Source organism: Urtica dioica, chromosome 4, assembly GCF_054948205.1.
Source record: "Urtica dioica subsp. dioica isolate 48M chromosome 4, U.dioica_male_clone48M_v1_H2, whole genome shotgun sequence".
Classification (NCBI taxonomy): Eukaryota; Viridiplantae; Streptophyta; class Magnoliopsida; order Rosales; family Urticaceae; genus Urtica; species Urtica dioica.
Genome location: NC_142759.1, coordinates 23,707,944 through 23,780,032, shown reverse-complemented (window position 1 = coordinate 23,780,032; position 72,089 = coordinate 23,707,944). Strand labels below are relative to the sequence as shown.

The window sequence follows — 72,089 nt, the reverse complement described above, 5'->3', positions numbered from 1 at the left end:
GGGACATAGGACCTAGAATCTTCAAAATCATAGAGAAGAACAAGACCTTAAGTGCTGAAAACATTGCAGAATGGTGTGGGGATTCATTGTATCAAGTTACAAATCTGCATGGTCGCATGTATAGAATTGACTTGGCATTGAAGGCATGCTCTTGTGGTCGCTTTCAGTTGTCAGGTAATTGTCACGACCTTGAAGTATTCATTGCACTGATATTATTCATGTTATTAATCCTTAAATTTGTCAGGTATTCCTTGTGCTCATGTAATTCAGTGCATTTGGCAAAGGGACGAGCAACCAGAGAACTACATTAGTGAATGCTACAAGAAGTCAACATACATTAATATCTACAAGCACAAAATCTGTGCAATTAATCCCGTGGAGCGGTGGCCCGAGACAGGAAAGACACCTATCCGAGTGCCTCCCAACAGAGTAGGACCAGGTAGGCCAAAAAAACTAAGACGACTCGAGCACGATGAGGTTGTGCCACCACGTGGGACTAGAATGACCAGGAAACATGTCATAGTCAAATGTTCTGGTTGTGGAAAGTATGGCTACAACCTCACTACATGTTTTAGAAGACAACAAGAAATTTTGGTAAGATTGTACACATGTTGGTAACTCTGTTGGCAGATTATAAATGTCTATAAATGTGGTTACATTTCTTGATATTGCAGAGACAAGAACAACGTCAAGTCAGGGATGCACACCTACGTGGCCGTGGAAGGGGACGTGGACGTGGACGTGGTGGTGGATCAAGCCAATCAACTCAACAGCCCACACAACAAGCAGCTAGTACGAGCCAATCAACTCAACAACCGGCACAACAAGCACCGTTAAGGGTAAACTCAACAACTCTTTAACCCAATTCCGTGCTTTGTGGTTATTACTCATAACCTTTCGTATTGCAGCGGAGTCCTCGAATGAACCGGGCCCCACCCAGGCGTTTCGGCCTTCTACCAAGAACTTTATTTGGAAACTGGATGTAAAGACAATTGAATCCTTTTTTTTTTTGGATGATGTACTGGCTTTGGGTGAAAAAACTCAAGCACTCTTTTGGGGTGACAAGTTCACAAAACTCAGTACTTTTTTTAGGTGACGGGTTCACAAAACTCAATGAAAAAACAATGAATTACGTGTATGAATTATGTGTATGAATTATGTGTATCAACCCTAGTTCTTTTTGTATTGACAATGTATCAAATTTATGTCTTTTTATTGGCAATGTATTAGACCGAGCTAGAAAATACCACATTCCATTACAAAATACCAATTACAAAGTTTAGACCAAACTTCAAATCCTTATCATAATCCCCAATACATTACAACATAATTTGACAATTACATCAGTCTCACTTAACAGACTTATAATATTCACAGACTTAATAAACAACCACAATTAATTCATAACATATACTTATTTGAAACAGATGACATAAACAAGAGCAAGCATGACGAGAACCATATAAAACTTGATCTTTTGCGCTTCTGTAGTTATCTTCTCCCTCAGTCTATTCAGCTCGTCTTCGTCTCCGCCATAAACATCATTCTTTGAGACTTCAACTTGTTTCAAAGCAGCTTCAAGATTGTTAATCCTTTTAAGTAAACCAGGAATTATTTGAACTGACCTTTTACACATCTCAGGATCAACCCAAATCAATATACCACAACCTTTATCGTCGGGACTCTGCTAACAAAATAAGGACACGAAATCAGTAACTCAAAACAACAACGAAGACGAGAATAGGGGAAATATGAATTACCTTGTATCTTGAACACCCATAAAAACACCGACCAGGATGATCACCTTTCCTCGCCGTCCGCAGAACACACGCCATCTTGCATCGACACCGCGGCCTCTGCTTGTCATCGGAATGGCCACCGTCGGCTACGTCAGAGAAATTACTCGTGGAAGACGACGCCATTGACGAACATCAGAGAATAAGCTTGGATTAGGGTTTTGTTTCGGGAAGAAGGTTTTTTTCGCGATCTAGGGTTCAGCTCAAATCGTGATTGAGTTTTGATTTGGGATTTTCGATTTAAGTAGCTTATTTCATTTCTCTTTTAGTTTTCAATTTTTTTTCACTTCAAATCAACTAAGTCAGGGGTAAAATCATAATTCCACCAATAAAGCCTTTAAAATCATGCCACATCATCAAACCGTTATAATTTAACGTCCAAATACTGACGGAAGTGGCAAGTTGTAACACGTGTCTAAGTTCTGAGATTAGTTCTGCAACAATCTCGAGTCCAGGGGGTGAAATGAAATCGAGGTACGAGTCCAGAAGGTAAAAAATGAATTAATTCTTTCGAATATGTCAATAGTCTTACAACATGAGACCCAAGTGCCACACTTCCGGGCCATTGCCTTAAATGTTGTCTGGATATCTCTTTATTATGACTTATGACATGACTTATGAGTAACATCCCTTACGTGGCCTCGTGTGAACCTAGTGTCATACCTACAAACCTCCCGAGAAACTTCTTGGCAAGTCAGTTAATTATCATATTATTAACTGAAAACAATCTCTATATATTTATTCAGTTCTCACACAACAAAAAAAAAATAATAATTACGCGATTGAGACAAGCGGGAATTCCAAAGTATACCACTTGTTAATCTTTTTTATACCGAATTATTAATTATTTATATTCTAAAATTATGTTCATGATACGATAGAGACATCAATGGATATAAAAAAATCTGGTAATTTTTATAATTTTTATGATTTAAAATATGTAAAAAGTAATTTAAAATATGATATTTAGCGAATTAATTTCGGTTTTGTTTGTTTATTTATTATTATTTAAAAAAAAAGGTTTTGATTTACTTAGGATACAGGTAAATGAAATGTAAAAAGAGATGAAACACAAAAATATTGTGAGATGGTTCATAATGTAATCCTACAAGATTGGTAGTTATAATTTTGAAATAAAATGTAATAAATAGATTTTTTGTCTAATTTCTTTTAAAAGCAATGAAGCGCCTTCTTAAGTTTGGACCAAAGTTTAAATTTCGGGATAGTTTTAGAAAATAACGACAAAATTACATTATTTTGCGAAGTCCGATACACTTATTGCAGGTTGGTCGTTTCGCGTTTGTAGTCGTTTTGTCATCGGTGTGTCGCCCATATGACATTGTTCTGCGTCCTAAACTATCGTTTGGTTTTGCGCATAAAAAGAAAAAAAATCGCGCCATAAAGAGAAATCTCATGGTCTGAAACCCTGCAAAAGTCTCAGAGACGTGAAGATGGTCTTTGGCGACACGACATGTATATTTGTCCAAAACCTTGATATTTCGATAAATTCTTTGCAAAATCAACATTATTTCGGTGATTTCGCTGTGAGTCGTCATTTTTGCTGTCGTCCGTCATCATTGTTGTGTCGGCCAGATCTTCCAAAGTCAGATTTCAACGTTTTTATTTTTTTATTTTTATTATTTTGTTTGTGAAATTGTGAAACAAAAAGAGGAAAAAGAAGTACAAGAAGGAAATTAGTGAAGGTCGAGACGGAGAGAGAGAAGAAAAAGAAAGGGGTAAGAACTCATCCTGGCTTCTCGGACGGCACGCCCACGGAAAGACGGGTTCCGTGGCGCGCGTGAAGCCTCACGGAAGTACCGTGTTCCGTGCGACTGACAGGCGGAAGAATTCCTTCCGACACGTGGCGGAAAGTGGGAGGGGCACACAGAAATGAGTCAGGCTTTTTACTTCCGTGTTGACCGTTGCTCACAAATTGAAAGTGTGAATCAGTGAGAGAGAAGTAATGACTATTGCTGTTCATTTAATCAGAACGGCTGCCCATTTTTTTTTTTTAAATCTCAGCCGTTAGATAATCAAGGGTTATGATCTGGACGGCTGAAAAAAAATTGTCCGTTACTTGACCGTTGGCCCTCCGATTTTACACTATTCTTTAAATTTTAACCCACTTTTTATTTTTTCTATAAATACATCCGAATTCTAACATTTTTAATCACAACTCAATCTCTCAAACTCTCTAAATCTCTCAAATTCTCTCATATTCTCCACATACAAAGTTTATAAGTTTGTACACTAAATTTATTTTTATAGTTAAGTTTAAAAATAATTAGTATATACTTAAGTTTTTATTTTACTTAATATTATATACTTAAGTTTTTTGTTTACTTAATATTATATAGTTAAGTATCATAAGTTTGTTTATATAACTAAGTTTATAAAATATTTATTATATACTTAAGTTAGTATTATAATTTTGTTTATATAACTAAGCTTATAAAATATTCATTATATACTTAAGTTAGTATTTTAATTTTTTAGATAATTAAGTTTATAAAATTAATATTATATACTTAAGTTAGTATTATAATGTCTGGAGAGTCAACATCTCACCGAGGCTCTCGTCGAGGTTCACGTGAATCGCGCCGAAGTTCTAGTCGCACTGTCACGCCGTCGCAATCACAACAACAAGATGAGCAACACGACGAAGTTGAACAACCCTCTCCACCTCAACAATTTTCACAAAATTGGGTAAACCTTACTGAAAATCCCAATTACATCGAATATCACCGACCACAATGGCATCCACCTAATGTCCCTCTAGAATTAGCCCGATTCGCCCCGATCTCCCCTTATTAACCTGAATATCTACCACAATTTCTTTCACAACAACCTCCACCTCCTCCCCGTCCAATTCACGAACAATATGGTACACAATATCATCCTCATCGCGCCCAACCCTCTAGCTCCCATCAAAATCCACACGAAGACCCTTACATGGTGTACCGAGAATAACTCAGTAGATTTGAAGAACAACAACAAGAGGCACCTCCACCACCTCAACACGAGCCATCACCTCCACAACCTCAACACGAGCCATCACCTCCACCACCTCAACACGAGTCACCTGAAGACGAAGCTCCCGAAGCACAACAACCTCCAAAGGAGAAGAAGAAAAGAAAATCCCGTTCTGAAATGTGGAAATACTTCATCGAGTTCACTGACAACGAAAGAAAGAAGGGAATATGCAACAAATGCGGGAAGCACGTCAAAGCCGAGTCTGCATCTCATGGTACTTCGTCGTTGCGCCACCACTACAGGGTTTGCGTCTTGAAGGGATCTACATCCATGGTAAGTACCCACGATCCCGTAGAGTTTAGAAAAGAACTAGTAAAGTACATAGTTTCTACCTACCAATCATTTTCTCACGTTGAAAGCGCAGGCTTTGGTAGATTTGTGCATTACTTAGTTCCTGGTATAAACATTATTTCAAGAAAAACTCTTAGAAGTGATATTATGAGAAATTTTTTGGAAGATAAAGACACACTTAGAGCATGCTTCATGTCTGCTAGGTTTAACATGGCCCTCACTTCTGACATATGGTCTGGAAATGCCAAAATGGACTACATGTCCGTTGTAGTTCATAACATAGACCAGTCTTGGAATCTCAACAAGAGGATTGTAGCCAAAACATGTACTCCTTTATAAGGATGAAAATGTGTGACATTGTATGCATTTCTTCTTGCAGCATTATCATGTGAATTGCAGACCTCTGTACCATCTCTAGAACAAACACCATATACTATTCTTGCGAACACCGTTATCATTGGTTGAGACATTTTTCTTCTTCTTAGCATGATACGTTTTCTTGGGGGGGGGGGGGGGGGGGGGGGGGGGGGGGGTGCAGTCCCTGCAACACAAGAGGTTTCCACGCCATCATTACTTTATGTATATTCATTATTTTCTGAGAATCTAGCCATCTCATCAATAGACTATTCAATAGCAGTGGCTTTCATCTTAACACATGTCTTCTTCACAGAGGAACCGCGACAAACTTCATACCATCCACGAGACATCCCGGCGGTTCTTGAACACCCATTATTCTTTATCAATAAACTCATCATCCTAAGGTTCTTCGAATTCGCATCAGTTGTTTGAACAACTTCTTCAACATTAGTGTCCTAAGGATGAACAAAAAATCTTCAGCCTAGGAAACAACGGAGGCAAGAGCAACATCCTATTCTGCAGTCATGATCTCCTCAATTGGGCTGGCCTTAGACTCTTCAAACAATCAAGACACCAAGATGTATCCTTTTGTCAAATTCTTCTTCTTGGTGACTTTTCTTCTTGTGGTAAACCTTCAATCATTGATCATGTGCTTCATCAAGGTGAGGACTATGTATTTGATCCTCCCCCTGAGTTGCATCACCCTGATCTAAACCTTTGACATTTTCTTTTGGACCAACTACAAGTTTGGAAGACTCGACATATAGATCGGCCAACTTAAATGACATTAAAAGAAAATGATTTACCTCAAGCATAGAACCTCCAAACAACTCTTCCAAGGACCTTCCTCTTTGTAGAGTACATCTTCTTAATAAGCTCATAAATATTCAATTCCTATCCACACTGTGATCTCTGTTGGGATCAACAATATACCAAGGCCTAGATGGGGCCTATTCTGGTGCATGCTCTACCAGAGCAACATCACAACAGAGGGTTCAGCCACAGTGACTGGATCTGAATCTTAAATAGCTGCTTCTTTAGGATCCTTTTTTCTTCAGCATGAGCAATATTCTCTTTAACTTCAGGACTTTCTTCTAGACTGAGAACTTGTTCAACCATCTTCTTCATCGGAGAAGACTTCTTCGATTTTTTTTCTGATACATCTTCAATGATGGTTCAGGTGCTTCATCAAGATTAGGGTTCTCAGAATGACCCTCCCCCTGAGTTGCATGTGCATGATCTAGAACTTCCTCAACAACAACAACAACAACAACAACAACAACAACAACACAACAACAACAACAACAACAACAACAACAACAACAACAACAACAACAACAACAACAACAACAACAACAACAGAACCATCAACATAAGAGCCATCAATAGAAGGGACACTAAGATTAGGGCTAACCCGGTCCACATTCACAGCAAGACCCTCATTGACGGAAAAAAGATTACAAAAAGTCTCCTCGAAGTACTCTATGGCGGTGGCGACAAGAATAATACTCAAAGGAGTAACATAAGCTTCTGGACGGGGTTGAGAGTTGAATGGAGAACCACCAGGTGCAGAGGCAAGTTTCGATGAACAAATAATCTCAACATATATCTTCAACAATAATCATCGTTTCACTCATCTTAATTCCACGTCAACCACAAGAAAATAAATCTTGTAATAGCACTTGGTTGACAGACACGCAATGAGAAATTTAATTCTCAATAACACAAAGATCCAAGGAGGACCCAAGTGTTTCAAATTGCACAATTCCAAGAAGCTTCATGAGAACAATGACCGCACACATGTTGTCGTAGTAAGAAGTTACACAATCTTTTGAACATCATACATCGGCTTAATTTAACACGATAATCTACGCATGACTACTCCCAGCGACTGTATACTCTGCTCCAATCCGAGATCGATAGAGACTCTGGTACTTGCTCTTATCTCACCCATAATGCTCATGATGAACTCATTCTCCCCCTGCTCGAGAAATTGTTCCACCAAATTATGTGAACTGTCATCATAATAGATATGAGCAATTATAAAGTCTGACCTTATATGTTTCAAAACCAAAGTCTTCTCATTTTCTCCCCATCGAACATAGTCATTGTCGATTCGAAACACAATAAGCTTCCCAAACCACACGCGAAACACTTGTTGCAGCTCATGCAATTTCTTATGACATCCTCGTGCCGATTGAAAATTATGTAGGATTAGAGAAGTATGTCCAGAGTAATCCATGGTCAAGTCCTAAACAGATTCATCGTCAAATAAGCCGGAAAATTTATCTTGAACATATTCATGAACAACAGTCGTAGAAGAACTAGGAATTGTTTAGAATGCCTCATCTGTTAGGAATTCTTGTCCATGAGAAGATTTATTTGTAATTCTTGCTGAACTTATTAATAAAATAAAGTTATGACATTTATTATCTATTTGAATTGAAAGCGTTATTTTTAATAAAAGAATTATCAAACGTTCATCAACCTATAGTCTCCATACTAAACTGAATACAATGTTGGGCATCTGAATTCGGGCGGTGAACTAAAATAATGGTCGATGATTGATTCATGCTTAGGTAGCTGAATCTAAAATCATATATGTGGAACACAAGTGAAGGTTGATCACTTAGTGGGAGCATTCTACGCTTGTGGTTAGTGTACGACCCGGACAGGTCTTAGTTATAGATGTGTCGTTTAAAGACCGTTACGACACACTAACCGAGGTTGCTAATGATGGTCACAGTGAGACTTGATCTAAATCCTTAAGTGATCATGGACACTGGATCATGTTACCGCACTCTTTGACTCATTCGCTAAAAGGCCACTATCATGTTACAGCTAGGACATACTTTGGTTGCTGATGTGTCGTCTAAGGACCGTTATGACACACTAACCTGGGTTGCTATGATGGTCACAGTGAAACTTGATCTAAATCCTGAAGTGATCATGGACTTCTAGGTCATATCGTCGGGTTGTTTGACTCATTCGTTAAAGGCTACAGAGATACTTATGTATTGGGAATCCGAAATATGATCTAAGCAGAAAAGGATTCACAGATACAGAATCCAGCCTTCCTGAAAGAAGGTAAATGTTCACTCACCTAAGGGTTGATTCCAGAACCGATAAATTGCGTGCACTTTCGTAGTAAGTAACGTACAAAAGAATCTTTCGCTGGGGAAGAAACAGCTCTTAAGGCTTATAAGTATCAAGAAATGTATAACATAATAATTGACATTTCTCGGTACAGGTTGAACCTGAAGGATCTTGATCATGAACTGACTATATCAGTGGACACTCATCACGATGAGTAACATATAATTCTAGTAATAAGGAGAGTGCAGTCTTGGATTACTTTGTGGAGTACTGCACAAGATTGAACGAATCGATTGAAAAGAGAAATGTCTATTTTGTCTTTTAATCGGATTTGTAGGACTTCTGTTACTAGTTCAATAGTCCCCAATTCGGCTCTGATAAAGATAGAGAAGAACACTCTTGTAATAATAAATATTATTATTAAAATCTCACAGGTGTAAATTGTTTAGCAGCATTCATTCGAAAATTTGTCTATTTGCTGAATTAAATATTTATTGTGGAATTAATTATTTATTTTTGGATCAAGTAAATAATTAATTGAATTTTAAGTTGGGCCTTATGGACACTGTAAAATTCAAAATTCCTTGGCCCTGTACCAGTCAATATGGGTGCCTACTATGGGTAGAAAATACTCAATATTCTCTCTTTAATTAGTTGCTAGATTTGTGGAAAAGAAATCAGGTAACTAATTAAATAAGAGAGAGAATAATAATAGTTGAGATATTCTCTCTCCATTAAATAAGAAAATAAGATATTGTCATTTATTCTTTCTCATAATTAATTTCATAATATACAGGAGAATAATAATGGTAGATATATTCTCTCCATTAAATAAGGAAATAAGATATTGTCCTCATTATTCTCAAATATCTAGATTCCTTAAATATAGGAGAAAAATAAGGAAATAAATCTCATAGATTATGATATGATGGATGAGAGAAAAAGTAGGATTTGTAGTCAAGATCCAATGGCTCATGCTTAACTACAAAATAGGAAAGAATAAAGGAGAATTAAATATCTCTAGGAGCTTCTTCGAATATCTCCATTCTACCTCTATATATAGGGGTCAAGGAGAACACAATAGACACACAATTGCAGAAGCAAAAATCCGCCAATCACACATAGAGGTGGACGATTTTTTTTTCTCTCTCTCTCTCTCCCTCAAAATTTCGTGATTCCATTCCCATAAATATGGTACGATCTGAAATCATAAATCAGAGTCGTAGTTAGATTCAGAGTGTGCCCACACTTTCTTCGTATTCTTCCGAAGATTACGTTTTGGAAGATTACGGTATCATCTTCTGAGTGCCATACGACGAGAGTACTAAAGCCATTCCCGGAGATCTGATCGTGAGAGCTAAAGCTAGATGATCGAGTTATTAGAGCTCAGAACGGGATCTCGAAGAACTCGATTAAAGTTTTTGTAGCTAAGGAGAAACCCGTAAGTTTTTCTAATGACTCTTCTGTTTAATTCGGTTGCTTGATATTGCTCTCATGCTTAATATTAATTAAAGTAAATCTAGATCTTGTCAAATAACCTTAATTAATTAGCGAAGTAGTGTAATTAATTTTTTCGCATGGTTATATGAGTGCATAATCACCAACATCATCATCCTTCAGTAGAGGAATGTCTCTAACAAAACCACTAACAACTACTTTCTTCATAGTCTTCATATTCAGGTGTCGCATTCTCTTGTGCGAGAGATTCATCTCTTCAGACTTGCGCATCTGACAAGTTGTACAAGAAGTTGTTTGAACAACTTCCAACAAATAATAGTTGTTAGACGATCTGTACTATTTCACCACACACTGATCACGCTTATTAAAGGCTTGACAAGCTCCCTGTGAACTTCACATGAAAATCATTATCACACAGTTGGCTGATGCAGATAAGATTTTCTTTCAACCCACCAACGAGAATCAACATTCTCATGTTGTGGTTAGCCTATCACCTGGAGTGTGACTTTGCTATTGATTATGCCTTTTCCTCCATCACCAAACGTCATAGTCTGCGTCTTGCATGATTTCAGGTTGATGAGACAACTCTTGTCACCTGTCATATGCCCTAAGCAAGCACTGTCAAAATACCAGCTTCCTTCATGTATACTATTTGCGAAATTGTAAGCTATGAGACACTTCTTTTGCTTGACTTTTCACTCTTGTTTGAATGGTGCCAATTTCTTCATTTTCTTCAGTTTTAGATCAGCTAGGTACTTGAAGAAGCAAGGTTTGATGTGACCAGCTTTATTGCAATAATGGCATACCCACTTCTTCTTTTTCTGTTTATTAGTTGTTCAAGTGACATGTTGCTATAGTTGCTTGAACATCTTCTTGTCCGTAGAGTACTTCATGCTCTCACCAGATTTCACGAACTTGGTTTCAGTCTGTGATGACTCGCCATGGAATCCAAGTCCTCTGTTGCCTCTACTCTTCCTCTATGAAGCAAGAATGGAGTCAAGATTGTTGGATCCAGAATTCAGCATTTTCACATTCTTCCTTAGTTGATTCAGGTCTTCATATGCCTCATAGTAGGCTTTATTAGCTTGTGTTACCTGATCCTTCATAATCACAGTAACATATAATTCATGATTATTAGTGTTAAGATAAGATACCTTCTTTTCAAGACCACTCTTCTCGAGCTTCAGACTAGCAATATTATGACTCAACTTCTTGTTGTTCTCAATAACATCAAGTCACTTCTCATGCAACAAACGATAATTCTTGATAATATCTTCGTCAGTAATATCAACCTTGCCATCACTACTCTAGTCATCAGGAAGTTATTCAACTAACTTCTGGTCTGAGCTAGAATAACCAGTATCTTTATCTTTACCATCTGTGACAACATTAAAAACGAGAAAGTTAGTATCCTCCCCATCTTGCTTGCTGCAGTCTGAATCAACATCACTCTCATTCACAACATAGAACTTGTTGTTCTTCTTCATGGTATTTGCACATTCTGCCTGAATGTGCCCATATCCTTCACATTCTGTGCTCTAGATTCCCTTTGATTTCTCTCCACAGTTATCTTGGCTAGCGTCATCAAATTTGTTCCTTCTCTGAAAGTTATTTTCTCGACTATTATGCATAGTTGATGTAGATTTTTGCCCTTGATCTATATCTCTCTGGTTGACCTTCTTCGTGAATCTGCTAAAATTCTCGGCAAGGTTGGCAATCTGCTCTGACATGTCACCCTCGTCTTTAGTTTCTGAGTGTACTTTAACTTTGAGACCCGCACATTTGTTCTTCTTATTTGGCTCCTTCACTTTCAGATTCATCTCAAAGGTTTTGAGAGACCCTATCAAATCATCAAGCCTCATAGTCTTCACATCGTGAGTTTCTTCTATAGCAACCACCTTTATATCGAATCGTTCTGGAAGAGATCTCAACATTTTGCTAACAATCTTTTCATCTTTAATAGATTCTCTCAAAGCAAAAGATTCATTAGAGATATCATAAATTCTACCACTGAACTCAGCAATAGTTTCATCTTCCATCATATTAGGATTCTCGAACCTTGTAGTTAGCATTTGGAGACATTGAGATCTGACTTTATATGTACCCTCATGAGCAACTTGCAGAATATCCCATGCTTCCTTAGCAATTTCGCAGTTAGAGATCAACTTGAATATATTCTCATCAACAACAGAAAATATGACGTTCATCTCTCTCGAGTTTCCCATGGCATCTTTTGTTGATATGCAGACCACTTATCCTATGTCAGCATGGTCGTTGTTCCCTTATCATCAGTCACATAGGGAGCAGTCCAACGCTTCTCAACAACCATCCAAGCTTTTTCATCCATCGCCTTCAGAAAAGCTTTCATCTGTGCCTTCCAGTATACATAGTTTGGTCCTTCCAAGAGTGGAGGTCTACCTATACTCTGTCCCTCCTTCATGTTCATCTCAAAACACACGTTAGTAGACATAAACAGATCACATTCGGTATATTGAGTGACCCACTTCGATACCAATTGAAATTACTTAACGTGTAAAGAGAAGGTTGTTCAACTATGTCGGTGGAACTACTTGTTGAACAACTGATTGATTTTAGCAGGATTAATTAAATCGACAATTAAACAATTAATCAAATAGAAAACAATAAAGGGCACATGGAATTAATAATCTGGTTCGGTATAAAAAACATACTCAGGAGACTGATACGTCCGGTGGTGAAAAGCTATCCACTATCTCAATAATCAGAGGTATATGACTTAGGTTTGTAGACTCCCTCTCAAATGCCTAGCTTCTTCGACTTCTACACTGGATAAAAATCTGAGATCCCCTCAGACCAGAGACTCCCTCTTCTTCACGTGACTCTTCCTCCTGAAGATCGCATGATCCTCTCCCGAAGATATTCTTAGCGTCTCAACGCAAAACACACACTCACAAACTCTATACAAATAAAGCACAACAAAAATAAGTTTCTTGAACCAACTGTCGATGGAGATCTCCTGGCAGAGAGGTTGGTTCAAGTTTAAGGTCGACCTAATGAAACCCTTAGAGGTCAATAACAGAATCTTCGTGGATTAAATTGATCAGGAAACCGAATCCGATCGTATCTCCATAAAAATCAAAACTAAAAATATTCTGTTTTTAGTTCTTATAGCGTAGACTGTTACGTGACTTGTACAACCCGTGTTTTTTTGAACAAGTAGTTGCGCCATCGTCTTGAACAACCTAGAATCAGACAGTTTTTCCAACCTAAGACTATGCCACAGAAGGAACCAACAGACCAACGTACTCACTAGGCCGGATTTTCCGGAAATTTTCGATGAATCTCATCGGATTTCATTGGAGACCATCCGAATCCGATGGTCTCCAATGAAATCCGATGAGATTCATCGAAAATTTCTAGAAGATTTCTCAAACCCTAACTCCTAAATCCGACCAAAATCCCGAAAATAATCACTCTAGTCCTCTATAGTTACTCTAATCCACTATTCTAACTATATTCTAACTATCTAACAACATCACAACCATGAAATAAACATAAAAAGCTAACCTTTTTTTTTTTTGTCATTTTGAGATATGGAGCTTTGAACCCGGATTCAAGACCTTGAGCAACTTGGAACGCCGGTTTTAATGGTGGTCGGAGGTGTCGGACTTGCTTGGAGATGTCGGATTTGGTCGGACTAGCTCGGATTTGGTCGGATTTGAGAGAGTGAGAGAGAGAGAGATGAAGAGTTTAATGAAATGTGAGAGGAGAGAAAGAGAGATGAAGGGATTTATTTTAAATTCAAGGGTATTTTCGTCCAAAAGTTGGATAAAAGTCCAATTTTTGATATTTTTTAACTAGTGGGGTCTAATTGAGGTATTTTCATTACTTTCGGTCTAAAAAATGAAATTTTTCGCGTATAAATTATCCACCTAAACCATGGAATTGATTGAAGAAAATATTGTGCACAATATGAATTTGCTTGATATACGTGTACGGATGTACTAGACTTGGATTGACTTATAAAACAAGGTCTCTCTGCCAGCTCTGAATTTATAATAATATTATAACCCAGCTGTCGACACTCACATATGCTAATAAAATAAAATAAAAACTGGAATAATAGGTCCTCATTTTATGCTAATAAAACTTCTTCTGCTGCTTATATGATTGAGTCGTCTAATTTATGGCATGGTAGACTAGGTCATGTAAATTATGACACACTGAGAAAGTTGATTAATTTGGAATGTATTCCAAAGTTTAATATTGACTCAAATCATAAATGTGAAATTTGTGTTGAACCAAAACTCACAAGAACATCCTTTCATAGTGTTGAAAGAAGTAATGAATCTCTCGACTTAATCCATACCGATATATGTTATTTAAAGTTCATGCCCACGAGAGGTGGTAATAAATATTTTGTGACTTTTATTGATGATTGTACAAAATTTTGTTACGTATATTTGCTTAAAAGCAAAGATGAAGCAATTGAGAAATTTGTTATATACAAATTGGAAGCTGAGAATCAACTTAATAAGAAGATTAAGAAAGTGCGAAGTGATCGAGGAGGTGAATATGTTGAACCTTTTGGTGCCTTTTGTGCACAACATGGTATTATTCACGAAGTCACTCTACCTTATTCTCCTCAATCAAACGGCGTGGACGAACGTAAGAATCGCACTCTCAAGGAGATGATGAATGCGATGTTGTTAAGTTCTGGGTTACCCCAAGAAATGTGGGGGGAAGCGATCTTGTCTGCAAATTATCTTCTGAACAAGATACCCCGAAAGAAGGAGGATAAGTCTCCGTATGAGCTATTTATAGGAAAGAAACCTTCCTATAAATACTTGCGAATGTCGGGGTGCTTGGCCAAAGTAATGGCTCCCGCCCCTAAGAAAATGAAGATAGGACCAAAAACTGTAGATTGTATCTTCATTGGGTATGCACACCATAGTAATGCATATAGATTCCTTGTGTATGACTCGAAAAACCCCGATATACACAATGATTCGATTATGGAATCTAAAAATGCTTCGTTCTTTGAACATGTATTTCCTTATAAGTCTAAGGAAGATGAACCGAGCTCATCAAACCATTCTCTTGAGGATATTGAGGAAATAACTCAAGGTAATGATGAAGAGTCCGACGAAGAGATAGAGTCTGAGGGACTTAGACGAAGCAAGCGAGCGAGGGTAGAAAAATCATTTGGTTCTGATTTTTTCACCTATATGCTGGAGGCTCCACCTCTAAATTATAAAGAGGCCGTGAACTCTGTTGAGGGTCACTTATGGAAAGAAGCCATAAGAAGTGAAATAGACTCTATCATGCAAAACCACACTTGGGAGTTGGTTGATCTTCCTCCTGGAAGTAAAACGCTTGGATCTAGGTGGATCTTTACGAGGAAGATGAAAGTCGATGGCTCAATTGATAAGTATAAAGCTCGAATGGTAATCAAAGGGTATAAACAACAAGAGGGTGTTGATTACTTTGATACTTATTCTCCCGTGACGAGAATAACTTCTATTAGATTGATAATTGCCGTTGCTGCATTACGCAATCTTGAAATTCATCAAATGGATGTAAAAACAGCCTTTCTTAATGGAGATCTCGAAGAAGAGATCTATATGAATCAACCTGAGGGTTGTATTGCACCTTGACAAGAAAAGAAAGTCTGTAAACTTGTCAAGTCGATTTATGGCCTTAAACAAGCCCCGAAGCAATGGCATGAGAAATTTGACAACGTCATGATGTCAAATGGATTTAAGATCAACGAGTGTGACAAATGTGTGTACATTAAAACCACTGAACATGGGTATGTGATTCTGTGTTTATATGTAGATGACATGCTCATAGTGGGGAGTAATGAGAGTATGGTACAATCCACAAAAGATATATTGAACTCAAGGTTCGATATGAAAGATCTGGGAATTGCTGATGTAATTCTGGGGATCAAGATTACTCAAACACTCAATGGGATTGTACTGGATCAAACACACTACGTTGATAAAATTCTAGACAAGTTTGGAAAGGACGATTCTGGAGTCTCGAGAACTCCCATAGACATTAGTCAACACTTGTCTAAGAATAAAGGTGAAAGCACCTCTCAAATTGAATATGCTAGAGTGATAGGCAGTCTCATGTACTTGATGAGTTGCACGAGACCGGATTTAGCCTACAGCGTGAGTAGACTAGCACGATATACGAGTAATCCAAGTGCTGAACACTGGAAAGCAATCGTAAGAGTTTTGAGGTATCTACGATTCACTCGTGATTATGGTCTACACTACACGAGATATCCTGAAGTAATTGAAGGTTACACTGATGCAAGTTGGATATCTGATATTCAAGATTCAAAAGCCACGAGTGGTTATGTATTCACTCTGGGAGGTGCAGCAATATCTTGGAAATCCTCCAAACAAACTGTGATAACGAGATCCACGATGGAATCTGAGTTTGTTGCATTGGATAAATGTGGGGAAGAAGCCGAATGGCTAAGGAACTTTGTGGAGGATATTCCTAATTGGACAAAACCGATGCCTGCAATATGTGTATATTGTGATAACCAATCTGCTATTGGTAGGGCACATAATGTGATGTATAATGGTAAGTCTAGACATATCCGTCGACGACATAATACCATTAGACAACTTCTCTCATCTGGAGTCATTAGTATTGACTATGTTAGGTCAAAAGAGAATATTGCGGATCCGCTAACCAAAGGGTTAAATAGGGACCAAATAGAGAAGACAACCAAAGGAATGGGGCTAAAGCCCATGGCAAATAAATCCAAGGCAACGGAAACCCAACCATGATGACTGGAGATCCCAAGATCTTGGTTCAAAGGGACAACCTAATTGTCAATGGTTTTGTGAGGTCACTGTGGGGGAAAACCCCTAGTCCTATTCCTATAGATTAAAACAGTGACTCCCGTACGAGGTTAAGCTTAGAGCTTTTAATGATTCTGTGAAATCGGATTGTTAAGATTCCGAATGAGTAATGCGGGATTACTCTTGATAAAAGAATCACCTATGTGAGAGAGAAGTGGGGCCGCTTCGAAGGAGAATTAATTGGGCTTAATTCTTTAGAAACTCTTGCAGAACCAGGCTGATGTTCAGGGCCAAAATGAACATAACCATGAGAACAGAACCTGTGTCAGGGAGATATCAATGGGGGATATGTTTATCGTTTATACAAAAACGGCTAACAGTTCAAGGACAACGTGTCTACTGAGTAGTCAGTAAAGATGACATATCTTTCCGAGGGAAGGTTCAAAGGCTTTGCCTACCTATTCTATACTGGTATTGACCGTAGAATCTATCACCACATCGAGTCGTGTCTTTATAATTGTCGTCTCAATTTCATTCATGTGGGGGATTGTTGGAATTGTTGGAATAAAGTTAATAAATTTTATTTATTAACATGTGGATGGCTGATTTTGTTTGCCAAAATCGGACCTAAGTTGAATGAGAAATTGACGAGCTAGGACGAGCTGGACGAAGTCATTTAGCTCGACTAGATAGGGCGAGCTGGATGAAGTCATTTAGATCGACTAGATAGGTCGAGCTGGACGAAATGACGAAGTCATTTCAGCTCGACCGGGAGAGCTCGACTAGCGAGGTCGAACTGGATCAGCTCGACTAGCGAGGTCGAACTGAACCAGCTCGACAGTGCGATGCCAACGTACTTGGTGACAACGTTATTCCAGTTCGACTGGACGAGCTCGACTGGGGCGAGCTCGACCAGGCGAACTGGACGAGCTCAACTGGGGCGAGCTCGACCTGGCGAACTGGACGAGTTCGACTGGGGGGCGAGCTCAACCAGGCGAACTGGAAGAGCTCGACCAGACGAAATAACGAAGTCATTCTAGGTCGGACAAGCTCGATTGGACGAGCTCGACGAGCTCGACTGGACGAGCTCGACGAGCTCGACTGGACGAGCTCGACCGGACGGTTTTGAGCTTTAAGTGCGCATTATGGCTGTGTTATAATGCCATTAATGCTGAAAACGTTGGACGCTCTGCATGGTTTGAAACGGTGTATTTACTGAGTGTAATAACATGCGTTAATGCCTTTATGGCTGGACGTTTTTTGAAGTTTCAAACCTCACAGCCTTGGTCCTATATAAAGAGGCTTTAAGTTCTCATTCAAGAGTACCAAAAACACACAGTGTGAATTCGCATTCCTTTTTTCCCCACTGTTCCCGAGCTCCTTCTTTCCCAGAAATATTCTTGTCTTGGTGATAGTTTCTCACAGGTTCCAGTTCGCCGAAGCCGAGTTTTGTGGTGCATTGCTCGTCTTGAAGTCGTTGTATCCTGGGAGGCTTTCGCTCACAAAATCCAGCACCCGTGGGAGGGCGATAAAAAGCTTCAAGGAAACCGTCAAACGGGCCTCGACTCTGTCTTTGCCGTTTTCCTGCTGTTTTTCTTTTCCGGTTGATTTTCTTATATTTTTCCTTGTAACTGTCTTATATTTCCTATCAATATTATTTGTAATATTGCTAACAATAAAAACTGGAATAATAGGTCCTCATTTTCTTCCACACATTTCTACCCTCACTCACTAAGAGTATCGTCAAAAACACCATCATACATTCATGAACATGAATCAGACATCATATATACATACATGTTAGTAATTATATTTGCTGAAAACCACAAATAAGATGTTAGTCTCACAATTTTATCTTCTCCTCCTCGTCTCACTCGCAACTATTGTCCGCCTCCCGGCTGCTGCCGAATTGCCGTATTCAGAAGGTCAGTTTTTATGATTCTTATAATTTGTAATTAATGTGATATATCTTTTTTTATTCATACCTATCTAGGAAACACACACACACACACACACATATATATAGAAATGATGAGAATTGAATTATTGATGTGCCAAAAAACAAAGCGAATATTAGTAGTTAAATATATGTTTATTTATTTATTTATACATTGTCATTTTTATCAGTGCAAGCGTTGTGGGCGATGGCGAAAACGGTTGGGAAGAGGGACTGGAACTTCAGCGTGGATCCATGCAGTGGGGAACATGGGTGGAATACGTCATCCCAAAACGCTGTCAGCTGTAGCTGTTCTGCTGACACCACAATCTGCCACGTCACTAGCATGTATGTATCCATGCCTTAGTTTGAAAAAAAAAAAAAAAAAAAAGTAGAAATCTCTCTAGTATCTTTCTGTCTTGTTTGGATGCTTTAAGTTCTGATAAAGAAAATAATATGGTGAAAATTAATAAATGAAGTCGGGATGAAACCAGGAACCTAATCTCGAGGGGTTGATATGCGAATTTTTTGGAGGGGCTGATTGACAAATATATAAATGAATTCTAATATTTTTCTCTGCTACAAAACTTAATACGGGAAACTCCGCATATACCATTTTTTATGCTCATTCTAAGAATAACTTCTTCAAATAAATTTCAAAATTAAAAATAAAACTTTAACTGACGCTGTAATTAAAAAAAAATTGTAAACATAAACCACTTTAATATTATATGGGATTCAAATATTATGGGGGATATGAGTAAAATAATTTTTTTAAAATTCAGTATATTATTATGTGTATTCAAGGGACGTAAAGCACTTGAGTTAGTGTTTTAGTGGAAGCAGTGGCGGAACCAGAAACTTAATCGAAGGGTTACACAACTTTTTCTTTTTTTTATAGCAAAACTAAAGGTACAAATTATATAATATAATTATCAAAATCAATAAAAAAATAATAATTTTAAGAAGATTTTAAAATTATAAAAAAATATTGGATAATAATTTCATTATCAAAGCAATAACTAGAGGCATAATTTATTATTTTTAAAATACAATATGTAAAAAATAAACTATTTTAAACATTCATAAAATTATAGGTATTAGAGATTTAGTGTAAATAATAGTGGAGTTATAAATGCTAATAAGAATCACTTTTGTAATGCTGAAGACATTTTATAATTATCAAAAACTAAAAAATTGGATAAATTCGTAGATAAAAATGATAAAAATTGAAAGAACAATAAAATTATAAGTATTTAGAAGCATATAATTTATCTCAAGACAAGTGCTATATTGTAGATATTTAAGATCATATAATTGTCGTAGATATATTTGTATGTATTGGATAAAAAATGAGGGTAAAATAATAAAAAAAGAAAATAAAGGAAAAATTCCTAAAAGTGGGTTTTGAACGCTAATATTCTAGGATTTCTTGTAAAGGCCAAACCAATTGCACTACAATGTTAATTGTGGGTATCGTAGGAAATATAATGAATCATTTATATTGTAGGTATTTAAAGATAAAATGAGTTTTTAAAACACGAATAAATAAAGACGAAAACTACTGATACTGGAATTCGAAACCAGGCCTCCAGGAAATGAAGTGAAGCACAGCCATTTGAGCTACCTATTTTAAATTAGCATATTTGTTGTATTTATTAATTTTAAGAATAAATCTCATTTTTACCCTCTGGACTCGTACCTCCGTCACATTTCGCTCCCTGAACTCGAAAATGTTGCAAAACTCAACTCAAAACTCAGATACATATTACAAGACCCCACTTCCATCAGCATTTGGACGTTAAGTTATCACGTTTTGGTGACGTGACATGATTTTAAAGAGTATAATAGTATTTTTGGTTATTGAAATACTTTTAATATTTAAAATTGTTTATCAAATTGTTATTATATCAGTTCGTGTCACGCCCCGGAGAAGAAACATAGGAAAAAGAAAAAAAAATGAGGACGAAGAAGAAGAGGGGTCGAAGAAGGAAGCAAACCCATTCACTTCACGCGATTAACAGCGTTTCTCTTCTTCTCCGGCGTGAATTCTCGACCTCCCTCCTTTTCTCGCGAGTTCTCTCTTTCTTCTTCTTGATTTTGCTCAACCCTCACCCACGCTATCTCTCCTGCAAACTCTCTCTGTCGCTCTCTTCTTCTTTCCCTCTCGCTCATCTTCTTCTTCTTTCTTTCTTTTTTTTTCTTCGGTCATGCATGGTTCTTTCTTCATTCTCTTCTGCGTTTTTTTTTCTTTTTCCTATGTTTCTTCTCCGGGGCGTGACAGTTCGATTTTGATTGTTCATCAAAGCTTCTCCGTGAATCCATGGACGAAGGGAAGTGATTTTCGCGTGATATCTTCGGTGATTCACACAGCTAGGTAAAAACCCATGGAAATCCCTGTTTTTCCTTCGAAAATTAGGGTTTTCTTATTTCAAATTTGGGGCTTTTGCTTCTATGTTGATTCTGCGATTTACTATATTTACTTGAGTCTGGATTTTGCTCGAATTTGTGGAAATTGTGAGAAAGGAATATCAGTTTCCGAAACTGTTTGTTTGGTCCGAATGTCTATGTGTTTATATGATAGTTTGAATTTTGGAATCGGGGCTTTAGTTTCATCGAGTTGATTTCTTAATCGTGATTCTGTTGGGCTCGGGTTCTATTTGATTCCGTGAGATGGAATTGTAATATCTTCGGACGCCGACTCAGGTGGCGAGTCATGCTCAGAAGTACTTTCTCCTGAGAAGTAACAACAATTGCCAGCGACGAATATCTAGTTTCTTCGGTGAATAAGAGCAGAGCTCAGATTGCTATTGTTGTTGCGATTTGGGGCTTTCTTTGTGTTTTCAGATGGGAAGCTCTGGAGAGGCGAGCAATAAGGCCATCAATGCTTCGGTGGGAGGGTCGGTTCAGAAGAGAAGAAAAAGAAGAAGAAATGGAGGAGACATGCCTCGGAGAAGGAGAAAGAGAAGAAGAGAAGAGAAAGAAGAGTTTTTTTTTTAAAAAATTATTATTATAAAAATAAAAAAAAACGAGGGTATATTGATAATTGCACATTTTATATCTCACGTGACAAAAAACGTGACATTTAACGTCCAAAATTAGACAAAAGTGGCAACGTGTAATAACACCATTAGTTAAGAGATTCTCAATGCAATATTTTCGAGTAAAGGGGGCGAAATATAACCGAGATACGAGTCCAGAGGGTAAAAATGAGATTTATTCTAATTTTAAATATATTTAATTTTTTAATAATTATTATTTACTCTTATTAATTTTTTTCTTAATCCCGAGCCAATGGAGATCCGTGCACCCATTGGTCCCCACATGGCTCCACCCCCCTTGAGTGGAAGTGAATGTTTAAAAGATTTAGAGGGAGCTAGCTTGAGTTGAAATTCAAGGGTATATATATATATATATATATATATATATATATATATATATATAAAGACCGTTGGTTAGCATTTTTTTTTACTATTGATAAGAATTTCTGTTCCATTAGGCTGCAGTCCTCTGCACCAAATTGAGATAACAATTATATATATCATCTACTCTCACTACAACAAATCTCACTATTACCGACGATTTTTTTCGTCGCTAATAACCCGATATTCGTCGCTAAATATATTTAGCGACGATTTTAGCGACGATTTTTATCGTTGCTAAATGTCCGTGCTAAATATATTTAGCGACGAAATAGTCGTCGCTAAATCTTTACCGACGATATTAGCGACGATTTTTTCATCCCTAAATGTTTAAACGATGAGTTTTTTTTAATTATTTAGCGACGACTTTATCGTCGCTAATTTACGCGGACTAATTTCGCGCGCTAATTAGCGACGATAAAGTCGTCGCTAATAATTAATTTTTTTAATAATTAGCGACGACTTTGTCGTCGCTAATAATTAATTTTTTTTCGATTTTTGAAATTATTAATTTTTATCGTCGTTAATTATTTATTTTTTTATTTTGTTTTCTGTTTATGAAATTCTAAAATGAAAAATCAAATAAAAATCAAATTATATTATCGAAATGAACTTATATATAAAATACGGTTACGATTTCGATTATCGTCAAATATGTAAATAAAAATCTACCATATACAAAATATGTAATAAAACACTAGTCGCGACCTTTGCTTCGTCGTCTCGTCGCTCGTTTTCCCCCGCCTAGACGTGAAACGCTCTTCTGGTGCGGCGGGATTACAATTTGCTCATCAGCCGACTGACTCGGACCGCCGGGCGTCGTCTGCTGGCTACCATCGGGAGTCCTTTGCTGGCCGCCCGTCGGAGTGTGGACGCCAGAGACGTCGGAGTCTGGACACCGGCCGTCGGAGTCTGGACACCGGCCGTCGGAGTCTGCTGGCTGTGAGTCGACGGAGCCTGCTGCGAACTATGTGGAAATTGAGGCATAAACGAGCTCAGGTTGAGGCCGGGCACCTGAATCTGTATTGCCTCGGCGAACGAGGCGAGGGTCGACGTGAACACCTCCTGGGAGATATATCCTGGATGCGACGTCCCAGCCTCCGAACTACCGTAGACTTCGGCGATGTCAGCCGCCATCCGTGCTCCCTGTGGCACCAAACGTCCGACGCCGATCAAGTGATCACTCCGCGAACCCATAATATCGCGGATCGCCTGTTGCTCTAGGACGGAAATATCAACGTCCGCTCCTTGTTGCTCAGCCTCCGCTCGCAACGTGTTGAACCTATCGACCAGTCGATCTTGATATAATTAACTAGTTAGTATATATTAATCGAAAAATAAGACAAAATAAATGTAAACTTACGTAACGTGCAGAGGCTTCAGGAGTCAGCCATTCGAACTTGTCGGACTGATGTTGGCGCTTGTAGTTCGCAAACAAGCTCTCGAAAGAGCCTGTCTCGGCGCTCTTCTGCATGTAAACAAAATTTCAAGTGTTAGATAGTTTTAACGATTTGAAGTATCATATAAACATAAAACTTACGTTCTTCATGCGGTGGGTCGAGAACCCAATCGTCCCCTGTCGAGTCTTCGTCTTCTTCTTCGCGCGATTCGCCTTGTTCTTCGCTTGTATTGCCTGTAATATAAGTAAACGTACACGTAAATAACAAATCGTATAATAAAAGGTAAAAACCTATTTAACGTAAATGATTTGATTACCTTAAACTCATCGCTCGTATATCGTTGTATCAGCATCTCCCATTCGGTGTCGAGCTTAACGGTCCTCGGTTTCATCAACCGCGCCACCTGTACGCTGCTCTTGCAGTCGATGTCGAACCATGACCGCAAGGTATGCTTCCAATCACGAAGACGAGTCTTCGCGTCTCGAATGATTGCCGCATCGACTCGAATGTCGTACTTGTCTCGAATCGCTGCTCGGATCTCGGCCTCCTTCGCCGGCCCTACGTTCACATTCGTCCACCTTGGGACCGTAGGCGAGATCTTGTTTCGGACGACCAACCCAAGCGTGTTCGCGAACGTCGCGAGATCCGGATTCATCTCTCGCTCTGGCTGCAAGAACGACTAAAACTCCTCGTTATAAATAACAACTTCATTCACCCCGGGGCGCCGTGCACGCTCAGATCGAATCCCGAGCGTCGGCCCACGCACGGCCGGTTCAATATCTTCATCTTCTTCTTCGACGCCATCGCGTACGGGCGCCGACTCGCAATAATTCGGGAGACGGGATAAGTAGTCATCCCCGCCTCCGCTGCCTCCAGCTCCTATAGCCGTAGCCATCTGAAATTCAAATCAAACGATCCTACCGAAATTTCGGCAGAACCTCCCCTATAAACTTAACACCCCGGCATCAAGCCTTTAACTTTAAAACCTGCATAGAAACATCCTAAAACTAACGACAAATCGAACCTCAGTGGTTCGATTATTCAATTTCAAAAATTAAATCGAATTTGAATTTCAACAAAAACTAATGTCACATTTTTATTCATTTCTAACAAAAATTTCGAATTTCAATTTCAATCCATAACCAATTAATTAATTTCACATAATTAACAAAATTACATTTCCTAATTTATTAATCTCTAATCTACTATACTTATATACATAATTAATCTATAATCCTAATTTACAATTTTATATCAAACATCCTAAATTATCCTAAATTATATCGTAATTAAATCCTAAATACTTAATTATATCCTAAATACTTATATCCTAAATAATTATATATATACTAATTATGTAAATACTTATATCCTATATAATTATAACTAATTATATAAATACTTATATCCTTATATACTAAATTATGAAAATATATAAAATATAACTTTTATATATATATATATATAAAACTTACCGGCGGTGCAGATCGAGGAAGAGCGCAGGCGGAGGAAGAGGCGGACCGGGGAGGACGAGATGGACTTCGGCGTCGGCGGCGGAATGGCGGAGGACGGCGGTGGACGGCGACAAGCTTCGGAGAGACAAATATGAGGAGAGAGAGAGACGTGAGGAGAGAGAGATGTGAGGAGAGAGAGACATGAGGAGAGAGCGACTTACCGGAGCTTCGGGACGGCGGAGGACGGAGGTTCGTCGGAGGAGAATCGGGTTTTTGGGTGAGATTGGAGAAAATGAGATTTTTAGGTCAGGGAAGCAAATGGGGGAAACTGATACGCGACCTGGGATTTAAAGACATTTACCGACGATTAAATCGTCGCTAAATGGTTCAAATTTCGTAGCTAAATGAACTTAACTTTTCAGTTAATAACCAGGCATTTAGCGACGAATTACTCGTCGCTAATAGTTTTTTTTACACATTTAGCGACGATTAAATCGTCGCTAAATCATTTCGTTTAAATTAATTTGGGGGGATTTTTCCCTCTTTACATTTCGTTAAAATTCGAAATTAATTCGATATTAATTCAAAACTTTTAGCGACGATTAAATCGTCGCTAATAGTTTTTTACACATTTAGCGACTATTAAATCGTCGCTAAATTATTTTTGTTTTAATTAAATTGGAGGGATTTTTCCCTTTTTAAAATTCGAAATTATTAGCGACGATATTATCGTCGCTAAATGATTTCACAACTAATTAGCGACGATTTTATCGTATATTTTCCCGCGAACTTAGCGACGACAAAAAAGAATTAGCGACGATATTTTCGTCGCTAATTATCTTTGCCGCCAAACTTTAATATTTTTGGCACCAAAAAATCAGCGACGGTATTATCGTCGCTAAAAGGGTGATTAGCGACGATTAATTAGCGACGAATAAGTCGTCGCTAATTGTTTCGTCGCTAAATGTCGTATTTCTTGTAGTGTCTTAAGCGGTGAATTATTTATTGTTTAGTCCTCTGTATCACACAATGTGTTACAACATCTTATCGAATATTTTTAACAGATTAGATTACAGAATGTCAATTACAATTCTAAAATAATTCATTACGAAAATACACCGTAGTTTCTAAGTTTTTAAGCAATATATAGTTAAGGTATTAAGTTATTTTAGCAACAAAAAAAAAAAAAAAAAAAAAAACAAAGTGACACTGTGACACTACTGTATATTAAACCGTTGACATTGTAGATCGAATACCTTTGTATATAAATTACAGACAATGGTGGATAAAAATATTGATCCTCGTATATAAATTTCATACGTCAGCAAATATGTTAAATATGTTATTTTGGAAACACAAAGAGAGAGTGGTGGGTATTTTCTTGAAGAGGGTTTCATATACACAAACTTAAGTATTTTGCAAACGAGTAAGTTTCCATTGACTATATGGTTGAATTACCATAGATATAAGTGACTACAAAAGAGAAGGGAAAACGACATAACTTTGATACAATCACCCGTATATCTCAAGAGTAGGAGACTTTACACGACAAAAGCAATTACAATTCTATATTTAAGATACGAAAATTTAGGTAAGTATTCAGTTTAGACGTTTGAGATCGTTATACAACCAACTTTAGGTAAGTATTTGATATATAGTCACAAACATGACGTGACATTCTTGATTTGCCCTTTCATTAAAATAAAAAGATTGAGTATTTAAGTTAATTTAAACGTGTGAATACTTAAATGTAAATATTTACTAAATATTTACCAAATGTTGGTTAAATAACAATTTTAAAATATAAATATGACTATATGCTTTTTAATATCCAGGCTACAAGGTTATAAATTGTTAGACTCGTAATAAAAATATTGACAGAAGGGTTACAAAAAATGGCATATATTAACATATTGACTCTCCAAGGAATCACATTTGTCTCAGATTTGTTTTAGCTCTGTAAAGTACCTAAAATTGTTGTTAAATAAAATAGATACTGAGTGACTAAGAGTATATTTTACTCTATGCAAATTCAAATAAAAACTTGATATTCATAGATATTTAGTGTTTGAAGAATATCATTTTATTTATCTAAAATAAAATATAGTGTTATTTTTTTTAACTAAATAAGATTCTAAAGACAGTGTATATTTTATTTTAAAGATGATTTCTAAAAAGAGAAATGATAATATATTGTCATTCAAACTAATTATTTACCAAATATTTATTATTTGAAAACATTTAATATTATGGTCCATTAGGTAAATAATCACATTTACAGTTTGACATTGTTAAATAGTAACCGTTTCGTAAATCTTAAGTAAATAGTCACTTCCATATATTTACAGACGTAAATATTAGGTAAATAATCACTTTTATTTATAAGAACATGTAATTTTTATGCTTATTTACTTAATATTTACGAAAATTGGTTATTTAACAATATCAAACTGTAAATGTGATTATTTACCTAATTTTTTTGTTAATATTAATATCAACAAACATGAATGATTTACAATAATAATATTTAATTTTTCTTTATATTATTTTGAGTTTACGTGAATGCTTTATTAATTTCTTCTCTCATTCTTAGCAAACATAGTATCTACCTGTATATCTTGAAAAAAGGATTTTTTTTTACACCAGCGACGGTTTCCTTCTCTTAAAAATAGTATTTATAGTTTCAAATATTAACTTGTTGGACAATCAATTGATTTTGTACAATATAAACTATATCATATAATGTATCCAGCAATTAACAAATTAAACGCACAAAGTTTCAAATGTAAATCACTTTACATAATACAAACAATCGTGTTTATGTAACGACTACTGAATCGTAACATGTTGCACTACTACAAATTAACATATTAGGTGCGGAAGGGTATTAGGTGCGACATGTCGCACCTAATAGTCGCACCTAAGCACATATTAGATGCGACATGTCGCACCCGATATTCATTTACCCGCCAATTCTATAAAATTTGGCATATAATGTATCCAGCAATTAACAAATTAAACGCACAAAGTTTCAAATGTAAATCACTTTACATAATACAAACAATCGTGTTTATGTAACGACTACTGAATCGTAACATGTTGCACTACTACAAATTAACATATTAGGTGCGGAAGGGTATTAGGTGCGACATGTCGCACCTAATAGTCGCACCTAAGCACATATTAGATGCGACATGTCGCACCCGATATTCATTTACCCGCCAATTCTATAAAATTTGGCAGGAAAATAACTTGGGCATTAGGTGCGACATGTCGCACCTGAAAGTGTCGCACCTAAAGGGGGACTTATTAGGTGCGATATGTCGCACCGAATACCTTCTGCGACGGGTTATCCGGTGCGACGCTGTCGCACCTAATGTCGCACCTAATAAACTTTTAGGTGCGACATTTGAGGCATTGGGTGCGACATTCGTCGCACCGGATATGTAATTTTGTCCTAGTGTTGTTTATATGCTATAACCTGATCAATATTTTATAAAGAAGATCAGTCGTTTATACTATATAAATAAGATCCATACTCTGTAAACTGTGAAACCCCAAAAATCTACGTTCTAAAATTTTCATACTTAAAATTGAAAGTTTAATTTCGAGATGTGTAGAATATGTTAGCCACGTTAATATAGAGCTTTCTCTAATTTTTTTCAATTGAATTTATGTCAAAAGAAGTTTATACGGAGTTTATTGCTATATATATATATAATTTTTTTATGTAAATTTATATGTTATTATTATATAGGCTATGCGTAGATGTGTATACATCTTGGTTTTTTGTTTTTCAAGAAAACAAAATAATGTAGAGTTAATTTTCCAAAAATTAAAAGTTATAAACATATATATATATATATATATATATATATATATATATATATATATATATATGTGTGCATAAGAGAATAAATATTTTTTTATAGTGATATATACTATCGCAATAAGAATCTGTATAGTAATCCTATATTAATAGGTATGTATTTGGTTTTTTTTTTTGTTTACTCGCATACAATAAAATCTCTATACATAATATTATATATATTATAGTGTATATAAAGATGTTGCTTCACGTGAAAGAAAAAAAAATAATTAACAGCACATATAATTGGAAATATCTATGATACAATTAGATATTATTTGTGTTACAACTAATTCTTTTGTGCGGCTAATATAAAACTTTGACAGTTTTTTATAAGCAGCATAGAAACCGCGTACGTAGTTGTACGCTTCCAAAAAAAAAAGCCTCAGCCTTAGCAGAACCCTAGTTCTCCCAAAGCCCTATATATAGCCTAAGCTAATCTTGATTCTTTTTTTTTCACGTTTTATTTTCTTTCAACTTCATGCTCACCCTCTCTCCCAATTCTTCAAATCCAGCATCGTTCTTTGTGTCTTTTTTGCTTCTGAAAGTCTTAGAAAACAATCCTCTTCATCCCTAATCAAGGTAAATTCGTGTAGCTCTTTGGTTTATATGAAAATTTATGGTTTTCTTTAAACATGTATATGAACAACAATTTTGTTTTAAAAAAAAGGGTTTCTGGTTCGGATTTAATCAAACACTGATTTTCATACGCTTACCATGGCTTCAAAAATAAATATTTTTCATCGATTCTATTTGGAAACGTTAGGTTTATGTTTCTTCTATCTGAATATTTAATCGAAAAATATTTTTATAAAATAAATAATATTTTCTGATAATTTTCCGATCAGTGCGCGTACTAGTTTTACAGTTTTGATCAAATTTGAGAAATCGTTTTTCAGACGCTTAGTGTGAATTGCCCGTTAATTATTTTTATTCGAAAGTTTTTGCAATGGTTAGTAATTTGTGTTGTTTTTCTAAATATGTAATTTATTTTAAGTTTCAATCAAAAGTTTTACGGTATAAGAATTTTGGAAACGATGCACATATTGGTTTTTACAAGTTCTTTTTTTTTAGCCAAATTGTTGCATCTTATTTAATTTTTAATAAATAGTTAAAAATTTATTTTGGCCGTGATGCCTTTACAAAAAGTGCTCAAAATTATATTTTATACATACTGGATTTTTTTACAAAAGTTTTTCCAGAGTTTTAGTTTTCCCCGAAACCCTAATAGCCAAGGGTATTTTAGTAATTTCACGACGGATCTCGTTTCTGAAAATTTCCAGAAACTAAGTCATGTATTAAATCCTTTTCTTACCTGATAGTCAACCTTTTCCGTTTAGGTTCCGAGTCTTTAAGAGCATCTATTTCCTTCGACGGTCTTCGATCGTAATTCTAATACCCAGGTGAGAATAATCTCACTACAACACGGATTAGTTAAAAAAAAGTATATTTAGTATTATGTGGTCTGAAGTATTTATGTGTTGTGTGAAATTTTGTGTGTGATTGTTCGGGATGTGCTTGATATGATATGATATGACGATATGTGACTTTATGTTATCCTATGCTGTGCTTTAGAATATCTATAACACATCATTTTTTTTTCTAGCTATGTATGTTTTATCTTATGTCGCTCATGCATTTAAGGTACTAAACATGATTAATAAGTTAAGTAAGCAAGAGAGTCGTACCGCCTCGAACTACGGAGGTAACTAGAGGAATTTCTCGAGGCGAACTACGGGCTCACATAGAGAGTTCCTCATATGTTTATGTATGTGACGGGGCGTTCTATGGGAGGTCGCAGCCCCATGGTTCGTTACCAAAGTGTACACTGAAATCGGTACGGCTACTCTAGGGGACCCCCGACCTAAAATACGATAGACTTTTAATAGGGTATCTCATGTCACGGTTAAATTTAAAGTACTAATAACTGGTTCATGCATTTTATTTTATTGCTTATGTTTTGTGAGTTATAGTTATTCTCGTTGAGCGTTAGCTCACTCTATGTATATACGTCCGTGTTGTAGGTAAACAACATATGAACAAGTGAGGAGGGTGGATCAGCGGCGGCGATAGCGAGAGGGTTGGGTTATGGTTGCCGTTTTCGAAAATAAAAGACTTCCGCTTTGCTTCCAGTTTTTCAATAATCTAAACCCAAGGTTTTATTTTTCATTGTTTAAGTTATGTTTTTCAATTCCGTGAAAGGTTACGACTTTATTTATGGTATTTGTTTACAATTGTATTTTTGGGTTTTAGTTTCCGATTATGCAACTTCGACTTTTTGGTCGTTTTCGTTCATCAAGTTTTAAATGAAAATTTATTTTTAAGTTATGAGTTTTCAAACTTATATTTTAAGTTATGTTTAAAAAAAAATTTACCTCAAATTTTCTAAAGTTTTTAAAAAGTAAGATAAGTAAGATGGTCCAAAAATTCGGGTCGTCGCAGTTGGTATCAGAGCAACGAACCTACGACCCCCTTCGCTATCGATCGTACGGCTTCCCCCTACTCAAGTAAGTTAGTACTTTTATTTTTTTATTTATATCTTAGTCGTATTTTTTTTCTTAGATGGAAAATGTTCAAGATGCTCGTGGACGAGGTAGAGGAAGGCCACGAGGCCGAGGTAGAGGAAGAGGCAGAGTTGCCGCTGATGTCCCAATGCAAGATGGTCATCATGCTGCTCATTTTCCCGCACAACAAGGAGCAGCAGTGAATCCCGACGGTCTTGCTCCCGCACCTCAGCCAGCGGCCCAGCCAGATCTTGCGGTACTCGTTACTGCATTGCTGCAATGTATCGAAGCCCAAGAAGTGGAGATACAAGAGTTGAGGAACCATCTTCCCCAAGTCAATGGAAATGTGGAAGAAGATCAACAAGCACCACCCGCACCTCCCAAGAATGTACCTCAGATGGCCAAGTTCTTGTGGCAGATGATCTGTTCGAAAGGTTCAGGAGGATGAGAGCTCCGGATTTTGAAGGATCGACTGATCCTTTAGTGGCTGATGAGTGGATGTCAGAGATGAAGAAGATCTTCAACTTCATGAATATCTCGGAAATTGAGAAGGTCATATGCGCGTCTTTTGTTCTAAAGAAGGATGCACGATACTGGTGGGAGACAATTGCTGCTAGAAGAGACACACGCGCTATGTCTTGGGAAGACTTCATTGAGGAGTTCAACAGTAAGTATTTCAACATGCGAGCGATGAACACTCAGCAGAAGGAGTTTGCGGAGTTGAAGCAAGGGACGATGATTATGACTGAAGCTGTTAGTAAGTTCAATCAATTGGCCAGACTGTGTCCTCACTTGGTTCCAACAGAGACAGAAAGAGTTAGGAAAATGATGGGAATGTTCCGACCGGAATTGGCCTTAGCCATTGATAGTGGAAGTCAGCCACCTACCACAGTTGCCGACTACCTCGAACGTGCCATGCGAGCTGAATACCACTTGATCCAAGTAAAGGAGGAACGAGCTCAGTTTTACAAGGCTCGAAAAGAGGAGAAAAGTCAAAGAAGAGGACCCGACAACAGAAAGCCAAACCAACTATGAAATCCTCAGCCTAACCATAACCGTCAAGGCTTCAAGGCACAACCCCAATGGAATGGGAATGGAAAGAAGAGAAACCATCCTGGAAATGGTGGCAACGCCAACAACAAGGTCAAGGTAGAGGGAACGACCTTTCCAGTATGCAAGACTTGTGGGAAGATGCATCCTGGAGAGTGCCGGAAGGGAACCATGACTTGTTTCAAGTGTGGTCAGCCTGGTCACTTTCTCAAGGATTGTCCAAAATCAATTTCCTCTCAGAATGGACAATATCAGCAGCACAACCCGAATGGACGACTTAATTTCATGCAAGCTGCCATCGAAGGGCCACAGATTTCCCAAGGTCGTATAGAAGCACCTCCAACTACCCAAATTCCACCACCACAACAAGCCCGCATCTACGCTTACACCAACGCCGATGCTCTAGCCAGCTCTTCGAATGTTGTAGCAGGTCAGCTTCCTATAGCTCATTTTGACGCTTTAGTATTGTTTGACTCTGGTGCTATGCATTGTTTTATTTCGTTAGAACTGGCTAGAAAATTAGGCGATAGTGTAGTAAAAACTAATAAGGTTTTTTAGAACAGTATTACTGTCTGGTGATGAGTTGTTATCGGAGTACTGTCTGGAAGGAGTATCGATAATTATAGGTGGACAAGAGTTAAAGAGTGATTTCATTGTCTTAGAAATGAAAGACTTTGATGCCATCTTGGGTATGGACTTCTTAGGCGAGAATAATGCAATGATCGATTGTCGCCGAAAAAGAGTAATCTTCAAACCGGTAACGGGAAGAGGGTTCACCTTTGAAGGAAGGCCACTCAAGAAATCAAAGATGTTGGTGTCAGCATTACAAGCTAGAAGATTGATGAGTAAATGGTGTTATGGATTCCTAGCGTCGGTGGTGGACAAGACTAAGGATGTAGAAGCAACTCCAAACGACATGCCCGTGGTGGGAGATTTTGTTGATGTTTTTCCCGAAGAATTACCAGGCTTAGCTCCAGAGCGTGAGATTTCTTTTGGGATTGAATTATTACCTGGTACGGGACCGATCTCTAAGGCTCCTTACCAAATGGCACCAGCCGAACTCAAGGAGCTACAAACACAACTACAAGAGTTGTTGGATAAAGGATTCATTCGCCCAAGTCATTCACCATGTGGAGCACCGGTTTTATTCGTGAAGACGAATGATGGATCTTTCCGTATGTGCATCGACTACAGAGAGCTTAACAAGGTCACCGTCAAGAACAAGTATCCGCTGCCTAGGATTGATGGCTTGTTTGACCAACTCAAGGGAGCAAAAGTATTTTCGAAGATAGACTTGCGATCTGGGTATCATCAATTGTGAGTCAAGGAAGACGACATTCCAAAGACGGCATTCCGTACCCGCTACGGTCATTACGAGTTCACGGTCATGCCGTTTGGACTCACAAATGCACCTGCGGCATTCATGGACATGATGAATAGGATCTTTAGCAACGTCTTGGATAAATTTGTAATTGTCTTTATTGATGACATTCTGATTTACTCTAAGAGTGCCGAAGATCACGAAGAGCACCTGCGAGTTGCACTACAGACGTTAAGACAACATCAGCTATATGCCAAGTTCTCGAAGTGTGAATTTTGGCTAGATAAGGTGCATTTTCTTGGTCATGTGGTTTCTAAGGATGGGATCTCTGTTGATCCTTCCAAGATAGAATCCGTCAACGATTGGAAACCGCCTCGAAGTGTGACAGAGATCAGGAGTTTTCTCGGTTTAGCGGGCTACTATAGAAGATTTGTTGAAGGGTTTTCTACATTAGCCGCTCCACTCACCGCCCTCACGAAGAAAGATAAGAAGTATGAGTGGACCGCGAAATGTGAAGAGAGTTTTCGCGAGTTAAAGAGAAGACTCACCACCGCGCCAATCCTAATAGTTCCCGAAGGTGGAGAACCTTTGTCTATTTACAGCGATGCGTCAAAGACAGGTCTTGGTGCTGTGTTAATGCAAGATGGAAAAGTAGTGGCCTATGCATCACGACAACTCAAAAATCACGAGAGGAATTATCCTACTCATGATTTGGAGTTAGCCGCAGTGGTTTTTGCCCTCAAGATTTGGAGACACTACCTGTATGGTGTTCGGTGTGAGATATTTACCGATCATAAGAGCTTAAAGTATATTTTCACTCAAAAGGAGTTGAACATGAGGCAAAAAAGGTGGCTAGAATTGGTTAAGGACTACGACTGTGGTATCCATTATCACTCCAGAAAGGCAAACGTGGTAGCAGATGCCTTAAGTAGGAAGAATCACTACTACAAAACAGTTAATAGACTACGTTGTTATTTTATTAAAAGTCTACGTTTTAATTAAAAGACGTAGACTTTTTTAGTAGACTACAGATATCAAAATTTTAAGAATTTATAAGTCTACGTTTAAGATGAAAATTGTAGAGATTAAGATATTGATACACTACCATATACTGTATGACGTAGTGAAAACCTTTGAAAATAACAAAAATCTTAATAAATGCGCGCACTATGTATCCCCAAATTATTTCACCCGCCAAGAAATATATTTTCTTATTCAAAATCAAATATATTGTTTCCAATAGAATAGCTCATATATATATACATTAAAAAAAATTAAAAATTCTTTTCTCTGCGTTCTTTTCTTTCTTCTTCTTTGTTACGAACTACTCTTAAGAATTCCCAACGCCGCCAAACTGCTCCGCCTTCTTCCAGATTACCATCGCCGCCATACTGCTCCCCCAAAATCGAACCTTCTCCGCCGTAGAATTTGTACCATCGTTGCCCTTTTTCTTTGCGTTCTTTTCTTTCTTCTTCTTTGTTACGAACTACTCTTCAGAATTTCCAACGGCGCCAAACTGCTCCGCCTTCTTCCAGATTACCATCGCCGCCATACTGCTCCCTCAAAATCGAACCTTCTCCGCCATACAATTTGTACCATCGTCGCCCTTAGTCTGAATTGGAAACTTCTTCGTGGCTGTACCATCTCCGCCGAAAATCGGTAAGAATCAATGCCATTCTTCTTTACGAGAAAACTCATTACATGTACCCTTTCAAATTGATGGTTTGAGGTTGGTTTTTTAATTGGGTCTTGTTTGAAGATGATTATATGGTTAATTGATATTTCGAATTTGGGGCTTTGTAGTGTTTTTGGGTTTGAACTGGATTGCTAAAGAATCATGATTATACTTTAGTTTTGTGTTGAGTCTGTCTGTTTTCCTCTTGGTGTGTAATGGCGAGTGCAAACCTCTCGAAACACCTTTGATACAAATCCCTTTTGGCATAATATTACTGGGTCTCTCTCTCATTATTGTTGTTATAATTATCATACGAACACTGTATGAAAAGCTTGCCCATTGAATATGTTGTTTTCCTTCCGTTCCCCTAACAAGTATGGCTCTGCCAATGTTGATATATAGCAGCAGCCCTGCAACAATTCTTGTGATTATAGTTTATTGTAAGATATTATTAGATGTTCTGTTTGTAAGATAATGTCTTTGTATGGCCAAATCACTTGTGTTTACTGTTGGGAATGATCTGTAGTGATGTTTCTTACCGGTACAAATGAAGTGTTTACTAAATTATGATTATTAATAATTTGTTTATAAATAACTAAACCAAAATTATGATATATCATGTGTAACTGATTATGTGTTTTGTCATCTAACCTTTATACTTGTAGAGATCATATGATGTGCCAATGGAGGGGAAGAAATCTATATTGGCATCTGCTTCGACAAAATGGAGACAATTCAAGTACAAATTGGTAACTAAATACATCCTTTATTATGTAGACACGCCACACAAATTTGAAAAACCACCACCTATGTATCCTTTTATTCGCAAGAAATCTTGGAGGAGTTTTGTCGCTAGACGTATTTCAGAGGAGTTTAAATCTTGGAGTAAGGATCAATCAGACAGATGCAAACTAAGTAAATATCGTCATCGCCTTTCTAGGCATGGATTTGCAAACTTAGCGGCTGAGTTGGTACGTCTTTTTATTCTACAGCCTTATCTACTAAGTTGTTACAGACTATATTCAATAGTAGTATAAACAAGTATGAATTTTTTTTTGCTGAATATCCTGCAATCGAACTTTAGAAAATGGCAATGGGCGGAAAAAAATCCAACACGTAGTCAGCTTTGGAAGATTGCTTACTCAAAAGGCGAAGAAGATTCCGAGGATGAAGAAGTAAAATCGTGTATTGGAAGAATTGTGAGTATACTTATATGCTATAAATATACTTATATGGAATATTTTTTAGATATTGTTTGTTATTGTCCAGGTTCATGTGTTATGTAATTAATACACTGTCTCATAAGTAATTACATAACACATGAACCTGGACAATAACAAACAATATCTAAAAAATATTCCATATAAGTATATTTATAGCATATAAGTATACTCACAATTCTTCCAATACACGATTTTACTTCTTCATCCTCGGAATCTTCTCCGCCTTTTGAGTAAGCAATCTTCCAAAGCTGACTACGTGTTGGATTTTTTCCGCCCATTGCCATTTTCTAAAGTTCGATTGCAGGATATTCAGCAAAAAAAAAATTCATACTTGTTTATACTATATATATATATATATAGGTGTGAAAATTGAACATAGTGATAAAGGGGTTAGTCTTAGGCAGGGAGTAGTCTTAAGTAGCAAGATCTGTTATTATACAGGGAGTAGTCTTAGGCTTGTTTCTATTGTTGTTATATATAAAGGGGTTCATATAACTTAAGAGTATATTAAATTATCCATGTTGTAGGATGAAATTAGCAAAAACGTTGAGGAAGGAAGCGTTAAATTAACAGGGAAGAAAGACGTTCTCTCTATGGCATTGGATAGTGATGAACATGGTGGTCTAGTAAGAGCAATTGGTGGTGGAGTCACTCCGTCGACATATTTCAATGTCCCAAAACAAACAAAGACGAATGAAGTTTTACAAGAATTATTGGAGGAACAAAAGAAACTTGCATTGGCACAGCGACAAGATGCTGAGGAGAGAAAGTCATTACTAGAGCAGATTAAGCAACTTCAAGAAGAAAACCTGAACTTAAAAAGGAAAAATGAAATAAAAATTGGATGTCTTACTTCGGATAAGGATAGTTACACGCCCAAGGATTTAGATGAGTTCTTAACCGATGACAGTGAAAATGACGAAAACGAATATGATGATTTTCAGTTTCTTGGATCTAGAGATTTCACAAAGGTAAACACGCCTAAATATATATTACCCTCTGTTTGATATTCTGAAGTTGGTTTTGAGTGTACTAATTACCTACTAATAATATTTGAGAATTTTTATTTTATAGGGAAAACCATGTCTACTAGCTTTTGGTTCTATTGATAACATTGTAGCTTTGGTACAATAATAGAAGATGGAAATAACAACTCAAGAATCTGGGATATAAAATTGGGGACTGATTTGGTAAGAGTCTCGATTGATATCTGCCGCGTTGAGGATGGTGTCATTCCAATAGCTATGGGCAAGCGAAAATTGATGGTTATAGATGTAATTGGTACTCAAGTCCCATGGCCTACATCTTTGGTTATTATAGAGCATCATAAGGTAAATTTATTTTGTTAGCTATTTTTTATTATTTATAATCATTTTATTTATTAATCTATGTTTGTTATATTCTTCTGGGTATAGGTATTGACACCTACAGTTAAGTCCAAAAAGAATAAATTGAAACCACTCTGGAACATACAATATCTCAAGGATCATGTTGCCAAAAAATTAGGCAACACAAACACAATGAGTTTTGTTTTGGACAATGACCTGTTTTCTGCTGAACGACCTTTATATATTCTTCAAGAGGATATTAGTCGCTTCTCTAACATGCAGGAAATTACTTCGAATTGCATTGTTCTATACATGAGGTAATCTTTTAAACATAAATTATATTACATTAATCATATCATAAAATAATTCTTTATATCTTTATGTGAATAATGGATTTTTCTTTTATGAATTAGTTACCTGTATGACATGATCAAAAGAAAAGGGTTGCTGAAAATGTATCAATTCATAGACCCTGGGAAGCTGTCTACACATACAGGGACTGCTAGTTTAAGAGCTGAATTGTTGGCTAAAAGGATTGACAATTGTCATGTTGACCAGCTATTTTTAGGTCCTTACAATTCCGGGTTAGTATAGTTTTAATTGTTTTTCTATACATATATATTATTGATAAAGATAGTTGTCCAATGAACATCTTTATATCTATGTCAGAAATCATTGGGCGTTGTTGGTAATAGATCCGCATAGCGACATGGTCTATTATTTGATTCTCTTGGGCGTAAACCTAAAGGAGACATAAAATGTGTCATCAATACGTAAGTTCATGGTTACTAGTTTTTATATGACTATCTCCTAGATGTGTACATGTCTGATTGCTTACTTCTTTTTTTTGTAGTGGAATGAAAATATTTAACTCCAAATCCAACATATCTGCAAAAAAACAAGTGATGAAATGGGAAATTGTTAAGGTATATGCTTCAAGAATGTTATATTATCATAGAAACTTATTAATTAATTTTGATATTTATAAGGAGTCATTATTAAATCTTATGTCTGGAATTGTAGTCTCCACAGCAACCATCCACTTTTGAGTGTGGATATTATGTGTTAAAGTATATGAAAGACATTGTTGACAAGCACATCATCTCCACAGAAGATAAGGTAAATACGAAGTTATAATATCATGAAAAATAGTATATATATATATGTACGTATAGTAAAAAAAATGGATTTTCTTTATTTAGGGTATATATAAATAACTTATTTATGTATAATAGACAACTAAGACATATATTGTTATGTGTAAACAGTTCAACGAAAAAACCACTTACACTCAAGTCGAGCTCGATGTGATGCGCGAAGAATGAGCGGTCTACCTTCAAAGTTTGAATTAAGCATGAAACTTTTTTTAGTTAGATATTGAATATGATACTTAAATTTAGATACATTCACTATGGATATATTGATTCTAATTTTTTGAATCATATTTTTATATGATATTGAATGGTGGGCATTACATTTTGGTATATGGATTCTACTTTTTTGAACTATACATGTAGACTACTTTTAAAATGTGTAGTCGTATTAATATAAAACTAGATAATACTACAGTTTAAGGATGTAGACTACGGAAAAATTAGTAGTTTAAATTAATCCATAACTTCATACTACGTTTAGAAGCTGTAGTGTATGACTTAATTCTTAAGTTTAGATGACGTTTTACGATGGTAGCTAAACATAATTCTAAATAAAGAACTACGGTTAAAATAAGTAGTCTAAATTAATCCAAAACTTCATACTACGTTTCAAAACTGTAGTCTGACTTAATTCATAAGTTACGACTACAGTGTATAGTTGTAGTGTTTTTGTTAACACTACTGTTTAATTCCGTAGATTATTAAAAGGTGACCAAATTTTCACTATATCAGACTACAGTGATAGACTGTAGTCCATGGTAACGACGATAGACTACGGTGAGAAAGACTACGATAAAAACACCGTAGTGTTTTTTTAATAACTACGGTGTTTAACCGTAGATTATTAACTGTTTTGTAGCAGTGAATGAGGCTAGGCTATCGATGATGCGAGCATTTTCACCTCAATTCACTGATGAAATCAACAATTTGGGAGTTGAAATTGTCACACAAGGATTAGCCAATATGACTTTACAGTCATATCTTTTTGATAGGATCAAGGAAGCGCAAATGCGTGACCCGGAGATGTCAAAGTTGAAAGACGATGCGTTGGAAAGCCACGAGTCAAAATTTTCAATTTCGGAGAATGATGTACTCTTTTTCGATGGAAGGATTTGTGTACCCAACGAAGATGAGTTACGAAGGCAAATTCTTACCGAGGCACATGAGGCACCGTATTCAGTCCACCCAGGTTCCACGAAGATGTATCAAGACCTCCGAGAACATTTTTGGTGGAACGGAATGAAGGGCGACGTTGCAAAGTTTGTCAGTAAATGTCTTACCTGCCAGAAAGTGAAAGCCGAACATCAACGACCAGCTGGAGAATTACAGCCAATCGAAGTTCCTGAATGGAAGTGGGAACAAATCACAATGGATTTTGTGGTTGGATTACCTAAGACGGTTGAGGGTTATGATGCTATCTGGGTAGAGGTGGACCGTTTGACCAAGTTTGCTAGGTTCATCCCGATGAAGGCCACGTACTCCGTGGAGAAGTTGGCTGAGTTATACGTGAATAACGTGGTGAGACTGCATGACGTTCCTCTATCCATCATCTCAGATCATGATGGTCGTTTCACTTCTAACTTTTGGAGGTGCGTGCAAACGTCGCTGGGATCGCAACTGAAGTTTAGCACCGCTTTTCACCCCCAAACGGATGGCCAGTCTGAGAGGACTATTCAAACCCTAGAGGATATGCTAAGGGCATGTGTCATGGATTTTGGTGGGAGTTGGAATAAGAGGCTTCCACTTATTGAATTCTCATACAACAACAGCTACCAAGCCTCAATCGACGTTGCACCATACGAAGCTCTCTATGGGAGAAAGTGCCGATCTCCAATTCACTGGTTTGAAGCAGGAGAAAATATTCTCGAGAAAACAGATTTTATCAGAGACACAACAAAAGCTATCAAGAAAATTCGTGATCGAATGGGAACTGCCCAAAGTCGACAGAAAAGTTATGCCAATAAGAGAAGGCGGCCATTGGAATTTCAAGTCAGAGATTTGGTGTTCTTGAAGGTAGCACCTCTCAAGGGTGTGATGAGGTTCGGCAAGAAGGGAAAGTTGAGCCCGAGGTACATTAGTCCTTTCAAGATCATAGAAAGAATCGGAAAGGTAGCCTACCGTCTAGCCCTGAACCCTGAGTTAGCATCGGTGCACAATGTGTTTCATGTCTCGATGGTCAAGAAATACCTACCCGACCCAACGCACGACTTAATCCAAGAGCCCATCGAAGTTCACGAAGACTTGATGTATGAAGAGAAACCTGTCCAGATTCTCGATCGCGAAGAGAAAGTTTTGAGGAGCAAGGTGATTCCTTTAGTAAAAGTGTTATGGCGGAATCACAAGATAGAAGAAGCTACTTGGGAACGAGAAGAAGACATGAAAAAGCGATATCCCGATCTTTTCAGAGAACTTTAGTATGTCCAAGTAAGAATTCTTAGGTTCTTCTCGACTTTTCTAATTTTCGGGACGAAAATTCCAATAAGTAGGGGAGATTGTGAAACCCCAAAAATCTACGTTCTAAAATTTTCATACTTAAAATTGAAAGTTTAATTTCGAGATGTGTAGAATATGTTAGCCACGTTCATATAGAGCTTTCTCTAATTTTTTTCAATTGAATTTATGTCAAAAGAAGTTTATACGGAGTTTATTGCTATATATATATATATATATATATAATTTTTTTATGTAAATTTATATGTTATTATTATATAGGCTATGCGTAGATGTGTATACATCTTGGTTTTTTGTTTTTCAAGAAAACAAAATAATGTAGAGTTAATTTTCCAAAAATTAAAAGTTATAAACATATATATATATATATATGTGCATAAGAGAATAAATATTTTTTTTATAGTGATATATACTATCGCAATAAGAATCTGTATAGTAATCCTATATTAACAGGTATGTATTTGGTTTGTTTTTTTTGTTTACTCGCATACAATAAAATCTCTATACATAATATTATATATATTATAGTGTATATAAAGATGTTGCTTCACGTTAAAGAAAAAAAAAATAATTAACAGCACATATAATTGGAAATATCCATGATACAATTAGATATTATTTGTGTTACAACTTATTCTTTTGTGCGGCTAATATAAAACTTTGACAGTTTTTTATAAGCAGCATAGAAACAGCGTACGTAGTTGTACGCTTCCAAAAAAAAAAAGCCTCAACCTTAGCAAAACCCTAGTTCTCCCAAAGCCCTATATATAGCCTAAGCTAATCTTGATTCTTTTTTTTTTTCACGTTTTATTTTCTTTCAACCTCATGCTCACCCTCTCTCCCAATTCTTCAAATCCAGCATCGTTCTTTGTGTCTTTTTTGCTTCTGAAGTCTTAAGAAAACAATCCTCTTCATCCTTAATCAAGGTAAATTCGTGTAGCTCTTTGGTTTATATGAAAATTTATGGTTTTCTTTAAACATGTATATGAACAACAATTTTGTTTTAAAAAAAAAAGGTTTCTGGTTCAGATTTAATCAAACACTAATTTTCATACGCTTACCTTGGCTTCAAAAATAAATATTTTTCATCGATTCTTTTTGGAAAAGTTAGGTTTATGTTTCTTCTATCTGAATCTTTAATCGAAAAATATTTTTATCAAATAAAGAATATTTTCTTATTATTTTCCGATCAGTGCGCGTAGCAGATTTATAGTTTTGATCAAATTTGAGAAATCGTTTTTCAGACGCTTAGTGTGAATTGCCCGTTAATTATTTGTATTCGAAAGTTTTTGAAATGGTTAGTACTTTGTGTCGTTTTTCTAAATATGTAATTTATTTTAAGTTTCAATTAAAAAGTTTTAGGGATAAGAATTTTGGAAACGATGCACATATTGGTTTTTACAAGTTCTTTTTCTTAGCCAAATTGTTGCATCTTATTTTATTTTTAATAAATAGTTAAAAATTTATTTTGGCCGTGATGCCTTTACAAAAAGTGCTCAAAATTATATTTTATACCTACTGGATTTTTTTACAAAAGTTTTTCAAGAGTTTTAGTTTTCCCCGAAACCCTAATAGCCAAGGGTATTTTAGTAATTTCACGACGGATCTCGTTTCTGAAAATTTCCAGAAACTAAGTCATGTATTAAATCCTTTTCTTACCTGATAGTCAACCTTTTCGGTTTAGGTTCCGAGTCTTTAAGAGCATCTTTTTCCTTCGACGGTCTTCGATCGTAATTCCGATACCCAGGTGAGAATAATCTCACTACAACACGGATTAGTTAAAAAAAAAAGTATATTTAGTATTTTGTGGTCTGAAGTATTTATGTGTTGTGTGAACTTTTGTGTGTGATTGTTCGGGATGTGCTTGATATGATATGATATGACGATATGCGACTTTATGTTATCCTATGCTGTGTTTTAGAATATCTATAACACGTCATTTTTTTTCTAGCTATGTATGTTTTATCTTATGTCGCTCATGCATTTAAGGTACTTAATATGATTAATAAGTTAAGTAAGCAAGAGAGTCGTACCGCCTCGAACTACGGAGGTAACTAGAGGAATTTCTCGAGCCGAACTACGGGCTCACATAGAGAGTTCCTCATATGTTTATGTATGTGACGGGGCCTATGGGAGGTCGCAGCCCCATGGTTCGTTACCAAAGTGTACACTGAAATCGGTACGGCTACTCTAGGGGACCCCGAACTAAAATACGATAGACTTTTAATAGGGTATCTCATGTCACGGTTAAATTTAAAGTACTAAAAACCGGTTCATGCATTTTATTTTATTGCTTATGTTTTGTGAGTTATAGTTATTCTCGCTGAGCGTTAGCTCACTCTATGTATATACGTCTGTGTTGTAGGTAAACAACATATGAACAAGTGAGGAGGGTGGATCAGCGGCGGCGATAGCGAGAGGGTTGGGTTATGGTTGCCGTTTTCGAAAATAAAAGACTTCCGCTTTGCTTCCAGTTTCTCAATAATCTAAACCCAAGGTTTTATTTTTCATTGTTTAAGTTATGTTTTTCAATTCCGTGAAAGGTTACGACTTTATTTTTGGTATTTGTTTACAATTGTATTTTTGGGTTTTAGTTTCCGATTATGCAACTTCGACTTTTTGGTCGTTTTCGTTCATCAAGTTTTAAATAAAAATTTATTTTTAAGTTATGAGTTTTCAAACTTATATTTTAAGTTATGTTTAAAAAAAAATTTACCTCAAATTTTCTAAAGTTTCTAAAGTTTTAAAAAAATAAGATAAGTAAAATGGTCCGAAAAGTCGGGTCGTCACATAAACACTCGCCTTTAACAATTACATAGCACAAACATGTTTAGCTCATACAACATAATCCAATTTTACTCATGTTAACAATTACAACTTGAGTAGACACATTTATTTTATACGATATAAACAATGCATTTTAAACAGTTAAAAATAGATACAACTTAGCTGTATAGTAAATGATTCAAATACCGAGTATATATTTGAAATCATAATTTTTTGTTTTTAAGTAATGGTTATTCTTTAGCAAGTGTTGAAACCCGAGATATTTTGTTACATTTAAAATCAAAGAATAAATGGATAATTTTTAAAAGTGCAGAGTTTGGGAGGGCCAGAGTTTGCAGGGAACGCTCCCCAAGGATCTTTCCGGGCTTCCTTTTCTCCAACAACTGTAAGTTTCAGCTAGCTAGGGGCTCTCTAAGTTCACATAGCTGACATGCGATAAGTTTTAAGTAAATAATCACGAGATTTTTACTATCAAAACAAAAAATATACTAATAATTGTAAATATTTGCTAATAATTGTAAATAACCATCAAACTCTAAGGACATAAATAGAATATTAAAAACGTCAAAACAATGACAAATCATCGTAATAGATATTCACTTAATTTTTTTAAAAAGTTGATAATTTAACAAATCTCCTAATTTTGAAGGCTATAAAAAATAAGGAAAAAAAATAAAAGATATATGATCAATATGTGTCCTTTTACATTGGAACGTTAGTTAACATGTTTATAGTTTTGTGGGATTATTCCTAAACTATGACATCCACATTAGTTTAGGACCAAAATCCAATATGTCTAATTGAATCCGAAACTATGACCACATTTTTTGTGCAATTATCTTTTTACTCTTTATCATTTTTCTTTACTTTTGTCTCTTATTTCTCTTTAAAAAACTAACCCATGATCATGAGCCCTAGGATTACCTAGCCCTACGAGACGAAGAGAAAGCTCACCAGGAATATATATTTTTTTTAAATTTGAAAAAACCGGGAAAAAAAATCTGCGAAGTTTAAAGATTTATTGACATTTTTGCATTTTATTGACATCGATATCAATAAAAAGACAACGATATCAATAAATCTTTAACGATTTTCCAGATTTTTAGAAATTTTTTACAGACTTTTTTCAGAATTCTAAGAATCGTTCTTGAGCATGAAGTCACTGAAAAATGTCTTCTTAGCTAAGCACAAGGAGAGCGAGAGAGAGTAAATAAAACGAAAAGAATGTTTTATTGAGGGTGTTTTTGTACCAAAAATTGTAAAATAATCATAGTTTTGGATTAAATTAGATACATTGGATTTTGGTCATAAACTAGTGTGGAGATCATAGTTTAGTAATAACCCTTAGTTTTGTTAAGTCGCTCGATTCTGATAACAATTTATTTTTCTTTCCAATTTTGTTTTAGTGTCCTCAAGCGTAACTTCCTCAACGGTACAATCCATCGAGAATGGGGCTCCTCAAAGCTGGTCGACATGTATATATCTCTCTTTGGTTAATCATTATTGTAGCGTTCTTCAGTATTAATGCGAAACTAAGAAATTGGTTAAGTGCAGTTTCATTTCAGGAAACAGGATAACAGGCTCTATCCCAAAAGAGCTCGGAAACATCTCCACTCTAGAAACATTGTGAGTTCTAAAAATCAAACTTTTTCTCATCAAAACTACTTCTATTATCAAATTATTAAATTAAAAAGGTATGCTATAGAGACCTTCAGAATAACCAGCTAACGGGCAAGCTACCTCCTGAGCTAGGCAATCTTGCTAGCATCAAATTACTGTACGTAACTTTTCAATCATTTTGGCTTATCAAATATAGGTTTGGATGATGTACATTGTTTGGTCCCAATATATGTACCTCCTGATTATTTCAAGGACATGCCTGATTTAAAATATATGTTAGGATATAAATTAATATTCCACTTGTTTTTAATATATTTATGCGGTTCTTGTGTATTAGTTTCGCTCTTTCTTAGTTTGAAAGCTCCTTTTTTTGCAGCGATCTCAGCTTCAACAAATTAAGTGGAAAACTCCCTAAACTTACGAGTCTACCAAGTGTTACTACAATGTAAGTAGTTAGATCATCTTCAGATTTTGAGGGAAAATGTTGCATTATTTTCTTTTTCTGGCTTTTAAATTTTCCAAAAAAAAAAAAAAAACAATTTATCCGATGTTAAAAAAAGTGTGTTTTGTATTTGTGTTCTATAAATACTTTTTGGAAGAAAAAAGACAAAATATACTTTTGGATGTTAAAAAAAAGTTCATACAAATGGCCAAATTACCACTAGAAATACTAGAAGTTTAAAATAGTCAAAACATAATAAAACTCGGAAGTGTTAGATGTAAATTCAATATCTACGCATGTATAATTTATGCACAATGGTTAATTTTATCTACCCCAATAAATATATAATTTATCGACATGAATACAATTTATATCGAAAGGATTACACTAACAATATTGCTATTTTGCATAAAAACTTATTAACATTATCTGTACAATTATACGATTATTCAGTTAGTAGATGGAATAATTATAACTAGCTATTTGCCTATTTGTATAAAATTAATAACATAAAATTAAGAAAATAATCACGTTTGTTAAACAGCCAAATTTAGTAAATTACCTTAGATAAATAAATAAGATGATATGACCTAAATGGTAGATCACCCGCTATTACAAACATCACACTCTAGTTATTCAGTCATAAAGCTATTAAAATACTAAAACTTTTGGAGATCTTCAATCATAAGAATGCTAAATCACTTGCATAAACTTAAAACGAACATAAACGAGTAGTGGACTACATAACATCCGACCTGCATAAAAGAAAAGAAAAGTATTATATCTTTTTGACTACTCATCTCTATTATTTTTGCATTGTTTTGTTTAGAATTTTGACAGGGAATATGCTAACTGGTCCCGTGCCTGATGATTTACATACCCAGAAAAGACCCAATGTGTAAGTTTCTCAAAGCCATTACCAAGTTTCTTCAATATATATATATATATATACACATATAATAATATATATATATACATATAATATATATATATGCACATATAATAATATATATATATATATACATATAATATATATATATACACATATAATAATATATATATATATACATATAATATATATAAAATAATATATATATTATATATAGAATAATATATATTATATATATATATATTATATTATACATCTCCTATTTGCACAAGTGACATCTAAATGAGCCGGCTCAAATGATTCGAGGGCCTTGGGCGATAAAATAAATAGACCTTTAGTTATTTAAATAGTTGGTCGATTTTTATTTATTTTTAAATGGTATAATTGAATTAATTTGGAGATATTTAATTTTTATATTTAATAATATTTGTAATATGTCATATAAATTAATAGTATTTTAAAAAAATATAAACTAATAATAGATATCAGATATATAACATTTGAATTATATTTCTATAATTACAAATATAGGAAGTATTAAACATAAATATACAGAGTATATATTGTATAATAGTCAATAGAAGCACAATCATAATTATAATACTATATTTTAGTTTAGGCGTGCATAAAATAGACAAATTGTACTAACATAACAAGTATCGGTCTATACATTTATTATATAATACAATACTCAGTACCTTATGAAATATCTTATAGGTTAAAACGAAAAAAATTGACAAATCGAAATTGTTTTATAATAGAAAACCATACATATTTTCTACAAAGTAATAAGAATTTACATGTATTTATTTAGAAAGAAAAAAATAATTTAACATTAAAAAAGGGGCCTTTTGGGGTGGGGGCCTTGGGCAATTGCCCCATTTGTCCTCCCCTCCAGCCGGGAGCACTGCTATGCCATTGTTAAAGGCTTATATAGTATAAATGACTGATCTTCTTTATATAATATTGATCAGGTTATAGCATATAAACAACATGTTACGATTCAGCAGTCGTTACATAAACCCGATTGTTTGAATTATGTAAATTGATTTACATTTTAAACTTTGTGCGTGTAATTTGTTAATTGCTGGATACATTATATCATATATTTTATATTGTACAAAATCAATTGATTGTCCAACAAGTTAATATTTGAAACTATAAAACACTATTTTTAAGAGAAGGAAACCGTCGCTGGTGTAAAAAAAAAAAAAAATCTTTTTTCAAGATATACAGGAAGTTACTATGTTTTGCTAAGAATGAGTGAAGAAATTAATAAAGCATTCACGTAAACTCAAAATAATATACATAAAAATTAAATATTATTATTGTAAATCATTCATGTTTGTTGATATTAATATTAACAAAAAAATTACGTAAATAGTCACATTTACAGTTTGATATTGCTAAATAACCAACGTTTCGTAAATTTTAAGTAAATAAGCATAAAGATTACGCTTTCTAATAAATAGAAGTGATTATTTACCTAAAATTTACGTCTCTAAATACATAGAAGTGACTATTTACTTAAGATTTACGAAACGATTACTATTTAATAATGTCAAACTGTAAATGTGATTATTTACCTAATGGACCATAATATTAAATGTTTTCAAATAATAATATTTGGTAAATAATTAGTTTGAATGACAATATATTATCATTTCTCTTTTTAGAAATCGTCTTTAAAATAAAATATACACTGTCTTTAGAATCTTATTTAGTTAAAAAAAATAACGCTATATTTTCTTTTAGATAAATAAAATGATATTCTTCAAACACTAAATATCTATGTGACAGCTGGTAACAATTATAAAAAAAATATGTATATCAAGTTTTTTTTTTTTTGAATTTGCATAGAGTAAAATATACTCTTAGTCACTCAGTATCTATTTTATTTAACAACAATTTTAGGTACTTTACAGAGCTAAACCAAATCTGAGACAAATGTGGTTCCTTGGAGAGTCAATATGTTAATGCCCTTTTTTGTAACCCTTCTGTATTTTTATTACGAGTGTAACAATTTCTAACCTTGTAGTCTGGATATTCAAAGGTACGTAGTCATATTTACATTTTAAAATTGTTATTTAATCAACGTTTGGTAAATTGTTATACGTTTAAATTGACTTAAATACTCAACCTTTTTATTTCAATGAAAGGACAAATAAAAAATGTCACGTCATGTTTGTGGCTATATATCAAATATTTACCTAAAATTGGTTATATAATGATCTCAAACGTCTAAACTTGATTAGTTATCTAATTTTTTGTATTTTAAATATAGGATTGTAATTGCTTTTGTCGTGTAAAGTCTCATACTCTTGAGATATACGGGTGATTGTTTGTATCAAAGTTATGTCATTTTCCCTTCTCTTTTGTAGTCACTTATCTATGGTAATTCAGCCATATAGTCAATGGAAACTTACTCGTTTGCAAAATACTTAAGTTTAAGTATATGAAACCCTCGTCAAGAAAAAAACCCACCACTCTCTCTTTGTGTTTCCAAAATAACAAATTTAACATATTTGCTGACGTATATAATTTATATACGGAGATAAATATTTTTATCCACCATTGTCTATAATTTATATACAAAGGTATTCGATCTCACTACTACAAAATTGATTTTCTGATGCGCAAGACTATCAGATGCGACTAGTCGCATCTAAAAGTCGCATCTAAATAACTTTTAGATGCGACTAGTCGAATCGGATAGTCAATCAGAAGCCGAAAAAATTCGCTCAAATTGTCTTTTGATTTTGACAATCCGATGCGATTAGTCGCACCGGAAAATATGTGAAACTTTTAGGTGCGACTGTGTCGCATCAGATAGTTTTAAATTTTTAGGCGGGCCTCATCTCCCCCTCTTTTATTTCATTAATCTGACGTGGCGAATGAAATTTTTATTTTTTTTAATTATAATCCGGTGCGACTAGTCGCACCTGAAGAGTTATCAGGTGCGATAATGTCGCACCTGATTATTATGGTTTTGTTTAAAAACCCAGGTCGACTCTTCTTCTCAGTAGCCGCTGAAACAAGGTTTTAAACTCGTTTTTCTCTCCCCCTCTCTGCTAATTTCTCTTCTCCGGTTGTAAACTCAGTAGCCGACTCCACATCCATCTCCTCCGTCCCTCTCTTCTCCGACTCTTCCTTTGCCTGAGAACACTTCGCCGACCACCACAAGCGCCCGTCTCAGCACTACTACAAATGTTGGATTACACAACGGAAATTCCACAACGGAACACAGTACCGTTGTGGAATCTGTATGCTTCCACAACGGTACAGTTGTACCGTTGTGGAATGTCCGGGATTCCACAACGGTACCACAGTACCGTTGTTGAATCTATATGATTCCACAACGGTACCACAGTACCGTTGTGGAATCCCGGACATTCCACAACGGTACGGTGACCCGTTGTTGGATCTCGCCGCGGCCAAGGCAAGAACTCGCCGCGGCCAAACTCTTCTACAACGGTACGCTGTACCGTTGTGGGAAAGGTATAAAGTCATAGATCTCGCCGCGGAGAAGTCAATGCTTCGCCGCGGCGAGTTGATTCCACAACGGGACAATAACCCGTTGTTGAAATTTTTTACGACATTTCGCCGCGGCCAAGGCTTAAACGCGCCGCGGCGAATTGTCGTAAAAAATTTTAGGGCTTCACTATAAAAGCCTCATTTCGATTTCTTTTTTCATTTTTTACACTTTAACTCGCCTCAGACCTTCATTTCGGCCGATTCTGTGCAATTTGTCCTCCAAAACCCACCTTGAAACTTCGCCGCCATTTCGCCGCCGCCAAATCTCGCCGCCCTCCTCGCCGAAGCAAAATCTCGCCGTGTCTCTTCTTTCTTTCTCTCGGTGTCGCCTCCCTTGCTCTCTCTCCCACCGAATTCTTTTATCAAGGTATGTTTTTATCTCAATTTCATATCAAAATCTTAATTTTCATGAATATTTTGTGTGATTTATAAACTAATTTATGATTTTGGTTGTAATCTATGATATTGGGGGTGTAGATTTGGCTGAAATTAGGGTTTTTTATTTTGGGTTTTTTGTTCTAATTTATGATTTTGGGTATAATGTTATTTTAGATTGAAAATGAGTTGTATTTTGATATTGTAGTTAAATTGAGTTCGGATTTGAGTTTGAATTTGTGTTTGTGAAGAGTTTTATGTTTTATTTATTTGAATATAATGTGTTTTTATATGTATTTAGTGTTGAATTGAGTTTAATTTTGTGTTGAAGATGATTTATTGTTTGAAAATGTTGTTGAATTTGAGTTTGAAATGATTTGTTCAATTAGGTGAAAATGGGCCGTTCAAAGACCCCCGCCGGTCACAAAGAAGCCGCCCCTAGCTCTTCTAGGCCCCCCACAAAAAAAAAATAAGAGGTCTCGTCAAGCCGAACCCGAACCCGTAGTGGATTATAATAGTTGGGTATTCACTAGCAAGGCCGCAGAAGATCGCTACGACATCCTCGTTCAACAAACTCCGATCTTTGAACGAGGGTTGAAGGTGAGCTCAAGCACGACTATAGGGGCTCAAATCAACAACACCATCGAAGGTTTCTCTTGGAGAAAATTTTGTGCCACACCCGAGCACAAAGCAAACGTCACTCTCATGTACGAATTCTACGCGAACTTACCAGATCACGAGGATGATGTGGTGACGGTTCGTGGTATAGACGTCGATTATAGTGTCGGAGCCATCAACGCATTGCTAGGAACCCCGGACATCGAATTCGAGAATGAGGGTTACCGACAATGGTTGAGAAATCCTAATCTCGATGAAATGTTGAGTTTGTTGACTACTCCAGGAGAGAATTGGGTCATGGACAAAGGAGTTAGAAAGCTTTTCCGTAAATCATTGACGAGGTTAGACTTTTCTTCTTTTTTGTGTCTATTATTTTATCTATTGTATGTTTTAAATAGAACGGTGTTTATTTTTTCTATTAATTGCATGTTTTAAATATAACGTTGTTTAATTTACAGGCTCGCAAAAACGTGGATTTATTTCATTTGCTCCCGTCTCTTTCCGATAAAGCACTTCACCCGTCTCGACGAGGAACATGTCCATCTTTTGTTTTGTATCATTCGTGGTAACACCATCAACGTCGGTCGATTCATCTACAATTGGATGAAGAGAATCGACTACAAGAATATCAAAAATGGGTTGCCGTATTCGTCAATCATCTACGGCTTGTGTCTGAATGCCGATGTTGGAGGCGCAAAACACGACACAACCAAGAAGTGTGGGGCGCCTATTAATGACAAGACGATCGAGAGATACATTGTCAAAGAGCCGGAAGAAGAGGAAGAGGATGAAGAAGAGCAGGATGAACCGTCACTCAACGAGCCACTATTGTGTTTACAACCACCTCCGGGGTATGATCCCGCCACCCAAGAGTACATTGCTCGGTGTAACCACTATCTCGTTGGCGGGTATCAACACATCCAAGATTACATGTACCAACAAGGACAATATGGCGCCGCGGCTTTCGAAGGATTGAACGAGCTGATAGGTCGATGGGACATTAATCAGGAGAATCAATACCGATTTCCTTCATATCCTCAATACACATACTATCAGGCGCAAGCACCGCAATGGCCACCGCATATGGCACCTCCTCAGTACCCGGGGCCACCACCACCACCACCACAACCACCTAGGAATGACAACGACGACAACGAGTAAACTTTTTTTATGTGTTTTTTGAAACCTTCTAAGTTTAATTATTGTTTTCAACTTTTTTTTATGTGTGTGAGACTTAAATATTTATGTCTTTATGTGTGTTTGATACTTGTTTCAGTTTTTAATTTGTGTTTGAGACTCGTTATGGTATTGTATGAATTTCTGTTTGAGACTTGTTATGGTATTGTTATGGTATTGTTATGGTATTGAATGGATGATTTGAGTATTTAAAATTTATGTATTGATTGTGTTTGATATTACTTAAGATTAATAAGTAATAACTAGATTCTCCCCGACGAAGAAGTAATTCGCCGCAGCCAATACAACATGTGGCCGCGGCGTGAGTTATACCTAGCCGCGGCCTTGTATCCTCTTGGCTGCGGCGAGAGATCATGGCCGCGGCGAAATGGGTTCCTAAAAAAACATAGAATCTGGAACTTATTTCGCCGCGGCCACGTCTCCTCTTGGCTGCGGCGAGATATCATGGCCGCGGCGTGTTTTATACATCGCCGCGGCGAAATGGGTTCTTAAAAAAACATAGAATCTGGAACTTATTTCGCCGCGGCCACGTATCCTCTTGGCTGCGGCGAGATAGCATGGCCGCGGCGAAATGGGTTCCTTAAAAAATATAGAATCTGGAACTTATTTCGCCGCGGCTAGGTGTTCTATTGGCCGCGGCGAGACATGATGGCCGCGGCGTGTATTATACATCGCCGCGGCGAAATAAGTTCCTTAAAAACATAGAATCTGGAACTTATTTCGCCGCGGCTAGGTGTACTATTGGCCGCGGCGTGTACTATACATGGCCGCGGCGAAATAAGTTCCTTAAAAAACATAGAATCTGGAACTTATTTCGCCGCGGCCAGGTGTTCTATTGGCCGCGGCGAGACATGATGGCCGCGGCGTGTATTATACATGGCCGCGGCGAAATGGGTTCCTTAAAAAACAAAGAATCTGGAACTTATTTCGCCGTGGCCAGGTGTTCTATTGGCCGCGGCGAGAAATGATGGCCGCGGCGTGTATTATACATGGCCGCGGCGGCATATTAAGCGTTAACGTTTTATAGTCTTGGCAGCGGCCATATCAGTATTTATCAACAAGATATTAACAATAATATTATAAAGTATATATCATAAAATAAACTACATGATTATTCATCTAAAACTTAAAATACATATTTTTTTTGTTTTCACACTAAAATATGATTGATATCCGAACGATGTAAATGAGAAACATCATCATCATCAAAATCTTCGATCTCTTCATCAACAAGTGGCAAGCCGGATGTGAATGGGGGGATACTAGACATGTTGTCATCTTCATCTTCAATATTTCTCGCTTTCATGTGAACCACTAATGACAAATCTGGATTGACGGGTTCTGGTACGTAAAACACTTGAGTTGCTTGTGAGGCCAAAATAAATGAATCATTCTCGTAACTTGTACGTCGAAAGTTGACAATCGTAACTCCGTCTTTATCAACTTTAACATGATTGTTGTCTGCCCATTTGCACTTAAACAAAGCGATTCGTAGCCCACAATAATCAAGTTCCCAAATGTCTTCAATGTACCTATAATAGTTCATGAAAGCTTTTTTTGGATTTTTATCCTTTGCCGAAGAAACGTGTAATGCTTCAGCAAGTAATGTAACACCACTATTTTGAACGGGATGCTTGTTGTCTCTTTCTTTGGTGTAAAAAGTAAAACCATTAACAGACCAAGCAGTGTACCTTGTAACCATTGACGAAGGACCGCCAGATATTTTGCTCAACGTTTCTGAATGTCCTGATTCTTGAAATAATCGTTTTCCAAGCCACTTCTGAAACAAACGATTGTGCTCTTCTTGTAACCATTTTTCATTTTTAGCTCTTTTTGGATCATTTGCCCTCAATTCTTTCAAATGAATATCCACAAACGGCGTGACCTCGGAAACGTTATGCAAGACATGGAGACTGGCTTGCTCCCACTCTTTCCGGTTGACGATAGAATAAGTACCTGTACATAACCACTCATATAAGTAGTGGTCCTCTCATGAATAAGTTAAATACACAAAAGAAAGTGTCACAAAACATACATGTAGATAAAGCTTTTGATTCATGACTTGTGTTCTTTGGCAACCCAATCGCGTCTGCATTAGTTAAATACTCCGAACAAAATTCAACGGACTCCTCAGCTATATAGTTTTCTACTATGCTCCCTTCCGGCCTATTGTAGTTCTTCACATAACTCTTCAAAACTTTCATGTAACGTTCGATTGGATACATCCAACGTAAAAATACGGGCCCACATAATTTCACTTCACGTACCAAGTGAACAGTTAAGTGAATCATGATGTCAAAAAACGAAGGTGGGAAAAACTTCTCTAGCATGCATAGAGTTTTTACCAACTCCGATTGCATGGAATCCAACCGAGTGGGATCAATAACCTTCGAGCAAATCGAGTTGAAGAATACACATATCTTGGATATTGCAAATCTCACATCGGGTGACAAAATTCCACGCAAGGCGAGAGGTAACATTTGTTGTAGAAACACATGACAATCGTGAGTCTTCATTCCAATAAGTCTCAAATCTTTCATAGATACAAATCTCGTATAGTTTGAAGAATGACCATCGGGAACTTTGATAGACGCAAACCATTTACACAACTTCTTCTTCTCCTTCCGATCTAGAGTATACTTAGCTGCTGGTAATTTTGTTTTTTGTCCGACCTCCTCCTCGGCATGCAAAATACTTCTTATATTCAGCTCCTTGAGATCCCTTCTAGATTTTATTCCGTCTTTCGATTTATGTGGATCATCAAGAAGAGTACCGATAACGGATTCGCAAACATTTTTCTCGATATGCATAACATCCAGACAATTCCGAACGTAGTGCGTCTTCCAATACGGAATGTCATAAAATATCGATTTCTTCTTCCAAGGATTCTCTTGAAACGACTCTTTAGTACTAGCACGACGCTTTCTTTTTCCAAGGACTTCATTGACGTTTTTTACCATCTCGTAGACATCTTCACCAGACAAAATTCGAGGAGGGAGCCGTTCTTCTGTGTTGCCATCAAATGCTTGTTTTAACCTTCTAAATGGGTGGTCTCTTGGTAAAAATCTTCTATGCCCGAGAAAAACAGTCTTCTTACCATGCTTTAACCGGATGGAAGATGTGTCTTTCATACAAATAGGACAACCAATCGAGCATTTCACAGAATATCCTGACAAATTTCCATAGGCCGGAAAGTCGTTAATAGTCCACAATAACATTGCCCGTAAGTTGAAAGAATCTCCACGATAAGCGTCTTTAACCTCATAGCCCTTATCCCATAACATCTTCAAATCATCAACAAGCGGTGCCAAATAAACATCGATATCATTACCTGGTTGACTCGGTCCTGATATCAGAAGCGTTAACATCAAGAACTTTCTCTTCATACAGAGTTTTGGAGGGAGATTGTAGCTCACCAATATAACCGGCCAAACACTGTATTTACTGCTCATCATGCTAAACGCGTTCATACCATCAGTTGCTAAACCAAGATGAAGATTTCGGGGATCTGCACTGAAATCCTTATACTCAAAATCAAAGGATTTCCATTGGGCAGCATCGGCAGGATGTCTGAGAACACCATCATTGACGCGTTTTTCGGAGTGCCAAACCATGTTCTTCACGTGTTTGGCACTATTAAACATTCGTCGGAAGCGTGGCATTGGAGGAATGTACCATAACGACTATAATCATAAAAAAACAATAAGAAGCATACCATTATAGGTACATGTATTTGATAATCGAGTAGTGAATACATACCTTAACTGGAACTCCTTTGACTCCGTCACGTGGCATTTTACCCTTCTTCCACCTCGAGTCTTTGCAGATCGGACATTCATCTAGATTTTCATGCTTGTGTCTGTATAAAATACAATCATTCGGGCACGCATGGAACTTCTCGTACTTCATACCTAATGTGCCCAAAGTCTTCTTCGCCTCATACATACTTAAAGGAACTTTATTGTCTTTCGGAAATGCTTCTTTAAGTGTTTCCAACAATTTTGTAAAGCTAGTGTTTGTCCAACCACCCGACGCCTTCAAATGAAACAACGTAACTAAAAACGACAACTTCGAAAAGCTTGTACACCCTTCGTATAATGGTGTCTCCGCATCAATCATCATCGACTCAAACAACTCCGGCCGGTCAACAAAATCGTCTTCCAAATCATTCATCATTCCGGGCATATCATCAACATCATCTTCAATATCATCAACACTATTGTTTATCGTCGAGCGAAAAACCTCACCATGATAGTACCATCTTTGATAGGAGGTCATTATTCCATACGCAAACAAATGGGTTCGAACAACATCAAGCAAAAAATGCCTATGATTTCCACATCGAACACAAGGGCAACGAATAGATTTCACGTCGTTCATATTATCTCTAGTGAATTTACAAAACTCATCTACACCTTCTTGATATATCTCAGTTAATCTATTCTCCCACATCCATTTTTTCATCTTCAATGATAGAAAATCCTAGATTTTACAACAGATACCCATTCTAATTACCAAGTTATAAAAAACAAGCATATTCAAAGCAAGTAGGAGAATAACTTACAAGATTTGAACGTATAGTTGAGAGTGATAACCAAGAATGGCGCAGAACGGGTCGGAATTAGGTTTGGAGTGGGTTTCCGAATGAGGTTTTGAGATTAGAAAGTGAAAATGACGAGAAATTTGTAAGTTATAGATCCAGTGCGCGATGTTTCGCCGTGGCGAAAGATATACATAGCCGCGGCGAATAGATTCCACAACGGGACAGTCGTCCCGTTGTAGAATTTTCGCCGCGGCCAAGTCCAAATGTTGTCGCGGCGAAACGAGTTCCAGTAAATCTGAGAACTATTTCGCCGCCGCTATACTATAATTTGGCTGTGGCCAGGTAGGTCACGCCGTGGCGAAATAGGTACGTGGCCGCGGCGAAAGAGTTCCAGGGGCTATGTAAATCTGTGAACTATTTCGCCGCGGCAACAGTATAATTTGGCTGCGGCCAGAATGTATCGCCGCGGCGAAATAGGTACGTGGCCGCGGCGAAACGAGTTCCAGGGGCTATGTAAATCTGTGAACTATTTTGCCGCAGCAACAGTATAATTTGGCTGCGGCCAGAATGTTTCGCCGCGGCCAATTCGATACGTGGCCGCGGCGAACCATTCCACAACGGGACGGTCGTACTGTTGTGGAACACACTCGCCGCAGCGAAATAGGTACGTGGCCGCGGCGAAACGAGTTCCAGGGGCTATGTAAATCTGTGAACTATTTCGCCGCGGCAACAGTATAATTTGGCTGCGGCCAGAATGTTTCGCCGCGGCCAATTAGATACGTGGCCGAGGCGAAATATCCACAATGGGACGGTCGTACCGTTGTGGAACACACTCGCCGCGGCGACGTTTTACCTTGGCCGCGGCGAAATATCGCGGTCTGACCCTAAAACAGTTTTCCCACTCGATTTTTTTCAAAATTTTCAGAAATTTCATTTTTCTTCTTCTTCTCTCTCTCTCTCCGACCCACACCCACTCCGTCGCCGCCCCCCACACCCACTCCGTCGCCGCCATCTCTTCTTCCTCTGCCGCCGTCCCTCTCTCTCCTCTCTTCTTCCTCCGCCCCTCATCTCCTTCTTCCCCGCTGCCTTTTCTTCTTCCTCCGCCCATTATCTCTTTCTTCTTCCTCCGCCCCTCATCTCCATCCCCGCGGCCTTTTCTTCTTCCTCCGCCCCGCCTCTCCTTCCGACCCACATTCCGCCGTGGTCATGCTTCTTCTTTTTCTTCTTCACAAACCCCTCTCCACAAACTCACCAAACCCACTCTCCACAAATTTCTAAGTCCACAAAACCTTGCCTCCGACCACAACCCTCCGACCCCAAGTCCCGACAACGTCATTGACGTTTTATCTCTCCACCACGCCTCCGTGCTCGTCGTCTTCACTCCGGGTAAGTGTTTTTTTTTTATGTAATTTGTATTTTTATGTTGAAATTAGGTTATGGGTAAGTGTTTTTTTTATGTAATTTGTATTTTTATGTTGAAATTAGGTTAGAATTGTGTATTTGTGTTTAAGTTATATAGAAATTGAATATGGAATTTGATATTTATGTAGAAAATTAGTGTGGAATCGAATTTCTATTTGAGTTTATATTGAAATTGGTTTGAATTGAAATTGAATTGCGGTTTGAGTTTATATTGGAATTGGTTTGAATTGAAATTGAATTTCGGTTTGAGTTTGTGTTGTAATTAGTTTGAATTGAAATTGAATTTAAGTTTGAGTTTGTGTTGGAATTGGTTTGAATTGAGATTATGTTGAATTTTGTTTTTTCATAGATAATGTCTAATACTTCCACTAGTACCGTTAGCGGTAAACGGAGATCCACCAATATCGATGGTCCCGGGAAAAGAAGAAATACTCTTATGCCCAAGATTAATAAGTTTAAAACTCTTGGTAAGAAGATAAACGTCAAATTTAATGATAGAGATGAACCATTGGATAAGGAGGGTGATGAGTTATCGAGTTATTTTGGCGTGTTAGCTAGAGAACACGTTCCAATTTCGATGATCGATTGGAGACTAAAAGAGCATAAACAGCTAAAAGAAAGGATTTGGAACGAAATATGTGAAGCATTTACGGTTCCTATCGAACTTAAGAATAATTGTCTTATGAGAGTTGGAGAAGCGGCGAGGTTATTCCGTCACGAGCTATACAACGATCTAGTCAAAGATAATCTCAATGATCCAAGCGTCTTGAAGAGGCCGGAATACGTTTTAAAACGCTATGGAAATATCACCGAAGAAGATTGGATAAAATTTGTTGAGTATAGACGTTCCGATGTGTTAAAAAAATCATCGGACAATGGGAAAGAAATAGCGAGGAAGAACGTGTACAAATCTAGAACCGGCCGCAATGGATATCGAAAACTTGATCAACAAAAGGTTAGATTTACATGTTTTATTTTGTATTCCATGTTTCATAATATTTATTAATTAATTTGTGGTATTGCTTGATAATAGTACGAGGAGACGGGTGAATGGCCTACAAAAGAGGTATTATGGGTTGAGTCGAGAATGAAGGGAAAATCATCTCAAGAAGTTACGGATGAGTCTATGGAAAGTGTCTTGCAATCTAAGGAACATCCTGGTCGTGTTCGTGGGCAATCTAAATACTCGTCAAGTTGCAATTCCGTATCTCGTCGGTCAAACTCGAGTGACGAGGTAACTAAGTTACGTCGAGAAATGTGTAAGTTAAAATCTTTCATTATGAAAGCCTTAACTCAAAATGGTTTGAGTCTCAAAGATGCTAATGACGAGTTGCCTAGTGACCTACGTCCCACAAATGAAGAGGAAAATATTGGTGTTGATGAAGAGATGCCTAAGGGTGATGATGAAGAGATGGCTAAGGACGGTGATGAAGACATGGCTAAAGATGGTGATGAAGACAAGGCTAATGAAGTGACGTCTTTAGGTAATTTTTAATTTTTTAATACAAGTAAAAAAGTCAAATATTTTTATATATATTTTTTAATAACATTAGTGAATTTATTAGATAAACAATCTCAACATGAAGTTGCCGACAAACCCGATAGTGTTCGAGCAAGTTGCTCAATGAATCCAACCACGCCGGTGACACCGTGTTCGGATGAAAGCATCGAATGCATTCTCCTCCTTGATGATTTCACGAATGAAGGCACGATTCATGTAGCAAACGGGCGAGCGTACATGAAAGCCGAACACGTTCATTTTTCATCTTTGGAGGATGTAAACGTACGAGTGAGCATTGCGACGGCTTTGATTAAGAAAGCTTTTTTGCCGAATCCCACCGATGAAGCCAAGAATATTGAAGAAGCCGTAGGGGGCTTTGTTAAGTGGCCAAAGAGATTAGTAGAAACTAAAATTGCAAAAGAGAGTCGCGGCCCGGTGGTCACACAAGTGTTGAAGGTCGGTGGTGATAGTGAACCTAGCGCCGATGACGATAAGAAGATTTCATATAAGTTGATTAATCCAAAGTTTCGATTGCTCTCCCAACATGCCAACCGAGTAATGTTACCGAAAGGGGATTCAATCAATGTCAAAGTTTGTGCAAGTATCGCTGTAGAGCATATTCTGGTGATGTTTGACGATGTTAAAGAATTCCTTACATACGAGGAAATAGACGCGTCATGCATAACGGTTTACATGGGGTAAATATTTCTTTTATGTTCTTTTTCTTATATCAATATACAATATTTCATTTTATTAACTAATCCAATAATTGTTTTTCGTAGTTATCTACAATCCGTATTAGACAAAAATAAGCGGAGTGAAGTAATGTGTTTTGTTGAAGCGAGTTTGAGTTGCTACCTCCAAACCAACAACGATGAGGCCCATTTATCCGAACGCGTCAAGCAAATCGGGAAAATAGTACGAAATTGCAAACCAAAACAACTAGTTTTGATGCCGTACAATTTAAATGAACATTGGATGCTTGTTGTCTTCGATCTTTGGAAAGATCAAGCAATGTTCTTCGATCCGTTGAAAAATAAAATCCCATTGGATTTAAGGATGTTGATAAAAAGGTAAATTAATTACATGTTATTTGAAATATTTCATTTACACTAATGCTTCTTTTCTAAATTTTTTTTTGTTGGGCGTATAAGGATTTTTTCGGATTTCAAGCTTCATAATCAAGAAGCCCGAAGTAACGGTCAATCAACCTTAATCACAAGTGCCTCGGCTCCCAGACAAATCGGAAACACGGAATGCGGGTATTATGTCTTATGTTATATGCGTGATATTGTTGGAGTTGGTATAGATAAATTACAAATGAAGAAGTCATATACACCGGATAACTTAGAGAAAGTTCGAGAAGAGTGGGTGTTATACGTACAAACTTTTATAGAATGTGAATATTAGTTTGATTTTGGATATAGATATTTATTTTGGATTTTTTGGATATATATTTGGTTTTGGATGTTATGGATATATTTTGGATGTTATGGATGTATTTGGTTTTGAATATATAATTTCATTTTCAGGTTTTTAATTGGAAAACAAAAAAATAGCTCTCAGGTACAATTTGGCCGCGGCGTGTAATAATTACGCCGCGGCAAAGTTTCCTGGGAATTCATCTCGCCGCAGCCAAAGGTATACCTTGCTACGGCGAGAATTTTTAAAAAACACAATACATATTCGCCGCGGTAAATTCTTCCACAACGGGACTACCGTCCCGTTGTGGAAGATCTCGCCGCGGCGAGTACGTAACGTTGCCGCCGCGAGAAACGGAAAACAACATAATTCAACTCCGCAGCGGCCACGTATGTCATTGGCCGCGGCGAACTATTCCACAACGGTACGGCTTTACCGTTGTGGAAGTTTTCGCCGCGGCGAAATCAATACGTGGCAGCGGCGATTTTTAAAAAAATTGATCCATTTTTCACAACGGGACTGTCCCGTTGTGGAAAATGGATGTTTCCACAACGGTACAGTACCGTTGTGGAATCCCTAAGATTCCACAATGGGATGAGTACCGTTGTGGAATCATTACACAGCGGAGGATTCCACAACGGTACAGAACCGTTGTGGAATCATTCCACAACGGTACTGTACCGTTGTGGAATCCCCTGTTTGTAGTAGTGCAGGTTACTCTGCCTCAGCCGGCCACCGGTCCACCACAAGCTACCGCTCCGACATCCTCAGTCACCGGACCACCAGGTTATCTCTCTCTCTCTCTCTCTTTCTCTCTCTGTCTCTCTCTCTCTCTCTTTCACTCTCTCTCTGGCTCTCTCTTTCTCTCACTAATTTTCTATGTTTCATCAGCCGGAGCTCCGCCACCGTCTCCGCCGTCGCTGCTCCATCTCCGACAACGCCTCAGCCACTGGACCTCACCGTCTCCGCCGTCCCCTGCTCAATCTCCGACGCGCGGCGCAAGGTTAGTCTGATTTTTTTGCCTGTTTCATAAGTATTGTGTATATATATATATATATATGTTTTGTATTCATAAGGTATATTTGTGTAATAATATATGTGTATGTTTAGTTTAGATATATTTGTGTTTAGTTTAGATATATATGTGTATGTTTAGTTTAGATAAGTTTATATCTAAATTATATGTGTATGTTTAGTTTAGATATATTTGTGTTTAGTTTACATATATTTGTGTAATAATATATGTATAAATAATTTATATATTGTGTTAAGTAGTTTTAATTAGATTAGATAAGTTTTAATGTAACTTAATTAGTATTAATTTGATAATTTTACATGTTTAGTAATTTGGTTAAGTTTAATAATTCTATTAGTTTAGGTTAAAAGTTTAAATTGATTGTAAATTAATTAGGTTAAAATTAAGTTTTAATTGTTTTTTGACATGTTTTGATATATAGTTTGTGACATTTTTAAATTTTTTGCTTTTAAATCATTTAGATTAATTGTAAGTAAATTATTACCTAGAAATTGTAATTAGTTTAATAATTACATTTATGTTGCTTAGTTTATAATTAGTTAATTAATTTGTGATAAGTTTGTGTAGTTGATTTAACATGTAATGAAATTGTAATTTAAATAAGAAAAATAGTTTTGTGACATGCTTTGATAGTTTGTGACATGTTTTGATAGTTTGTGATATTTTGTTTATTTCGATTTTTCATTTATAAATGTTGTGATCGAACCACGGAGGTTCGGTTTAGGGCTGAGCTAATTTATAGGATAGTTCTGGATGGTTTGTGTATGTTTTTAAATAATTTTGCAGGTTTTTGGTTTGTTAGTATAATAGGGGAAACTGTGCCGAAATTTCGGTAGAGTTTCGAATTAATTAGTTTAAAAACTCCCAACTTATTCAATCCGAGCTCAAAATAACATAGAATTCATAATCTCTCTTTCATTTTGTTCTCCGTCGTCCTTTATCAATAACTCTTCCAAACTTTCATTTCTCGCTCTCATTCCTCGTATCTCTTGGCTCAGGCTCAGGACGACAGCTCGTCCTCAGGTTCTTCATCGAAGCGCGTTCCAGATCCAGTGGTTAGCGAGCTACAAGCAGCGTTGGCCGCACAACAGGCTGCAATGGAAGAGATGAGGCGTGAGCAACAAGCTCAGATGGAGGCGTTTCAGCGACAGTTCTTTGCCTACACACAGCAGCATCCGTCTCCCATGCAGACATCCCCCGCGATGCTGCACCCTGGGATGACGCCGCCATCAGCTTCAATGCCGAATGTTCAGACGCCGTCATCCGCTTCAATGCCGAATGTTCAGACGCTGCCATCCGCTTCAATGCCAAATGCTGATCAGACGCCAGGTTCGGTAGAATTTCAGCGACATCGTTCGAGCGGCAGCGCACCAGGCCGCCAAGGCGCACGAGGAAGATCTGGCGGAAGAGGAGGCTGTGCATTCCAGAATTGGAAGACTTCGAGTGAAAAAGGGAAACAAAAAGAATAGATTGTAATTTTTTTAATTTATTGAACGTAAATTATCAAATTTTATGAATTTAATATTAGAATTTCTATTAAATTATTTATATAATTATTCTAATTAATATTATTCAAATTATTTATTTAATTTAACAAAAAAAATTATTTAATTAATTTTTAAATAGTTTTTTGAATTATAATTTTTAAATAATTAATAGGCTGATTCTATTAGAATCAGCATTTTAAAAAAAAAAAACTACAGACAATCAGATGCGACTAGTCGCATCTGATACCTTCGCGGGAAAAGTATCAGATGCGACTAGTCGCATCTGATTGTACTGTAACCCGCCAAAATATTAGGCAGGGAATTACTATCAGATTTGACTAGTCGCATCTGATACGTTTCCCGCAAAGGTATCATATGCGACTAGTCGCATCTGATACTATAATTCCCGCTTTAATATCTTATTTTGGAGGATATTTAGGTGCGACGTTTGGTGCGACAAGTCGCACCTAAAATGTCGCACCTGATAGTGATGACTTTCAGGTGCGACAAGTCGCACCTAATATCATCAGGTGCGGACTTTCAGATGCGACTATGTCGCATCTAAAGTCGCACCTGATCATACTTTCAGGTGCGACTGTGGTACTTTCAGGTGCGACTTTTGTCGCACCTGATGCTATCAATTGTACTAGTGTGATCTACAATGTCAACGGTTTAATATACAATAGTGTCACAGTGTCACTTTTTTTTTTGGTTGCTACAATAACTTAATACCTTAACTATATATTGCTTAAAAACTTAGAAACTACGGTGTATTTTCCTAATGAATTATTTTAGAATTGTAATTGACAATCTGTAATCTAATTTGTTAAAAATATTCGATAAGATGTTGTAACACATTGTGTGATACAGAGGACTAAACAGTAAATAATTCACCGCTTAAGAGTGGATGATATATATAATTGTTAACTCAATTTGGTGCAGAGGACTGCAGCCTAATGGAACAGAAATTCTTATCAATAGTAAAAAAAAATTGCTAACCAACGGTCTTTATATATATATATATATATATATATATATATATATATATATATATATATATATACTTGAATTTCGACTCAAGCTCCCTCCAAATCTTTTAAACATTCACTTCCCCTCAGGGGTATAGTCATTTGGGGACCAATGGGTGCACGGATCCCCATTGACTCGGGATTAAGAAAAAAATTAATAAGAGTAAATAATAATTAGGGTAATTTAGCAAAATAGTCAAATCAAACCTTTAAAATTGCTAAATAGCCAAGGTTTTGTAAATACTAAGTAAATAACCATTCCGATGACGTGGCCCAATAATAGGTTTTTTTATTTCCGAAAATTGCCCATAAGCGTTTGAATTTTGAATTACTAATTTGAATTTTCGGATGAAATTTATTCCCGAAATTTTTGGAATTGTATTTCCTTATATAAGTGTGAACATGATTTAGTCTATTAATGATCCCTTTATTTTAGGAACTAAATGGACGTGGCAGTTGTAATTTTTTTGTTTCTTTTTATATATTATTTCTTATATTTTTCGTCCAGATTTATATTGCATTCTTGATTTCTGTAGGGATCAGTAAACTAATGTAAATAATGTTGGTTGAGTGTTCATTTACATTTGCGTCGATAGGTTATTTACCCAGATTTACATAACTCATGTTTCAGTTTAACCAATAACATCAAAATATATAGGTCTTAGTAATGACAAAGTTTACTCATATATATGTTTCTTTGGATTAACGAAAAATCCAAAGTACCAAAAGAGTTAGCAAACATAAATCTCAAAATACACATCATTAAGTAATAGAATAAATTTTGAAATCCTAATGGTGAATTAAAAAGCAAGATAAACTAGGCTGGCTGCTTGTATTCTCATCAACCTGCTTTGTTACTTTCTTCTTCGTGACATATGGTGAATGTAGCATTGCTGGTTTCTTTATAACGCGTTTTGGTCTCTCATTGATGGCAAGCTTCATTGCAACTGGTTCGTCGTTCTTCTTGAGATGTAAATATGTGTAAATAAAGAAAAGGTGAAAAAAACTTAGACTGTGTGATATTTACTCAGATTTACTGCAAAATATGTCGACTACTATTATTTTCTTCTAACATCCAAACTCAGCAGTAAATATGTGTAAATAAATAGTTGATCCAAAAAACTTAGACAATCCAATATTTACTCAGATTTACTGCAAAATATGTCGACTACTATTATTTTCTTCTAACATCCAAACTCAGCAGTAAATATGTGTAAATAGATATTTGGTCCAAATAACTTAGACTATCCAATATTTACTAAGATTTACTGCTAAATATGTCGACTCCAATTTTTTCTTCTAACATCCAAACACCAAATTTTCTAAACGCATTCACAATGGTATATCGGGAAAACAAACACACTGATACATGATTTCATTTTACTCACTACAAGAAATAACACATTTAGCGACGACACTATTAGCGACGATTTAGTCGTCGCTAATATATCGTCGCTAATAACCCTTTTAGCGACGATATTATCGTCGCTAATTCTTTGGTGCGAGAAATATTAAAGTTTGGCGGCAAAGATAATTAGCGACGACTTTATCGTCGCTAATTCTTTTTTGTCGTCGCTAAGTTCGAGGGAAAATAATTAGCGACGATAAATTAGTCGCTAATTATTTCAAAATACATTTAGCGACGATATTTTCGTCGCTAATAACGTTGAATTAATTTCGAATTTTAAAGAGGGAAAAATCCCTCCAATGTAATTAAGACGAAAACATTTAGCGACGATAAAATCGTCGCTAAAGATTGTTTTATCGTCGCTATACAATTAGCGACGAAATAATCGTCGCTAAATGTTATCAAATTTTGATGAATTTTAAAGAGGGAAAAATCCCTCCCATTAAATTAAAACGAAATGATTTAGCGACGATAAAATCGTCGCTAAATGTGTGAAATTTACTAATAGCGACGATTTAATCGTCGCTAAATGTCTGGTTAACGTAAGTTCATTTAGCGACGAACTGAAATCATTTAGCGACGAAAAAATCGTCGGTAAATGTCTTTAAATACCAGAACGCGACCCAGCTTCCCCATTCGCTCAGAAACCCCAACTTCCATTTCTCTCTCTACTTTCTCCCTCCTCCGCTGTGTGCCTCGTCCGCCGTGTGCCGCCGACGCTCCTCCGCCGTGTGCCTCGCCGGTAAGTCTCTCTCCTCACTACTTCTCTCTCTCTCCTCACATCTCTCTCCTAAAGTCTCTCTCTCTCCCATTACAGCTCATCCTCCGCCGCTCCTCCGCCGCTCTGCCGCCGACGCCGACGCCGCTCCACCACCGACGCCGCTCCACCACCGACGCCGACGCCGCTCCCCTTCTCTGGCCGCGCGCGCTCTTCTTCTTTTTGTCCGATCGGTAAGTTTTTTTTTAAAAAACTATATATATATATATATATATTAGTTATTTATAGGATTAATATATATTAGTTATAAATTTATGTATATATTAGTTATATATTAGTTATATATGATTAATATATATAGGATTATAAACTTTAGTTATAAATTTATTTTAATTAGTTATAGGATTATAAACTTTAGTTATATATTTGTTATAAATTAGTTATAAATGAATTATATAATTTTAGTTATAAATGTTTGTTATATATAACTAATATAATTTATTTAGTTATATAAGTATAAATTAGTTATAAATGAATTATATATTTTTAGTTTATAAATTTGTTATAATTTATATTTTTAGAATTATATATTTGTTATACCAAATATAAATTTTATAAATTATAAATGAATTATAAATATTTGTTATAAATTTTATAAATTATAAATGAATTATATATTTGTTATAAATTTTATATTTGGTAAAATTATGTAAAAACAATTAGTTAGTTTATGTAAATTAAATGGAATTGTATTTAATTGTTGTTAGAAATGATTAAAAATGTGATGGATTATGAATTTTAATAATCGAACCACTGAGGTTGGATTTATTGTTAGTTTTAGGATGTTTCTATGCAGGTTTTAAAGTTAAAGGCTTGATGCCGGGTTGTTAAGTTTATAGGGGAGGTTCTGTCGAAATTTCGGTAGGATCGATCGTGAAATTATAAAATAAAATCCGAAAACTACTAAATTTTGAAATGTTCAATCTATAGGTAAAATGAGTTATCCAAATAGGAATTGGATAATCGAGGACCAACGTTTAAGCGTTGAGTTTGCGGCTGGCATGACAGAGTTCATGGCAATGGCCCGACAACACGTAAATGTCGAAGGACGAGTTAAGTGTCCATGCAAGAGGTGTAACAACGTGTTGATGCAAAAAATTCCTGATATAGAGAATCATCTCTTTATCAGAGGATTTAAGAGGAATTACACGAGGTGGAACTTTCACGGGGAGGAAGAAGATGACGTAATGCAGTATCAGACGGAGTACAGAGGAGGAGGGATGTTTGATGCTGTACACGATATCTTAGATCACAACGACGTAGACGGTGACGATGACAGTATTGACCCGAATGCAGAATACCAGAGTGGACAGTTCGATGACCTTTTCAGCGACCTGAACACAGAATTATGGCCGGGTTGTACGGAGTATTCGTCACTCTCATTTGTTGTCACGTTGATGCATTTGAAAGTGATGAACAAGTGGACGAATAAGTCGTTTGATCAGCTTCTGAAAGTACTGAAAAAATCTCATCCGATCGACAACACGATTCCAGAGTCACATTATGAAGCAAAGGCGAAATTGCGTCGATTTGGTATGGGTTACGAGTCGATTCACGTTTGCAAACACGATTGCGCGTTGTTTTGGAAGGACAACGCCAATCTAGACGAGTGTCCAGTTTGTAATGAGAGCCGGTGGCTGATGAAAGACGGTGGAAAAAAAGTAGCGCATAAAGTGTTGCGCTACTTTCCACTGAAAGATCGACTTAAGCGACTGTACGCGAGTCGGCACACAGCTCTAGAGATGCAGTGGCACGAGAATGAACGCATTAAAGAGGATGGTGTACTGCGACATCCTGCTGACGGAGCAACGTGGAAGGAGATCGACCGAAAATATCCCATGTTTGCGGCAGAACCGAGGAACGTCCGGCTTGGACTTGCCGCCGATGGTTTCAACCCATTTGGTGACATGTGTTTATCGTACAGTATGTGGCCAGTAGTCTTGATTGCGTACAATTTACCGCTGTGGTTGTGCATGAAAACATCGTACTTGATGTTAACATTGCTTATACCAGGTCGTAGTGCGCCGGGTAAAGACATGGATGTTTTCTTACGACCGCTGATTGATGAGCTGAAGGAATTGTGGGAAACCGGTGTTGTGTTGAGAGATGGTTCGACCGGTGAGCTATTCAGGTTGTTTTCCGTACTTCTATGGACGGTGAATGATTTTCCAGCGAGAAGCAGTTTGTCGGGATGGAGTGGTCAAGGGTACCTTGCTTGTCCGACGTGTAACAACGACACACCATCTTTCAAGGCTCGAAACAAGATTGTTTACTGCGATCATCGTCGATTCTTGCTGTTGTTACACCCGATGAGGAAGAGCAAACTGTACAAGGTATGAAATGAGAAACGACCACCACCAGTGAGAAAATTAGCGAGCGATATACTTCGACAATTGCGATTAGTGGGAGATGCAACCCCGGGGAAGCACCCTGACTTCGGCGGGAAGAAACGAAAGCGCGATGCGAGTGAGCTGAATCGGACAAAGAAAAGTATTTTCTTCGAGTTGCCGTATTGGTCGAGTCTTACGCTGAAGCATAACCTCGATGTAATGCATATAGAAAAGAATGTATGCGACAATCTTCTGGGTACCTTGCTGAACATCGAGGGGAAGACGAAAGACACAGATAAGGCGCGGTTGACTTTGGCGGACTGTAACATAAGGCCCGAGCTTCATTTGTACCAAGAAGGAGATAAATGGATGAAACCACCTTCGTCATACACTCTGACACCTTCAGAACGGAAGCGGTTTACTGAGTTCTTGAGATCTGTCAGATTTCCCGATGGTTTTGCGGGGAATTTGAAGAAGAATGTTACCGCGGATGGGAGGTTGACGGGTTTGAAGTCTCACGATTGTCACGTGATTATGCAGCGCCTATTGGCTCCTGCTATTCGTCCTTTTCTGGATCGAACAATTCGAGATGCCATAATAGAGCTCTGCAACTTCTTCAGACTTATTTGCTCTAGAACGCTGGTAATTTCAGACATTGAGAAGGCGCAAGAGGATGTGAAGCTTATATTGTGTAAGTTGGAACGAATTTTCCCGCCTGATTTCTTCACAATCATGGTTCATTTGGTAATGCATCTACCGGAGGAGGCAATTAACGGAGGTCCAGTTCATATGCGGTGGATGTACCCATTTGAGAGATACCTTGGAACGCTCAAGAACTTTGTGCGTAATCGAGCTAGACCAGAGGGTTCAATTGCCGAAGCCTATGTTGTAGATGAAGCATTGACATTCTGCTCAAGGTATCTAGAAGGCGTTGAGAATCGTTTCAACATGCCCCAACGAACAGACGTCGTGTCTAACTTCGAAGGTGTCGAACGGGAGTTATCGGTGTTTCAGTCATCAAGTTGTCGGCCTTACGGGAAGATGACCACGATACGCTTAGATGAGAATATACGATTGCTCGCTGAGTGGTACATTTTACGAAATTGTCCCGAAATTGACGATTTCATGAGGTAAATGAGTGAAATAAATGAACTTGAATTATATTTATACGAAGTGATGTATTAAATGAACATGAATTTTATTTCAGTGAACACATAGATGTCATGGAATTAGAAGGTCGGCCAGATGTTGAAGAAGCGCATCGACTTGAGTTCCCAAAGTGGTTTTGGGAAAAGGTATTTCACTACCAAACTCAAAGAATATGAGATAATTAATAACCGACTCGTTAATGGTTGTATGTAGGTATTTTGCATGAGCCAAGACGGATTATCCGTTACCTCCGAATTATATGCATCGGCATTGGGACCACATTTCGCACCACAGACGTATCCGTGTTGTGTAGTGAACGGGGTTAAATTTATCTCCCGTCAACGTGATAGCAGAAGAACAACTCAGAATAGCGGGGTATGTGTACCAAGTGAAGGAGGTCACGACTTCTACGGTCAAGTAGAAAACGTCATTGTCTTGACGTATCAGAACAATTGTCGCGTCGTCTTATTTCAATGTTGTTGGTTCGGTGATCAAGATCCGAGGAAAAGGACACGCAACGACAATAACTTAACAAGCGTGTATGTGGCAAAAGAATGGTACAAAGACGAGCCATTTATTTTGGCAACTCAAGCGAAACAAGTTTTCTACTTGGAAGATAACTTGAATGGTCCTGATTGGCGAATCGTCGAAGAGTGTAATCATCGAAATGTGTGGGATCTTCCTGATATTGACCTCATTCTTGGTCAATCTTCGTCTTCAGTTCAGTTGTCAGTAGAACCGTTAGATTTAGATTCACTATCAACGCGTCATCAGTCTGCGATACCAGAGCCCGTGAGCAACGACGCAGTGAACTTGTTGGAAAATATTGAAGAAGAAGAGTTTATCGATGATGAAGAAACTGAGGACGAAGATTTGATGGAAGAAGATGATTTGTCAGAC

The 72,089-nt window shown here is 36.8% G+C and overlaps 2 protein-coding genes and 1 long non-coding RNA gene across 3 annotated transcripts in view; all 3 read left to right on the top strand.

The window, feature by feature from the left end:
• Positions 1-18,648: 18,648 nt before the first annotated feature.
• LOC149401308 (putative leucine-rich repeat receptor-like serine/threonine-protein kinase At3g14840) lies at positions 18,649-45,907 on the top strand. Its single transcript, XM_089610660.1, has 4 exons — positions 18,649-18,762; positions 18,965-19,121; positions 44,724-44,795; positions 45,817-45,907. The coding sequence occupies exons 1-4, from the start codon at positions 18,672-18,674 to the stop codon at positions 45,905-45,907; spliced, it is 411 nt and encodes a 136-aa protein (XP_089466786.1). The 5' UTR covers positions 18,649-18,671.
• Positions 45,908-46,267: 360 nt separating this feature from the next.
• LOC149401307 (uncharacterized) lies at positions 46,268-47,370 on the top strand. Its single transcript, XR_016296444.1, has 3 exons — positions 46,268-46,305; positions 46,407-46,475; positions 47,302-47,370. It is a non-coding gene; the product is annotated as an uncharacterized LOC149401307 (long non-coding RNA).
• Positions 47,371-57,685: 10,315 nt separating this feature from the next.
• The window catches only part of LOC149401306 (uncharacterized), a 17,291-nt gene continuing 2,887 nt past the window's right edge, over positions 57,686-72,089 (top strand). Inside the window, exons 1-3 of the mRNA XM_089610659.1 lie at positions 57,686-57,710; positions 62,687-62,759; positions 62,865-62,976. Coding sequence (XP_089466785.1) covers positions 57,686-57,710; positions 62,687-62,759; positions 62,865-62,976 — 210 coding nt within the window. The remainder of the gene's footprint in view (positions 57,711-62,686; positions 62,760-62,864; positions 62,977-72,089) is intronic.

Coding starts and splice junctions, on each gene's coding strand:
- LOC149401308 (XM_089610660.1), top strand. CDS start 18,672: ATGTTAGTCTCACAATTTTATCTTCTCCTCCTCGTCTCACTCGCAACT. Junction 18,763..18,964: donor CGAATTGCCGTATTCAGAAG/GTCAGTTTTTAT, acceptor CATTTTTATCAG/TGCAAGCGTTGTGGGCGATG. Junction 44,796..45,816: donor CTTCCTTTTCTCCAACAACT/GTAAGTTTCAGC, acceptor ATTTTGTTTTAG/TGTCCTCAAGCGTAACTTCC.